Below are 71,589 nucleotides of genomic sequence, written 5' to 3' on the forward strand. Positions count from 1 at the left end.
TTTTTTTGTCTTGGAGTGTCAATAACGAGGTGCAGTTTGCTGTTTGCTCAGTTTAGTATCTACCGTACGTATTAAGAGCTAAAGTTCAAAGTGACCAGCATATAATTCGAAGTAGCCTACAGACCTCGAAATTCGTTTTTTTGACGGCGGACAAACGTGTCCGGTCTGAGCAGCTATCTCGGTGGACAAATTAAGTGTCACGGCTGACACACCAGTTTTAGTCGTCGATCGTCATGCTTAATCACTTTATTTTGATCATAATTCTTCGCCATTTCAGAACTATAACTACGGTTTTAGAAGGCTTTTTAAAAAAATCAGTAAAGTCACTCTGAAAGGCTTTCATCAGACCAACGACTTGCGCTTGAAGAGTCAAAGCGCCGTGTAGCTGGTCAATACGTCACTTAACTGATTAACTTCCCCCGAACGAGGTCGTGTGGCTTATTGCGTCACAATGCTCTGGGCAGGAGTCGGAAAATTTCTACACCAACGCTACTATTTTCTGCTGTGCAAAGTTTTGCAGGCTTTTTTCTTTAAGTTTATTTTTGCGTGTCATGTGAGCGAAAGTGGATTTTCCTAGGGTCTTTTATTTCTTACTGTAATTCCAAAACTTAACAAGTTTTGTTGCATCTTGCTGTAATAGCCTACTCGTATAATCTAATTTAGTAACCAACCTTGCCATATCATTACTACTCGGAGATCAAAGCCAGACATTGTGACGTAAAACGTGAACTAAATTGCGCATGATTAGTGTAGAAGTACCTGTACTCCTATCGATTCTTAGCAAAGAATTCAATTACGCTGATTCAATGTCATCAATCATTGAAGCAACGTAAGAATCCAAAGTTTTCCTCCTTGAATGGAAGCTAAGGGATACAGGATTCACATTTTCTAGATGCGCGCTAGAATGCGCTGGAAAATATATTATCACAACAATTGTTCATGCTATGCAATGACGATTTGTATCGCTAGTTCCTGTGCTATTTCTCGGCGGACAAATATGACCGATCTAGATGTTACTTCCCGCGGACATCACATGCTGGGACGGCGGACAGCCGGACATGCCGTGAATTTCGAGGCCTGAGCCTACATTATAAAGCTTGGCGATATACAATGGCAGACAGACGCAAACAAACATCAATGCTGACAAACAAACATCAGCATTTTGAATGTAAGCAATCAGTCGGCTAGAAAGTTTGCCCCCCCGGCAATTTTCAAAACCCGGCACCTATGATCGCTAGTCCCCCCGACCCATCTGGGCGAACCTGCCTCAACGTCTGGCCAGTGCACATCCGTGCTCGTTGGTTCAACGTCAACACTTTTCCAGTAAGTAAAGCATACAATATATTCCCACATGCCTTCTTTTTTTACACCAATTAATTGAGCCTTTGCTCCAGATTTTATATAATTTTCGTCTCCCATGAGTATTCAAATCGTCCTTGTAGCTAAGCTTCTCTTCCTCGTGGGAGACCCCAAAGTTTATCCGCTCTGCCTACGGGCAGACCGGGTATAGGAGTCAAACGTACCTGTGTTACGGTCACGTGATGGAGACGTGGGCCCTGCCTGGCTTTATAAAACTTCTGTCGCCCGGCCCGTCGTGAGCTGACCGGTTTGAGTTTGCAGAAAGCTGGGCCCGTCTCCCTGGCCCGTTCCGCCATTCTAACTTTTGCGGACGAGTCGCACAAAATTCTCGATCCACACTTTCCTTCCACAGGTACCTAGACTCCCCAGCCTGGCCCCCGCGACCTAAGCTGGTGGACTTCCCTTCCGGGTGCATTGCCACCCCATAATCACGCCACTCCCCGCCTCCACGGGGCATGGCAGGCCGGTTCTTTAAAGTCTCTGACTTGGCTATGTTTATTGTGTTCTTCTCGCCGTGTCAATTATTTTGTACTCGTGCGTCGTTGATCGAAATAAAACAGTTCATCATCAGTCAATGACTGAAAAAAAAAAACCAGAGCCGGAAGCTGATCCGGCAGCATGCTAACGTCAAATGGAGCAGGAAGAGATCCATGGCTCATGCTGTCTTCTACAACTACCGGTGCATTACCTGAGACATTGACTTCACCACTGTCCATCCTTAAAGCATTGCTTTCTTCATCAATGTCATCTCCACATTCATTCGTGCTGGACGTGGTTTCTTCAGCGTTATCATCTCGACGCCTTTTGGAAGCTAGTTTTAAGAATGCGCAAATAGATGTTTGACTTTGCTTCATGTTTAACTTTTCAATAATGAAATGACAACATCCCGCGGTGCTCCAATTTATACCCAGCAACAAGTTTGTGAGGAAAGATTTGTAAAAAGCGATTGTTTCAGTACGTCTTTAGTTTGTATCGGTTATTTTACTGTCATGTTCATTATGATGTCATATTCTCTTACGCTGACCCTAGCATGTGGCAGTTGCCATAGCAACAACAATGCAGTGAAAACCGCCTTTTTTCAACACAGCGTTGTTGTGAAATTGCTTTGTTCTGTCGGATACATGGCGAGAGACATTGCGTAAAACAAGAAGTTGCACTGCAGTTGGTTGGATAATTCAGCGTTTAACAAAAACGGAAATAATTGTAATGAACACTTCATAAGTGTCATGAAAACAGGGTGGGCGAAACATATTTTTCCCACCCTTGTTTTTACGGCAGGGTGGGCCCACCCGGCCCACCCTATTTCGACGCCTATGTTAGTAGTTATCCTGACAGCGATATTCCAAGCACAGCAGTGGTGGTGATGATCTGAGAATGAGGTCTGTGTCTCTCCGTACACCGGTTTATTGCAATAGAAAAGTTATAGAACAAATCTTCCCATTAAAATGTTATTAATCAACGATGTTCCCGGACTACACTGGAAGGCTACTAGAGAGCAGCCAGTCTTTGGTTTCATCGTCCATGACAGTCTGTTCCTCGGCACCACATTCACAGGAGGAATAGACCATCCCCCCACTGGTGCATGGTTAAGCAGAAAAGCCTGACGCCCGTACGAAGATGGTTGAAGCGCACCCATGCCTGTCTTTGTAGTGTCAGGTCGATGAGGACATGTGTCTGCATCAGAGATGGGCGAATAGAGTCTGGTGGTAGCCTACGGTACTTGACTTCCATTCAGAATTCCATTTGTGATCCAACCAAGTAGCTGCACAGATGTCTTGCTCATCTTTGCTTGTCAAGTGACAAGCAGAATTTTGCATTTGTATGTACTTTGCAGATGCAATTTTGGTAAAGAGGTGACTTTCTTCAACCATAAACAGATAAAACCAAGCAACCACACGGCATTTAACATATATAATATATTAAACTGAACATAAAGATGCTTTGCAGATGCACCACCTAACTCAATATATAAATTAATAAATAACGAGGCTCTCAAATCGTCTTTTCTTCTATATATATAATATGTTGTAAAGCTGGTAATGGATTTGAAAAATAAAATTTATTTTCTTACTGAAACAGAAATTTTTATTGTTTTCTTGTTGAAATATTATAGATTTTTAATAAAGAAAATTTTTAAGTTATGGAAAACAGAGTCCATTTAAAGCTTGATCGAAGTGCTGCCTCTGCTATTGATGCATATTGGGAATATAGGAACATTGTTGGTGATGATGATCAAGGAAAATTATTTACTCCTGAAGAGTACGAGGCATACAAAAAAGAAGTTTTGCCGAAAAGATTAAATAATCGACTTTATGTAAGCTGGTCAAATCCTTCTGGTATGGATTGCAAGTTGGTCGGTCCAGAAACTCCGTGTTTTTGCACACATAGGTATAAACAACACAAAACTGACTTTGATGGACCTGTTTCAAACAATAGTGAGTTACGATGCAATGTTAGAAACTGCCAATGCTCAGGTTATCACTTCATCCCAAAAAATGGAAATCAAGATTTGAGGTGTCATTGTAAACATACTGCAACTGAGCATTTTGAAAAATCACCATACAAGTGCAAGATTAGAAGTTGTAAATGTACTGAGTTTGGAACATCCTTTCGTTGTGGATGTGGTACATTAGTTGCAGCTCATACACTGCTGATAGAAACTAGAGATGAACGGTTGAAACGAGGACACCCAGTTGCCAGAGAAGAAACCCCTTATGCAGCAATGGGTGGCTTGACTGGTTTAAGCTCTCTCATAGATGGATACATGCGCTTAGATGACAGTGGAATCGGAGCTCCCTCAAGAGAATTTTTAGAACAACCATCTACGTCACAATCTCCTGGTGCAGGGCCAAGCCAGCAGTTATCCTACAGCTCCCACCGCAGCGCAGCTCAACAATTCAAAAGTAATGATGCTTCTGTGACCAAAGGCTATGCCAGATCATCAAAGAAGTGATTATAAGCTTTCAAAAACCTTGGATTTATGATATTTAAGTTATACGGTCATCATCATCATCATAATCCATCGTCGGTTTGTTCCCCACTAGTGGGGGTGGCCGATTGTTTCCGCGCAGCAATTGTCTTAATCCCTTTTCTTCATTTCACCCTGTCCCTTGCATCTTCCTCCTTCAGTCCGACTTTTTTAAACTCATCCTTCACTTGTTGTTTCCACGTTCTTCTTGGACGACCGCGTTTCCTCTTCCCATCCACCTTTAGATCTAGTGCCTTTCTAAGAAAACTTCCTTCCTCCCTCCTTATCGGTAATACGGTAATATTTAAATTGATTTCAAAATATAGATTTAGTTTATATAGCTGTACCATCTGGCATTATTTTTTGTTGACATGTAGTACTTGTCAACAAAAAATAAACCTAACTCAATAATGTACCTTCCATGGTATGACATGAAATTGGACGTTTCAACATAGATTTTAAGATAGATTATTGTTGTCACTTGAAAATTTTATTTTGCATTTAAGACATGTACAATGTACATAGTGAATTATTTGTGATAGCACTTAGCATTGTTATAGTAGCCTAGGCTACTATGTCTTGTACATGTACTTTGTCAGAATATAATTTTCGATTTTTTTTTTAGAGGTATATATTATAATATCTTCTGTGTCCATCGCTTTGACTAGTTGGTTCTTTTTAACTTAATGTTCAGTCATGTTGAGTATATTTATCCAAGTCATTCTCTTGAGGAATACGGTATTTCATTACTCCCTGAGCTGTTACGTTTCGGTAAAAGCTATTCTATATTTTCATAGTGTCACCTTGTTTCTACTAAACTATTTCACCAAGTGAGTGTACGTCGAACTGTTGCCAATATTGTTGAATGTTCAATCAACAGTTACAACAATTTTCAGATTTAATTTTGTAATTTGTTTAAACCAATGTTTGGTTTGGAAAAGAAAGTAGTTATCATTTTCTAACAAAAAACTTGTTTGTGCAACGTGTGTGCTCAGACAATTATCTAAACAGCCTTATTATTCCTTGTTCAATTTTTACAAACAAATTTTTACAAAAATATAGCAAAGATATCATTCATAACATACCTAAGCAGCAGATTTGTCATTTTTATATTGATTCAACATTTGCATATGGTGGAATTTGCCATCTGGGTAGAGACTAGTTGCATATTCTTGGACTACAAGTGTACTGTATAATATATATATACCTGATAAACTTAGTGAGTGTTGGTGTTTTGTACTTCTCTGTTGAAGCTACTTCTTGTTATGTTTGTTTGACAAGAACGTTTTGCACTGTCTTAGACTCTCAAGTAAATTGACATAATGTTGTGTGAAGTGATTAACAAAGGTACGGTACTTATGTCTTGAGTAGGCCACTAATTTGCAATGCATTTTGTATTTGAATAGTTACATGGGATACTTACTGTGCTAAGTTATAATCCATTTTTATTCCATATTATACATCATCCATTTTTTATCTTTGACTGTGATTGATCAAAAACATAAACATGGTTGCAATAATTTTGCAAATTTATACGAATTTATTATTTTTTAATTTTTATACAATATATACACTTTATATAGTTGAAATACTTTTGGGATTATGCTTTTTTTTAACTTTTACATAAATCTATTTAATCTATCTTCAAAGATGTATATATTTGTTAAACAAGTTTTATATACCGGTATTGTTATTGTCATGCACTGTTATGTTTATTTTCACTGTAACCTGTATATAATTTAGACTTGCAGTAGTTGTAGCACAACTCGGTGGCATTGATTGCTTCAAAATGAATAAATTCACTGACTTATTTAAACGAAGTTATGGAGTGGTGATTGGGATGTGCCACTTGCAAGCTTTACCAGGTATCTGCTTCACTTACTAAGAACTTAACTTTTTGTCATCATATTTCTAACCAAACAGTTTTAGTTCAATCAGAAGTGAAGAGCTTTGTCTTGGTTGACTTGGTAAAAAATCTCATTCACCTTTGGATCGTTTCTTCCTTGTTGTTCCTTGCTTAATTGTTGTTCACTCGTCCATGTCAAAGTCTTCTATGTCTAACCCACAAGCCTGAATAATAAACATGTTAATTAATGCAAAGTGAGGCCAGAACCAACATTGTTGTACTGTTCGAAGTAAATCCTGAATCGTGTGATGGTTTTATAAGGCTTGTTCAATTCCTATGATTCTTGGAGTTTTTAAATCCCATAGTTTATGCAATACCATTGGCATGCAAATGTTGATATTGCTATAATAATGGTCCTTACAATAAAATAAGAACAAGCATTGCTGAAGTTAACTATCTTAGTGTAATTTTATTTAATGTGAAGCCATTATTTTACAACTCTAATGAGCTTGTAAAAAATTAATATTAAACGGAAAATCACCCACCTCAGTTTTTAGGTTGACATTAGTTCTGTCCAATGTCACCAATATCTCAATCTCCAGGCTCCCCCATGAATTCGATGCGGTTAGCAAAAATCACTGACTTGGTTTTAAAGGAAGCAGAGGTCATGCTCAACCATGGTGTGGTAAGCAGCTTGACTGAATTTATTTATTGTCCAGATGAGCAGCTTTGTAGATTAGATGGAGCTTTCACAATCAAGAATATCTCTGTGTGCTATTCAATTTTGTCATTCTCAAACTTGTATTTTGAAATAACACATTGCGTGTCACTTTCGAGTGAGGTAGGCTAAACAAAATAAATATAAACAATAAAGACAGCACAGAACTTAAATAAATAGTGCACACTGGGTATGGCCACGGAGATACCTCCGTGTGACATTTTCCCATTTGTGGAACCTAAGCTCCAAAAATAGTACTACCGCCAACCTTGCCAAAGTGCTCAAACTACGCTTTGATGATAGTGAATATTTACCAGGGCTGGGTTCGAACCATACGGACCCAACTACAACTTGACCAATTTTTAAGGTTCAATTCAGAAAATTCTTCTTGCTCCAATTCCATGGTCCTTTGTGTTGTTAGATTAAAATTATCTCAATCATAAATGCTTTAAGGACTGCCTTAGTCTAGATATGTCAGAATGCTTAATACCTGATGGTATTCCCTTGATATTGATAGTATACTGGCAGGTTAGTGTTTTATCTTAGTACTTCCAAGATGTAATTCGTACAACTCCACAGAAATAAGGATAAAAATGAAATAGTAGCACTACAAGAGCATTACGAACAGGCGTCGTCCGTTTCTTGTAGAAGAAGATATTTTTAAAACTCTACGTCGGTTGAAAAAATGTTGAAGTCAACCAAAACAAATCCGATTTTTGGATTTGTCTACTGGCAAATAATGAAATTGCTTTAAGAACAAAACGTTGGGAAAGCTCTGAAGTTGAGCTTTCATAACATATAATAAAACGAAACACCGTTTTATAGAATCTGTCTTAAAATCCTCAACAAGGTGATCCTAGCAAAAAAACTTTGCTTCAACCATTGATAAGCGCTTGCTACACCTTTCCAGACAGCAAAATCCGCCATTTTTTGCTGTCTGGTTTGTTTATTCCGTTAAACAAGCTGTTAGGAAGTGACCAAATAATTCCAAGATATTTGTTATAGTGCTGGGATAAGCTGTTTGGGTGCACATTGCGTGGAACGCTCGAACTGTCTACCGCTCATATAAGATCCCTAGGTTACATCTTCTGTTCACAGTTTTCTAGTGTTTTTCCATTGAACGTTGTAAAGAAATGCAACAGATAAGATAATTCTTTCATTTTCTACTCACTGTTTATATACATAGTGTTTATTCAATCATTTCCAAAACGATTGTTTTATCGCAGATAACCTGCTTTCTTTAAGGATTCCATCATGATAGAGAACATGCACGACGTACCTTATGTAAAGAGCACCGAGTTGGGCCCAGAAGTGGTGGCAAGTATGGCTGTAGTTGCCACCCAGTTACGTCAACACTTTCCGAAGGTTCCCATAGGAATTCAAATATTATCCGGCGGGAACGCTCAAGCACTGGCTGTGGCAAAGTGTGCAGGTTAGTCTTTTTGTTTGTTTTTAATTTGTCATCTTGCCAGTTACTGGTAAGTACATATGCTTCTTGTTACACAAACGAATATCTGTACATAATTTAAAACCTCCAAGAATTTGCCTTGCTGGAGCATCGCGTATTGCTGCTTTCTTTTTTATTCACGACGTATTACCGAAGAAAAGGTTATAAACTGTAAGATTTAGTTCCAAGCATTGCATTGGCAGATTTGAACTTCATCCGTTGTGAGAGTTTCGTGTTCTCTCATGTGGGTGATGAAGGATGGATGGATGCGTGCGCTGGACCTCTCCTCCGGTACAGGAGATCTATTGATGCTGACCATGTTTTGATCTTCACTGACGCAAAGAAGAAGCACAGGTCTTCCAAGTTCCAACTAAATAGTTCTTTCCTTGCAGCGATTGCCTTCACTCCTATTCTCCATCTCATTCTATCCTTCGCATTTTCTTTTTTTAGTCCGACTTTGTCTGCCTCATTCTTCACCTGTTCTTTTCATGTTTTTTTATAACCTCCCCGTTTCCTCTTCCCATCTACCTTCAAAGTCAGTGTCTTTCAAAGTATACTTCTTCCTTGGTACATGTCCATACCATCCTACTCTATTTGCCTGGCAAGTTGTTCAATAGTCTCCCTCATGTCCTACATATCCATCAGTTCTTCAGTCTTTTTCTCCCTATCATGTTTCACTGTCCGTACAATATTGCAGGCCGCACACAACTCCGGCATGTTATGATATATATACTGCAACTCTAAGATTATCTCTATCGCTTACCTCAATAACTGCAGGGGATAGGTTTAATCTTGAACATGTGTGCCGTCACTCATGAGTAAAAACTCCGCCGAAAATGTTGAGTCGACCAAAATAAATTGGTCATACAAGAATGCCAACTTTACAATGGGTGCAATGCCTGACATTGCTTCTATCTGGTTGCAAACTAGTTTCGTGTGTCTTCCACTGCAGCAGATCAATTTTTATGGTGTTACATGTTGTCGGCTGATTTGAAATACAAAACTGGCAGTCAGCTATATTCCTTGTTGCGCTTACTCGTCTGTTATTCCAGGTTACTTCAAACGTAGTTGCTAATCCTCTTCGCTTAAATCATGAACTGTTTTTCTCCACGCAGCTCGCATAGTGTCACCAGCGACATTAACATTGCTGAGACTGCTCGAGCGATGGAGTTCTTTCTGTCTGACGGAATTGTGGTTACTGGAACAGAAACTGGGGTTGCAGCAAAAGAAAGTGATATGCAAGGTACATCCTACTTTTGTATCATTTTTCTAGTAACTTCCGTTGTTTCCCCGACTGAGAGACGAAGATTTTAAATACTTTTTTTTTCAAAATCTATAAAGTATCATCGAAAAGTTTAAAGTTCTTTAATTTTAATAAATCAGACTTAAGCTAGTATTAAGTCGTCGTCTTTGAATGTATTTGTTCGTCGTCTTTGAATGGGTTAGGGGCCGGCGATCGAATGCGATCAGTATGACAAGCATCTTGCAGTAGCCCAATGAGAAACGTCGCTGAATCTACAAAATTGACGTAAGAAAACGTTAGTTTGACATTCTATTCGGGCTGCCGAAAACAAAATGTTTTGACCCAGAATTCGTTTGTCTCTGTCTCGTTTCGAATGAAAAATAATTTTGTTTCGTTATGAAACAAATCCGTTGCTAGATTTGTAATACTTGAAGGTAAAGGTGAGTTCCATACTTAAATCCAAGCATCGGGTGATGAGAGGATCTCATTGTATAAGCCTTCGACACTGATCAGAGTAGGGCAGCCAGTTCATTTCTCTCGGCCGCCTCACCCAATTTATTACACCTTGGATATAATACTTGACGCAAGAAGAAAATGTTGCCAAAACTATTTTCTTTCCAGCGGTGCAGTCGTCAGTGGATGCTCCGGTGTTGGTTGGTTCCGGAGTAACTGCGGATAATGTGGATAAATACATAACCGCATCCGCCTTCATCATTGGGTCCCACTTTAAAAGCAAAGGGTTTTGGTCGAATCCAGTATCGTCTAGAAGAGTGGAAGCATTTATGAAGAAAACAAAGGAACTAAGAACATAGCCCTCTTGGTCGAATCCAAAGTTCATATTACCTCATTGTAGCATGGCAATGCAATCAGGCGATCTAGATTACACGCTAGGGTGGCTCGTTTTTGAACTTTTTTTTTAAATTCTCTCGGGGTAGTGGGGAAATGGTGCCAATGAGTGAGAAAACGCTCATGGCAAAATTTGAGATTTGTAACAAATTGTCTTCAGCCTCCTCATAGGGCCCAAAAATCGAAAAATGAGGTCAAAAACGCATTTTTTTTCAAAAATATTTTTAGTTTGGGTAGATACAATATTGTTTAGATATGTCTAATTGGCCTAAGAAAAAAAATTGGAGTCTTTTTTTTTTTTCTTTTTTTTTAAATTTTCATTTTGCTAAAAATTTAACATTTTTGTTTGTGGTACATAACTACAAACTTCGTCAGTGACATAAATTCAAATAAAAGACGTCACTTTTTCCTACTAAATTTACCCAATTTCATTAAAAAATGACGCAACAGCTCAGGGCAGGTCTATAAAGAGAAATACAATGACATTTTATAGCTGGCAAAATGTCTAACGCAATTATGTATCATGTAACCACCCACAAAAATGCGAAATTTTCAGCAAAATGGAAATTTTCAGAAGCTGTAAGGAAGCTGAAGGAATAGTTCAAATGACTCCAATTTTTTTTCTTAGGTTAATTAGATATATCTAAACAATATTGTATCTACCCAAACTAAAAATATTTTTGAAAAAAAATGCGTTTTTGACCCCATTTTTCGATTTTTGGGCCCCATGAGGAGGCTGAAGACAATTTTTTACAAATCTCAAATTTTGTCATGAGCGTTTTCTCACTCATTGGCACCATTTCCCCACTACCCCGAGAGAATTAAAAAAAAAAGTTCAAAAACGAGCCAACCTATTGCACGCCCACACGGTGATTTTTGGAATATGCTACAGTAATTTTATTCGTGAATTCTTTGTAGCAATTTCTACTTTTACCTAAATAATGTTGTGTAATTGTCAAAGTAGGCTATTTTCTTTCTTGATAAACGCGTTGTTCTTCCACTTTCATTCTATGTTGTGGAGACACCGACCTCTCATGACGTCATAGACGCTTTGCATAAAATCCATTGGCCCAGCACATGGACTTCTATATAGTAGTATCTGGACTAGAAACAGGAAAACGCGGGTGACCAAATTGAGGCCAGCTTCAATTCTGCATTCTTACCATTCATTGTTGATTTTTAATATATTTCTCACTGTTTGAACTCAGTGGGCCCAAAAAACTTCTTAAAGTGAAGGAAGTTTCAGTTCAAAAAATAAAACTACGATTTTCTTCAAAATACTATTTGGAAAAAAATTTTTGAACAAACTTAGTGGCAGTTCTTACGTTACATTTTTACATGAAAAAGTAAATATATAATATCTGTATGATACACTTGTAGCCTTTTCATTAACTCATAAAGTCAGCAAATTCATTACCATATACTACAATACAATTTATTAGGTTTAACCACCCAATTATTTCACGCAATATTCAGCGGTCTTTACAAAAATTCGAAATTAACAGATACGCATACAACAGTCACTAGCAGAAAGAACTAATTCATCTACGAGAATCACTCAGTAGACCTATCAACTACAAATTTAAGTGAAACTTCAAAATAAAAATACCAAACGTTTTAGCATACTTCTAGTGATATAGCACGATATGATACGCAAAACTATGAGTGCAGATATTGTTAAAAGTTAACAACTTCCTTGACACCAATCAAAGTAGTTGACTGCAACAAGGCAACACCAAAATTACACCAACAAAATACATCCTACACATACATCCTAAAACTGTACAGTGTACAGGTGTTAAAAATTACAGTCATGAGTAGACACACAACCAGTCAGCCATAGCTGTTGTCCGAATAATGCAGCACTGACAAAATTAAACATCATGTAAGCCTATAAACAATATACACAGGAGTGAAAATTGCAATGAAATGTTGGCACACACATAATGTGGATGTCCGCAATAATGCAGAACTAAACGTATACATTATACAATACACATGATAAATAAACAATAGGCTATATATTGGAATACTCTCACACACCAGTTACATACCAAGTACGATGAGAGAGTGAGATGTTTGAATGGTTACATGTAATTCATTTTTATATTTAATTTATCCACATAGAAGCATAATATGCACTTCAATTTCTTTTCCCAGAAAGTTTTTTTTGTTTCCGCTTTGCTCTGGCGGTCTCATTTTCTGTTAGATTTTTAACCAAATTTTTGCACATGCAATTGAAAAAGCGAATTGCTATTCCATGCAAGATGTTATGGCCTTTATGGCATGCTATGCAAACAGACCAGGGAGAAATTACTCGTCCTTCATAAAATGAAATGGATACTATTTCTGTGAAAATAGCTCTTTGCTCAAAACCACCACTCAAACCACTCAGAAATTCGTTTCTCAATTCGCTGGCACTGCAAACTTCAGCAAATACCCTCCAGCAGAGAGAACCGATGCCAAACAATTCTGGAGTGGGTCTCCACAGTCCACCTCGATTAACTTCATCAAAGAAGCTGGCAGCACTCGCAGGTAAGGTTAAAGTGGGATCTTCAAAATCCTGATCAACAGATGCAGTTGTCACGTCTTTGCAAGCATCACATTTAGTGCACCTGACCAGCGATCGGCAGCAGTACCCAGTTACATAATAAATAATTGCGGCATCATTTTCCGTAGGAATGATGATGAACATCAATTCAGCCTGGAGAGATTCAGCTTTACAACTTATCTCCTGTGCAGTGCTGCTTCTTTCATTTGCTGCTTTATTGATCGCTTCAAGTGAAATGCCTGAATACTTCAGCAAGGAAATTGCACGAATCTTTCGGTCACTCTCCAGGAGCTGCCTCATGGAAATGAAGTAATTTGCTCCATTGAGTTGCCTTATTCTTCCAAAGCGTCCCTCAATGTTGTCGGACTGAATTTTTCCCAGCAACACATATTTAAACCCACATACATTGAACAAGTGCTTGGCAAGGCCAGTAATGGCAACACAACTCTGCCGCAGAGCCAAAAATGTTTCTTTAGTTAATCCGGGCAACTGCAACAAGAATTTCAAAATGTTCAATTTCAGGTAATAAATATAATATATGTGTTTCATGCAACTGGGCGCTATTGAGAAATATTCGCTATCGATGGATCGTAAGCCTAAGCATAGGGTTAGATTGGGGTTCGAGTAATTACCCTCATGATTTATAACTTATCCATCGATGGCGCAGCGTGACTGATAGCACAACTCACTTGATCTCACCCAATATAATTATATATTACTGGTGTACAATGTTCCCTCTAAGAAATTAGCCACTGTGCAACTGTCACAAAATTGTACAGTAACACCGATGTCCTGTCAAACAATTTCACAAAAACCGTCAAATGTTTGCGCTAAAAATTTGCTTATTCAATTTTGATGGCTAAAGTATATGTTATAGTATGTGAAAAATGCATCACGGCAAAAAAAATTTTTGAAAATTGGAAAAGCGGTTTTCGAGATATCGCGTTTTTAAATTATTGGGATGCCACTAGGTGGCGCTGTTGATGTGCCCAATGTTTTTTGATTTTAGGGTTATCTTTGAGGTAGAAAGTCGGTTGAAGTGTCTATTCCACCATTTTTCATGATGCAGAATGAAAAAATGGTGTCAATTTTAGTCTACAAGCATTAGCTAAGGAGTTGTGGGGCATTTAAAAAAATTTGGGTGACCAAATGCCAACCCTCAAATTTCGATGTGGGTAACAGGATATCCCTAAAAAAATTTTGTTCTTGAAAGTTTCTTGCATATACTGCATGATAATATAATCTTTTTTCATGAGACTTGTCCTTTTTATTTAATTCAAAAAGGTAGTCATGGTATCTATTGTAACTACACTAATAAAAAAAGGTATGCAGTAATATATGTTATAAGGCCTGTCTTATGATGTCATAGTGTAAGAGGCCAAGTTGTAGTTTTATTGTTATTTTTGTCATAATCATTGCTTAGTCTATATTATAACAACACAGACAAAATCTCAAATTCAAAGCATTGAACAACCTTAAACTGCCACAGCTTTTATAAAACCTGAATGTAGGTTGGAATCATAATGATGTCACAATGAAAAAAAAAAATTTTTGGGAAATCTGTAATTTGTTATGGTGACATCATAAGCAAGCATCATTTGAATACTGCATTAATAGATCATATAACTTCTCATGCAAGTCTTTGATAAAAGGTTACATTGTGCAAAAAGGACTAAAGTCTCGTAAAAAAGATTATATTATCATGAAGTATATGCAAGAAACTTTCAAGAAGAAAATTTTTTTTGGGATATCTCGTTACCCACATAAAATATTTAACATTTAAATGCCCCATAACTCCTTAGCTAATGCTTGTAGACTAAAATTGAAACCATTTTTGATTTCTGCATCATGAAAAATGGTGGAATAGACACTTCAACCTACTTTCTACCTCCAATACAACCCTAAAATCAAAAAACATTGGGCACATCAACAGTGCCACCTAGTGGCACCCCAAAAATTTAAAAACGCGATATCTCGAAAACCGCTTTTCCAATTTAAAAAAAAAATTTTTTGCCTAAGTTCAAATTTTGTAAATAACAAACTATATATCAAAACCAACACCTTTTGAAACCTAGTGGTTACATTTCTTACTAAAGTTTGTTGAATTATAATGGAATGCCTCTTAAAGGTAACACTGCTGGCGAACTTTCACTTTCGCATAGGAAAGATCATTTAACTCATCATTTCAGTAACGGCAACAATTCAGTAGCATAACTCAATGGGGAATTTACATCTCACAGTCAAATGTAAACATCAGGATAAACAACTTTACATATCAATAAGATACTTATAATAGTAGCTTATCACTAATTACAAGTTGGACTAACCTTAGAATTTTTCCACATTGTCGTATAATTTGCAACATTGATCAAAAATTCCAGTTTCCAGTCCTCTGGCGACCTCACAGAGTCACGGAATAGATCTCGCTTATGTTTTCCGATGGTACTGATAGATACATTTAATATTGACCACAGTTGTATGAATAGTTCAATTGTTCTGGCTGTTTCTTCAAAATCATACTGCTTCAGAGCATTAACAGTTGACTCATGAAACAATGAGAGGGCTAACTTTACATTAACTAGTAAAAACAGAGAGAGACTGTTCACCAGGCATTTGGTAATAAAATTAATTTGCGTTCTTCTGGTGACTATTTACTAGGTTACCTCGTGATGTTAAAGATAATAACTAGCTTTTGTATTTCCGACGTTTCGTCAGTCAGCACGACTGACTTTATCAAGGTGGCTAAAACAGGTTAACACAACCTGTTCAGCAACGATGGCACAACACAAAAACATACTGATAAAATGAATAGAGTAAAGCAGCAAGAATCAGAATTAAAACACACAACAAGATACCTAGAGGTTAAACTAAATGCAGTGAATGCCTAAAACCAGTAGGCTACTTTCCAACAGCGTAAATTTATCTATCTATTGGGCCACTGTCAAGAAACGTTGAAAAGAAAGAGTTGAAAAGACTTTACATTAACTTTTTCAATTGTTTTAGGATTAAGCACAGTCTCGCTCAAGCGATGGGCAATTTTCAACGGTTTCCCACACTCCATGTTGTACACTGACTGAATGTCAGAAAATTTTGCTGTAATGGGATGAGGTACCAGAGGCAGCAAGCTTGGTAGTTGAAACACTTTTCTTGTTAAAAAGTTGTTGTAAATGTTCTTGATGACATGTGTCGGATCAAATATTAGGAACATTTTACCACCAGAGAGATTGTTATCGACAGAGGCTTTCCAACCCTCATCACCAACAAATTCTTTAAAAAATTTCCTGTTTGCAGGAGCATTGTCGACAGAAATCCCGACAACATTAAACCCCACCTCATTCAGCAAAATCATTACTTTTTCAAAGCAACTTTTTTGTGTTTCCGCTCTCAAATTTCTTACTGGGTAGATTCCCACCATATCTCTGTACCCACTGGAAAGAGATTTGATCATGAAGCACAATGCCGTAGCAGCAACTTCACAATTGTCTGTCAGGCCATATACCTGGCCCCCACTTGATTCGACACGCTTGGCAAGATAGATCTCATCGATCATAAATACGACATTTCTGTCAAATGCATTCAACTTTGAATATCGCATGTCCAAATACTTAGCATCATCTAGTCCAGTCCTTCTGTCAAGGTTCATAGTAATTTTTCTTAACGTTTTCACTGGTGGTAGCATCAGTAGGCCTACCTGCTCCTCCAGCAATCTTGCATAAGTTACTGCACTTGTGGCATTAAGAATATATGTTATCAACAACAGTTCAACAGAATATCTCCGCTGGTACTTGCTCTTAAATGCCAACTCCACTTGTTTAAGCATAAAGTTCAAAAAGCGAGTTTCTTGGTCATCTTCTGTCAACTCTAACAAGTTTCTCAACAAGTCCATTAGTTTTAACACACAGATGGACAATGACAGAGCTGTCATGTTCCAAGTTTTTTATGAAAACCAGCAAGTTGCTCACTTGTGATAATAGGGATATTTTATTGTCAGAAGACATAATGTGACTGTAGTAAGATGGCGGAAGGAGTTTTTCTTCATGGTATACACTGAGTTCCATATCCTTACTTATAAATACAGTTGCTAAAGCAGTTGGCGGTTGTGCATTTGACAGATAAATCAAATTGGCACCTGTTGTAACATAATATACAACAAATCTTTCAGGTAAAACCTCTGTTGTTAGAGCATTAATTAATGCATCAAAGTTTTCCAACTTATCTTTTGACGAAAATTCTTGTGATTGCATTTCAAGTTGTGCTGCTTCATTTGCGTTCCGTGAGGACACCAACGACCGTCCACTTCTTAACAGCACTTCATTAGGTGTATAATAGGTGGGAAGGCCTGTAAAAATGGTTGGTATGGCACCTGGTTTAAGCCGCCTATTAGATAAGACAAATGATTCTCTTTTCTTTTTACGCCTGAGCTGTTGATCAGAGGAGTGTTCAACAAAATCTTTTTGCTTGAAATGCAGGGAGCACAACCTTGAATATTTAGTGGGTGTGAAATTTTTTCGAGCGACCACCTTCGACCAAGCCCGTAAAAGGTCATCGTTGTTTAATGGGAATGAATGAAATGTGACATTTGGATCTGCCTTTTCTCCACAATAACCAGATTTACAGTTGAAAGCAGAACATTTGTTAACCATTATGATAAAATAGTGAGCTACAAAAATACACATATACCGGTATTATGAATTAGGGGGATTTAGGCATCGTATCCCAATGTGGCATGGAAAAGTAAAACAGTGCCCAGGTTTTTCATACCGGTGTAGCGGTCCAGAAGTTACTGCGGTCCAGGAGTTACCAGGGTTGCCAAATATTTTCTTTAAATTCTTTTGGGAAAACAATTAAATGTTTAACCCTTCAAAAGGTCATATTGACAATTGTAAGCAGTGATTAATCTTAGTTGAAAAAGTATGCATTACTTTAAAAGCAACAAGTTAATTAAATTTTGTTCCAAAATTTTCGCTTTTGTATTGTTTGTGAAAGCATCGGACAGCCCTGGAAACTTCTAATCTGACAGTAATTTCTAGACTGCACTGCCGCAATGGCAGTAACTTCTGGACCACAGTAACTCCTGGACTGTTACACCGGTATGCAAAAAAGCTCGGAAAGGACGCTTGAAGTGGTTAGGGAAACCTGAGTAAGTTAGAGATACACATCTAAGTTAGACTACGGTACTTTTAATTATTGATAGTCTTTCATTGAGTCTTTCTCTGATTTTATCGGAATAAGATTTCCTTGTCAGGTTTTTTATTCACAATACACAAGGTGTTTAGTTCAAGTTCATTCAAAAGTAAGTATTGATACATAAGAATTACCAAAAATATACATGCAGCATAATGTACCAGTAGCGAGTAGGTCTGCCAACAATTGGTTTCAATATCTAACTTACCAGAAAGCGGTAACTTCAGCCACCATTCATAAAGATAGGCCTACTTTACCAACAGTATCCCTTGCCTAATCTGCATTATTCCATAATAGGTAGGCTACACCTTATAATACATTAACCTTTAACCAAAAAGCTGTTTCTAGCAGTGTCTGGTTATTGCCCAAAGACTGCTGATGCTTCAAACCTCCAGAGCTTAGAAATACTGGCCTCATGTCGGTCAGTGACCCGGATTTTCACCAGCAGTGTTTCCAGTCCAGATACTACTATATAGAAGTCCATGCCCAGCAGCTTAGCCCGAGATCTTATGATTAGTATGGCAGGTTTTTGTTGCACTAAAATCGTGAGAAAGTTGCAGTAAAAAGTTGCATTTATGCACAAGTTTTTTTAAATTGCGTATGAGATAAAATTACGTCTGATTGTATGAGATACTCGAAAGGTTCCGTTATCGCTTCTTATTTGCAAAATAACGAATGTACTTTTATAAACACACAGTTTAACTAACTAAGCTATCTCAACAAAATTTGACCTCGAAAGACTAGACACAACCTGTTTCCGTTTGTGTGGGCTTGGTCAAAAGCCAAGCCATAGCCTACTTCCACTTCTAATTTAGTTCGGGCACTGTCGTACTTGGCTGGGGTTGTTGAACTTCTAGCTTGCAAGCCAACTGTTGCGTCATAGATAACATTGAGATGCAACTAATCCATCACATAGCTCTTTGTTATGCAAATCAAAGAGAATAGAACTGTTGTGTTTTTACAACAAATGAATAAAGCTAGACTAAGCTTTCTCAGTTCGGAAACTGTAAACAAAGATGACCGTTTTTGGATGTCTTCTATTCCTTTTTTAAACCAATCGAAAAAGTACGAAATTAAACAATGGTCTCCTCGTGAAAGCGAGCAGAGTTTCCAATTACGTTTCGTAAAACACCATAACACCTCCCACGCAAATTATGAAATTACATAAATCAATGTCGTAAAATGCACGTTCAAGGAAGGTATACATAAACAAGAATGAAGATGTAAAATGATTCTACATATCATTGGGCACCCTGGGTTTGATGGCTCTTTTAGGCCGAATCGAGCTTTGGGGCCTATTCATACCACCGTCAACCTCATGACCCAAACCGGTGCCAGCCAAAGGCTCAGCTGCACTCTCGTATCGTGGACGAAGCTGACCCACGTGTCTGCGCCATATGTGTCCACTGTCAAGTACTCGCACATTAACAGTGCGGGTTCCCAATACTTTGATAACAACAGCTGGAACCCAGCGCGGTTTGTTGCTTTGTGTTTGGCCACACACTAGGGCGTAAACGTTTATATCCTCTGTGTATGGGTTTTTATTCTTATCGCCATCTCCCTTCGCTGATCGGCGAGCTTCTATGACTTGTTTCTTTTGTGCAGCATGGGCAGGTGACGGCAATAGGACGTCGATTTTCGCTCTGATTTGGCGTCCAGTAAGTAGATGACTAGGAGAGTATCCACACGGTCTTCTTCTCTCGTTTGACTTGTAGTAGCTTAGATTGGCAATGCCTCCTCGTGCAGCCAAGATACGGTAGTTGGGTCCAGTTGTCGAATACCAATGATTCCACTTAGGAGCCGTAAGATGGAACATTCGTGAAGTATGTGTTGCATTGTTTGTTCTACCGCTCCGCAGACACATATCGGCGTATTATGCAACCCCATCTAAACAGATTAGCTCCAGTGCAGCCAACGTCACATCCGATCTTGTTCAATGTGACCCATGCCTTTCTTGAGAGGTCTGCTCCAGGAGGGATGGAGAGTGCTGGTATAACTGAAAACTGGGGAGGGATATGTGGCAGCTCGTTTCATTCCTGGGCCCATGTCTTCATGCAGCTGAAGTTCTTATCCACAAGCTGTGTAGCATATCGACACGGTAGAGACGTGCGTAGGTACTGTATCAAAAACACCAGCAGAGCGGCTTTCGGTGAAAGAGTAGACTTTCGCAGAGCTTGTTTGAAGGTTTGAACAAGTCTTTCAACAGCTCCGTTGGTAGCAGGGTGGTAAGGTGCTCCAGTAAGATGGACAATTCCTCTTTCCTTACACCAGTGCTGAAATTCGTTCGACATGAAGGTCGCTGCATTATCCGTCACGAGGCTGTGTGGGTATCCAAAATGAGTAAACGCATCTTCTAGCAGTTCCATAGTGGTATTTGCCGAAACAGAACCGGTTGGATAAATGCAGGGGTATTTAGAATATGCGTCAACTATAACTAGCCAGTTTCTTCCCATGAATTGTACCGCGTGGTCCGCGTGTATCCGGTTCCACGGCTTTTCTGGCAGCATCCACGGATGGTTGTCCATTTTAGAAGGTATATTCTAAAACTCTGCACAATTGGAACACTGTTTGCATTGGTCTTGAATGTCTGTGTCCAGGCGGGCCAATAGACAGCAGTGCGGGCAATTTGCTTCATCTTTTCCATGCCGAAATGTCCAAGATGCAATAATTCAAGAACCGCTTTTTGTAGACTTTGGGGAATCACCAGTCTCGATCCATATAACAAACATCCATGTTCCACTGACAATGACAATGAGTCAGCAATTTTTCTGAAAATTTCAACCTTTTGGTTTTCGGATAGTTTTTCTGATCTTTCCTCATGCGTATATCTCATGGCTGTAGATATAGCTGGATCTTTTGCCGATTCTTTGCGAACGGATTCAGTTGGTTTGATTTGGGCGCTGCTGATTTTAATGGTGTTCACAATGTGAATGTCATCTTCCTCTTATTCGTTGTCATACTCCTCATCACGACCACTTGGTAAACGACTCAGGGCATCAGCATTGCCATGTTCAGCTGTTTTTCTGTACTCGATGGTGTAGCTGTATTGTCCAAGAATCAGTGCCCATTTCGCTAATCGGTTTGCAGCTAAAACTGTTGTGGCTTTAGTGGGACTAAACAATGCCAGAAGTGGTTTATGGTCTGTAACCAAAATAAACTTCCGAGCATAAGTAGGTGAAATTTACTGGTGAAATTTACAAATGGCAAACACAATCGACAGTGCTTCTTTTTGTATCTGACTGTATTTTCTTTGTGTGGCAGACAGAATTTTTGAAACATTAGCGATTGGTCGCTCACTGCCGTTGGGTAGGCGATGAAATAACACAGCTCCGATTCCAACCCCAGATGCATCACATGCTATCCCAATAGGGAGTGTAGGGTCAAAATGAGCTAATACCATATCTGTGTTTAACATTTCTTTAAGAGTTGTGAAAGCCACTTCCTGCTGCTCTCCCCAATTCCATTCAGTGTCATTTCTAGTCAAGTAGTAGAGCGGCTCTGTGATAGTGGCAAGGTTAGGTAGGCACTTACTGTAAATCTGAATAGATCCCAAAAATTATTTGAGAGTTGAAATGTCATTTGGTCGAGGCATGCTGAGTACAGCATAGACTTTGCGTCCTTTGGCAATACCTTGGTGGGATAAGGTATGACCCAAATACTCGACACTATGCTGTGCAAACTCACATTTTTCTAGTCTGCAACGCAGTCGTTTGCCTTGCAACCTCTGCAATAATTGACGTAAATTGTGTAAATGTTCTTGGGCATTATCACCACTGACAAGGATGTCGTCCAAATACACGGCAACACCTTTCAGGTCTGAGGTTAACTGGGACATGATCTCCTGAAAATACCGTGGGGCTGAATTAATACCGAAAGGCAAGCGCATTTGCAGTAACACTCCTTTGTGAGTGCTAAGTGCTAGAAGCTTTTAACTTTCTATACTAAGAGGTATTTGGTAATTGGTTGTATGCATCGACCAAGTCGATTTTGGTGAAGCCATAACCTCCCCCCAACTTATACATTAGTTCTTCAGGTACTGGTATTGGCTGTCTGTGAATCTCAAGTTGTGGGTTGACACTTGACAGTGACTGAGTAGTCCCCACAAACTCTAAGAGATAGTGCAGTTTGCCCCGGCAGTAATGTTTTTATTATGGGTACCACAGGTGTGCCATAATCATTAAATTGTACAGGTTTCCACACCCTTCGAGCAATGCCTTGCTCATAAGCATGAGACAAATCGTCCTGCAGTGCAAATGGCACTGGACGTGGTTTACAAAAAAGGGTGCAGCATCAGATTTAAACTTAATGTCAAGCTCAATATCTTTTAAACAACTGTTCTTTCTTTCTGATAACAGCTATGTATGAACTGCTATCCAACGTGTCTTCTTCCTAACTTTCTACTCAAGTTCCACATGTGTTAAGTGAAGATTGATTGTATATTGTTATCAAGAGACGGGTTCAATTGTGATGTGGAATAGTCACTGCACAGTGTGCACACTGCACACTCTCATTACGGCACGTCCGTCCAATAGATCAGGGTTACCAGATGTAAATTTAGCAAGGGGCCAACTGCACGTTTAAAAAGGGCCAAAAAAGAGCCAACTTCTAAAACATGGAGCCAAAAATCAGGCCAACACGATTTTCAAGTACTAAGCAAAAATTTCACAGAATTAGCATCACAGTCTTAGCAATATAGCTACATATTTCACCAGAAAACAAAATAATAAAGGTAATATGCCTAAGTTTTACAGTGTACACAAAAATACGGAAAATCGACGAACGTTGTTGTTTGCAAGAGAAATCAATCAGCTAATTTATAAAGGGGGCATAGTTCTACTTAGAATCACATTTTTCGTACTTGTCATAAATCACAATCTACACGCAAAAGTTCACCCACAAACCCCAACAAACCATATATTGCTGGAAAAAAGAGGAAACAAGCTATCCAAAAATATTTACTTTGTTAGGCTGGGGCAATCCATTAAAAGGGTTTATACCATTTTGAATTTGTACATAAAATCAAGCGATTGTCTCTATTGCAGCCCTAAAAACTCGAAAATGGCTGGAGGTAGAGACTTCAAACTGCATGGTGAATGGTGATCTAGTAGGGTATCCTAGCCGTAAATTGGTAGAGGGGATTTCTTTTAACTCTTTTATTTTTTTAAATATAAAGAATTTCATAATTGCTATGAATCGAGAGCAAATTTGACTTCAGGATTTGGTAGGCTAATAAAATATTTATCACTCTGAATATTGAAACAAAACTCAATCATTATGTTCGTAAGGGCCTACTGTACAAGTGTACATCTGTTAAAAATTTTAGGCAATTCTTACAAGTAGTTTGCTAGAAGAAACATTTTTAGTGCACAAAAACATGATTTTGTGTAAATCCCATTGGAAAAATAGAATTAGGTAAATTTATGCCTTTGACTTTAAATGTGACTTTTTTTCTTCTATGTCCATTTAGATTTTGTAAAGGAAAATACAAAACATCTTGCAACTAACATTCTCACAAAAATGCAAATTTTTATTCACATTTTAAACTGAGGTGCATTCCGAAAACCTTCCGTTTGAAGCCTAATGAGTGCAAATAGGTAAAAACTGACTGCATATTCAGAATCTACGATAAATTTCCAATATACAGTATATCAATAAAATAATATCAATACAGTAGAACTGTCCCCACATTATTCCCAGAAGCAGCATGACTGTATGCGGCAGCACAGATATTGCAGCACTGAAACAGAACATATGCATACAATACAGCAAGTAAGATCATGTTCTGGAGAGACACAACAAGAACAGATAAAAAATCTACAAAAAGGCATCCAGAGAATGTGACCCTAATAAACTCCAGGGTACAAGTTATCTTGCAGTTAAACAAACATTTCCACATTCAATTCATCATCATCCACACCGGAGTTTACAGCATACACAATGTCTGAAGTAAATTTATTCAGCATTTTTGAAGTAATTTTAAAGTCTTTGCAACACTGGTTTGCAAGCAAGAGTTCAGCTCTTATTCTAACAACAGAATCAAGAAGCTGTAACTGCATTTTATTCCTTGCTTTTGTTTTGACAGCAGTCACAACAGAGAACATCCTTTCTACAATGGCATTGCTTACTGGAGTCACCAAGCAAGTGAGTGCATAATTGGCAAACTCACTAAAAGATCCATGCTGTCGTACACCAATCCAAAATGCTTCACTATCAGTGGGAAAGCCATCTTTAAACATTTCTTCCTCCCTCCAGTTGAGAAAAGGTAGTTTTCGGTAACTGCTCTTCAATTACGGTAACGTTGTTTGCAGCAAGATGCATAAATGGCAACTCTGCAAAACTACATCTTGTAGCTTGATTCAAAATAGTTCCTGGGTTCAGCTTAGACAAATCTTTGAAAGTGTTCGTTGCTGATGGAATTCTACATTCAACTTCTAGACACATGCAAATTTGTAAGGCTTCTTGCAGCACCAACATACATCTTTCTTTGACAATTTTGATTTCCTGATGGGACTCATTGTTGTTGTTGTTTTCATTTTGATACCTCTCACACTCTTTCAAAAATTTAACACCGAAGTCGACATTGTGAATGCTTTTTGCTAAACCATGTCGGTCATAAAGTCTGTTGCGGAGACTCTGTTGATGTAGATATAATTGTTGGTGCAAAGCATGGGGGTCTGGCTTCGTTTGCTGAAAGAGACTGTTTATTCGTACAAACTCTTGAACAAAAGGTGTAGCAAACTCTAAATACAAGTAGTTTTTACTATCAAACAAATTTCATTCGATTGAGATCAATAGTTGTGAAGTAGGCTTTTAGCTCTTCCCAGTTCATCAAAATGTTGAACATGACTTTTCCCCGCACAAGCCACCAAGTAGAAGATGGCTTTTCGAATGGGAGAGGAGCAGTTCGAGAAAGTTCCAAGTCTGTGGCAGTATTCATGAGTTTGAATAATTCTTGGAAAGCTTCTCTTCTTAACTGGCTATGGCGAAACCAGTGAGATATTTCTGATAACAAAAATCCTACATTTGATGGGAGTTTAGACACCGCATGTTGTATGCATAATGCCAGGGAGTGGCAGATGCATTTAAGCTGGACACAGTGAGGTGAAGCTTCTTTTATTCTGGTCCAAACAGAATTGTTACGACTTACCATATTAGAAGCGCCATCTGAGGCAAAACCAATACAGTTCTCAAGAGACTGCCCACACTTTAAAATTTCTTTTTTGATGGTGTTGAAGATGCACTCTCTAGTGGTCTCGTGCACTGACAGTAATCCTAAAAACCCAGTTGCCACTGCATTTACCCGGTCACTAAAATACCGCACAAGAATGCATAGGTGTTTGCATGTTGATACATCAGTAGATTCATCAACAATTAACGCAAACTTTTTACCTTTCAGGTCGTCCATTAGGTCTTCTTTTGATGATAGTGATATGACGTTTTTGAACAAACTAGGACATTTCGTTCTGTGTAACTTTATATGTTCTACTGTAGGCCTACTACCTTTTCCATGGGCAACAATTATTTCACCAAGATGGTCAATGGACATGATAGAGCAGTGACATGTTATTCCGACACACAGCTGAAGCTCAGCTGCCTTGATCTCTTTTTCAGTTTTCTCTAGCAAACTTTTGTTTATTCCAGGAACTCTGTCAAAAGGTATTTTACCTTGTGACGTTGAAGGAACTTTTGCTTTGTGTTTAACAGTTTTTCATGCCTCTGCAAATTAACTACCTTTGGAGCAATGATACAATGGTACAGCTTACAGTAGCAGTCTTCTGACCCATCCACACCTTTTTTCAGCCTTGGAAAAACTTTTTCCCATCCACTGTTATACTTTCGCCCAGTATCATATGAGGCCTTCCATTTATTGGGCATGGTTAATAACCAATAAACACTTTTTCTCTTGATATTACAGTTTTCCTACTTCTAAGCTGCAAAAAGAACAAAAATAAAAAATTGAAAACTTAAACGATTCAGCCTAGCAAGGAAAAAACACAACTCACTAAAAAAGGTCATGCTATTGCTGACATGCTGATGTCAGACTCGGTCAGTCAAAGCCGCTTGTCACGTGACTGTGAAAACTGAAAAGAAAACAGGGTCAAAAATCCAATTACGTTTTGTAAAACACCATAACAAGAACCATACTTTAAATAGTTTTATAGCATGTTTTTTAAATCACTCCTTTACATTTTGCGCAATAGGCTACTTGATAGAAGTTGCATGAAAAATAGAAAAAATTTGCAAAAAGTTGCCATATAAAATTCCTACAAACAGCTTAAAATATCATACCGTACTACATAATTTTGAGTATTTAGGAAGCTGCCGGAAGCTGTAAAAAAAAGTTGCAAAAACTTGCCCTAATGATCAGCTGTAGCGTTACGAGGTGTCCTGTGCTTTTACATGCTCGCTGATGCAGTGAAGGATGTGAATGCGATTTGCTGCAGTTGATTATGATTATTTCTATTTGAATAAGTGCATAATTAGTTTTATAAGTCGCTGTTCAACTGCTATCAGTGTATTAATTATGATCAAAGGTTTACTTGTTCCTAGTTTCACTGCTTTTCAACTGAGCTCTCTCCTTATACTGTCTGTCTGCTTGAGAGCAGGAACAAAATTGGCGAAACTATATGTACTCCGCCGGCTGTTCGTTCGAAGTGCAATAAATTGCATGATGCAGTGCAACCGATTAGTTACTTATCATTTCCATCAAAAAAATTTCGCTGTCGTTGTGAACAACAAGGCTAAAAACCATATTGAAATGCAATATCCATAATAGGCAAACCCGTTTTTAATTTTGTGTGGTTTGATGCAGGGACATAGTAGGCTTTTGGGATCGCCAACTCGGCTAGATTTCTAACAAGCGGAGTGTAAAAGTGTTGCCAGATGTTTCTTTATATTTAGAAAAACTAATTCTTTGGCATTTTTAAAGAGTAATGGTCACCCAAAGCTTGTCCACTTAAAACTAACCTGAAGTTTAAAGTTGTACAAGATTGAGTTAAAGTAGTTTGTACTTTGCAATAAGAATGTGAATTTATGCACAAAATTTAAATAAAACTTAGAGAGGTTAAATTTGCAAAAAATATGATAGTTTGATAAGTGAATAATAAATTGCTTTAGATCAGTTTTGAAATAGTTATTTACGAGGCGACTACTAAATTTAAAAATGCTAAAATAATATATATATTTTTAATTTAAAAAATATCTGGCAACAGAGCTGGCAATCCCAATACTATGAATCCCTGGGTTTGATGCTTGACCAATGACCATTTATTGTTCCTACCTTTTAAACAGAAAATTTGCTCCGTATAATTGATGACTCGATTGTCTAACAACGAATATTCTTACGCATGAGTTTTCGTATAAAAGTCGCCATGCTTTAATTAATAAATCATTTCCGCCTTTTGTAAGCATTCAAGAGTCGTAGCAACCCAGCTCTAGTGATGCCTTGTCTAACGCCTTCCTTCTAGAATAGCCTCACCATGTCATGAACTACCCACCAATCCATGTCGAACCTTTTCAGGCCGTCAGCGTAGGGGGAAGGTGGGGTAAAGTGGAATACCTAAGGGTTAATTCAGTACAGTTCACTGATTTTGCCAAAAAAATTAACTTTTTTTATTTGAGCGTTAACTCTAACATATTTCGACAATTTTTAAAGTGCACTTTTGATGACTGCCAGCTTTTTTATATAAATTTTTTTAATTTTAAAATTACCTCCAATAATCCACTTTACCCCACATATGTGGGGTAAACTGGACCGTTGTAAGTTTTGAGCAAATTCCGTAATTTTTTTCCACGCAATCAAATTATTTACAACTAGCATCATTAGCGAAGACATTATGAAACTTCACAACTGCAGTTCATAAGTCCAATAAGAATCAAACTTTGAAATTTTTTTTTAAAAACGGAGTTCACAGATAAAGTTGTCATCCTCTTCATTGCAACCAGCACAGGCTTCATACGCCCACAGGATGTCCTTTGGTGATAACGAAGCATTCTCAAAAACAAGAATATAACTAAGTTAAGAACCAGCTCGTCTACTCGATCATGATTGGTGGGATATTCCGCCCCGTTAGCTCAGTGGTTACGAGCCCGGCTCAAGATTACACGGCGCTGGTTCGACTCTCGGGATGTGCGCTTGAGCAACGCATTTCAGGACTGCTCTCCATTTAGCGGTACTTAATGGATGGAATAATTTCAGGCAACAACACGTCAGCAATCGGAAACTTCACTCAGCCAATCTCGGTAACCGGCCCTGCGTCAAGAGCCTCTACAAGTGTGCGAAACTACCAGAAATAGCCTATCAAGGCTTTGTCAGTCCGAGGATAAAGATTCAATAACCAACCAACCATATCAGAACAACTATCCACTTGAGTGCTAATTAGGCCTACACAGCTGTTGTGTAAAATAAGCTACAAGATTATAAGTAACACAGCACCTTATTCGGTCAAGAAATCATAAACAAGAAAAAATATTTATGACGGGGTAAAGTGGATCACCACTGGTCCACTTTACCCCACCTCTACATTACTACTAATTTAACTGTTGGTCAAATTTAGGCTAGTCAGCAACAAGAGTGAATCTACGTAATGCGTACGTGATATAGTGAGGCTCATTTTTATTATTCAAAAAAACTTCTACCTTATGTACATAAGATACAATTTAAGTTACCATACATACCTTTCAATAGATCAGAGGGTGCCAAAAGTAATTTCCACGCTTTTTTGTGTCTTCTAAACCATAAAACCTTGAATAATGACGTGTGCAGCTACTTTTCGTCATGCTTCACTAAACTTAATGGTATCCGCACAATAGTGAAACTTTAATAGCAAAAAAAGGCGGGGTTCCACTTTACCCCGTTGGTCCGCTTTACCCCACCTTCCCCTACATCTGAACAATCCTGTCTCACACGAAAGAAGAAGCCTACCTACCTACAGAGGCGTATTGTCGCAGCATCATCTACGGTTTTCTTGAAACGTTTTCTAGTCAAAAACTAACTCGGTTACCTCTGAAACAAGTTCCAATCACAAAAAGTCGTGTCAGAAACGTCACCAGAAACTGTAGAATTTTAACGTTATGACCAAGTAGCTCAGGATAGGCTACATTGTCTCATACAAACTAAAAATTTGAATGGTGATGAACAAATTAAACCATAAAGATGATAAATGCATCCGAATGAAGAGATAAACGCATTGAACAAAAAGAAATAATGATGAAAGGAAGGATAAAAAGCTAAAGCACAAGTGAAGTGACCGGGCCACGACTTTTCAAAGCGTAGGCTACCATAAAAAATTCCCTACTTGAAACTTGACCAATCAAAGTCGCGCTGATCAGTAGGGTAGGCACTTTGACATTTATTATTTTGAACATTGTTTGGTAATTACATAAAAAAAAGAGCAATAGCAGTGGTGGGAATCAAACCAATGTCAATGGAATGACTATCACCGCCCTAACCCTCTGCGCCAAGTCAGCCGATGGCAAACCCATGACTTAATTTAGGGACGATTTCCGTTTTTCCTTTGTTCTTTCGAAGTTTCAACATAAGTTTTTTTTATGGTAGGCTACCTTTTGGAAAGTTGCGACCGGGCCTGCGTCAGTGGTTCAAAGCATCTACACGTATGCGAATACGAAATTTCCAGGCTCTCAGAGAAGCTTTCCCAGTCCGAGGGTAAAGATTCAATCAATCAACGTTTATGAAATATTGGTTGGTTTTGAATCTTTATCCTCGGACTGACGACGCCTCGATGGTTATTCCTGGTAGTTTCGCATAAATTACTTGTAGAGACTATTGACACAGGTCCGGTTACGGATATTCGCAGAGTGAAGTTTTTCCAATTGTTGAAGTGTTGTTGCCGGGGAATTATTCCATTCACTAGACACTAGGTGCTGCTGAATGGAGAGCAATCCTAAATTGCGTTGCTCAAGCGCACACCCCCAGAGCCGAACTTGAGCCGGGTGCGTAACCACTGAGCTAACGGGCGGACAAAAGTATTATTGCTTAATAAGTATGCACACCTTACAATAGGCATTCTTTCGCACCTATTCTCATTCGTTGAAAGTAGGCTATTATAAAGCTTATAACTTTTTGATATTGCAGCAGTAGGACTATGAAACTGAATATCACATTTGATCTCAATCACAAACTGGAACACCACTTGACATGGATAGACAATTAATCATATAACTTCAAACATAATATTGGTTAATATTTTTCGTTCCCGGTAAATCTCGGCGCCCGGTTTGTCGCCGTTGATAATATTCGTATATCGGGCTATCTCTGGGTAGGGAATTGTCGTAAAACGAGTCCCTTCTCTCCAACCTCCCGTTTGTGCGACCCAAGTTTAACGTTCTTGCTGTGTTTGAATGGTGTTGTTGAGGCTGCAGCGACACATAGTGATCTCCAATGTTAGAGGAGTACGCGGTTAGATGTCGCTGCTGCGTCATGTTTTGGGAAATTGGATTTCTGTTGGGTTGCTGTGGCTGATTAAATCCCTTCTTAGCGGTGTGGTGAGGGATGTTTTGGTCGCTTATAGACTTATGTCCATAGTTTGTTGGCTTTGGAAACGGTGGAAGATCTAGCTTCCGCTTCGGGGAGCTGGAGGATGATTGATGCTTCCGTATAGAAGCAAGGTGGGCATTGTGTGTCACTGGAAGTGCGGAATGCATCTCTCCATTGGTTTGAGAAAGTTGTTCATTTATTTGAGTAGGTTCTGGCGTGTGACGGTATGTATTGTGTGACGAGATTGAGCGCTCAGGTGGTGTGTGCACTGCAGTGGTGCCTGCGGAAGAAACGACGTTTCTATTGTCAGAAAATTCATACTCGCTGGTGTCATCATCATCTATATTGGCAGTTTCGTGACCAGTCATCATCGATTGCGAGAAGCGCGTTTGGTCAATTCCTTCTTCAGATTGTAGCAACCGCGGAAACACGGGAAGTGGCCCTTCAAATTGACTTCGACTGTTGACAACCGCGCTTATTATGTCATCATCAGAAAAAGAAGTCGAGTTCGGTGTAAACTTGTAGCTGTTCTCGCTGTCCAGATGATTACGTTGCCATGGGGCGTTTGCGCAGCAGCAGGAGCACCACTTCTTGAGCAGGATGTGAGTCTTTGTTCGTTCCTTCCGACAGCAATCCTGGCTGTGGTCAATGTAGTCGGTATGGTTGTTGAGATGTCCATCTGATGCATGACAAGACTGATCAGCAAAGACGTTTTCTGGGCGACTATAAGTCGATTCATTCTGTGTAGGATGTGGAGCCCTCATGAGGCTAGCCCCTTCCTCACTGTGATCTGAGTTGTGTTTCTTTGTTCGACGCATAGTTTCGGAGCAGAAGTCCTTTTTGTCGCATCCACAAAGCAGAAATATCACAGCGAGAAGTAAACCGATGCATAGACTCCCCAGCACCACCACAAGAATCCGATCCGAATGTTCTAGAAATTTTATAACTTATTAGTGGAAAATGTTTGCTGTGTAGATACAATAACAGTACAAATTCATGCAAAATTCAACGTATGAGAAAATAATCTGAAAAGGTGTGAAAATAACATTGTTTTAATTCAACATCAAGTAAACAAAAAAAAACAGAAAGTGAACAACATCTTTGGCTTTCACGAAGTCCTTAGCCTATTGGATGCAAATAAACTGCACAAAGCGTTAACAAGTTTGGCTGTGCAAAATTTTTTCAATTATCTAGCGTGGAATTTCTAAAATTACTCGACATATAAAACTATACATCAGATATGTGCTTACAACAGTAAGCCTGCTTTTGAAAGAAGGATACGTACCGCGCAAATAAGCAAGAAGTTGCGCAATGGTGTTGAACAGAACGTAATCTTGTGACAAAACAATTTCTATTGAGATTGTAGAAGCTGTTGCGGTGGCAGCAAAATTATAAGTGTTTTGAGTAGAAGCTATTGTTGTTCCCGTCTCCATTGCTATATCTTTGTCGGAACTTTTGTCGGTCGTGTTAACTTTTCCAACGGAAAACATCAAAGCTGTTGTCAATTCCACGCTCGTTGCAAAGGATTGATCACTGGCGGCAGTAGAAGAAATGGTAGATTCAACTTCATCATCAAACTCGATGCGAAATGGTTTCTCTCGTGAAGAATCTTCTGAAATTAAAAAATTTAAGTTCAAAAAGATTGACTCACAAGTCACAAGCTAATCGAACAAGGAAGGATTAGCAGACGCGCCAAGGTGCACTGCATTACTGTTCTTGCAATGACCTGTTGAGGTGTGCTGCAACCGAAAGGTTCCAAAACAACAAGACAATATGGCATGATATCGAATGTAAAATTTGCAATTGAGAGAAAGTGGAACAATGTGTAGCACTTCTGATTTATTTAGTGTCTCTATAATTTCTCCTTCAACTGCCTTGCCTGAACCAGACATCCACGACCTCAGACAACTGGTCTGCCCAAGTTTTTTTTTTTTACATGATTTATGAACAATTGTTTCTGCTTTGTTTGTCAGGTGCCTGCTTTTCCACAATTTTACCAGTTAAAGCGTGGTGTTCCAGTTTTTATCTGCCAATAACGTGGTCAAAATTGAACTTTTATACACGCAAGATCGATCGATTGATTGTATCTTTATCCTCGGTCTGGGAAAGCTTCCTTGAGAGCTTTTCCTGGCAGTTTCGCATACTTGTAGAGGCTTTGAACCACTGACCCAGGCCGGTCACTGAGATTGACAGAGTGAAGTTTCTGATTGTTAAAGTCTTGTTGTTGGGAAATTTTGCAATCCACTAGGTGCCGCTAAACTTATGGTTGACAACCAATTTTCAGAAAAGGAACTTAAATGAATTAAAATTTTAAGTCAAAAAAGAAATAACTCAAAACCGATAGACTACGGGTCAGAAGACATTATCAGTCGTTTCAACAAACCAAAGGTTAACACTTCAATATTGTGAAATTTGTTTGAAAAAGTTGAAAACTGGGGTTCTAACATTTCATTTCACATCAAACGCGTAGACTCTAACTTTTATCAGAATAAACGAAGTGAAATTCTAAAGATCTATTGGAACGCACTGCTTGGATTCATTTAAACATGTTACATTTATCTCCTGTTTCTCCTACAGACCTGCAACAACACTTTTAATATTTTGTGAAATTCACATTTAAACACGCAAGAGCATAAATTGCTTTTCAGTGTAAGGTAAAAACGATTGTCGGTTGGCATTTGCAACAAGCGTTAACGTTTAAGTTATGTTGTGTGACTTTCAGAAAACATCATAACGTTTATCAAACAAAGCCAACAAAATACATGATAGACAACGGGAAATAAGCAAAACAATTACAGCGCAGTCTAATCCACTGTGCTTCGATTTAGTGGAAAGTAGTCTAGTTTATTAAACTGAAAGTTCAATCAAAGTAAACCCCACCATACTAGATATTAGTTTTTATTACGCAACTGGTGTGAGCTTTCGTCAAACTTTGTGATTACGTTGGAGAGGATGATTTCAAACGGAAACGGATGAGGGACATTCTACATAGGTTGCACAAGCAGCCAAGAACCATGATTCAGCAACGTTAGCGCAGAAGCAGGGACTGATTAAAAACGTACAAAGTCTGAAAAGTCATTGGGCGAGGCATCTCTATAGAATGTTGTTATTGATCTTAAACTATTGAAATAGATGCAAAGCTATTTCAATGCTTATTTACACTGAGTTTTTTAAGTTAGTCATTATCTGAAGTGATGTTTGAACTGAAATCTAGTGCCATGCAAAGAGATTGTCTAATGTCTATTCTAACATATTGGCCCCAGGTTGAGCTGCAAAGTTATGCAACTTCTTGTTGAAAGTACACAACTCCGTCTTGTCAAGAAATTTTACAAAATGCTTGAAAGTGAAAACAAAGGTTGGCTGAATTGCCTTCCGCCTACGTTCAATCCAAATATTTACTCCGTGTATACAAAAATGAAAACAAGAAAATTAAACATATTTGAATCGATGAGAAAGAACCGGATTCAACACAAAGCTGTAATTGAAAGATAATAGGCAACTTTTTCCAGACTTGCAAACGTCGTTAAAAAACCTGCTTCTACAAATGACAAGTAGCCTAAAACGAAGCAAAGTTGGATTTTACTAGACCAAAGCATATTGTCTTATATATTCATGTTAATGTTTATAGTGGAGTGGTGAGAACCTTGGAACGGCAATCGAAAGGGCGCCGGTTCGACAACGCTCAAGAGCATGCCGCTGTGTTTTTGGCAGGACACTTAAAGACATGCCTGAAGGTGGACATCAAGATTGGCTTCCTTGCCTCCCGTCCACTTAGGGAACGTTCAAATATTACGTAACGCCTTCGAGGGAGAGGGGGGGTTTATGCAAAGCGTTACGTTAGCGTCACATCGGGGGGGAGGGGGTTCAAGCAAAACGTTGCGTAACGCTTTCGAGTACGGAATGGTAGTTTTTTGTGCTGAATTCGTAGTGAAAAAGTGTTACATGGGGGAGGAGGGGATTGAAAAAAGCGTTACGTTGGCGTTACATGGGGGAGGAAAGGGTCAAAAATTCGGAAAAAAAGCGTTACGTAATATTTGAACGTTCTCTTAATCTAAATCTTTAACCTCCAGGTGTAAGCCTGGATACGACAAACAAACAAAATGTTAATGTTCACCCGCAACAGAAATTTTGCGATTGCAATTTGTGTAATAGATTAATATACAGTAAATGGTTATAGGCGAATTCTTCGTAAACAATTCTTCGTAAAGCAATTCTTCGTAAGCAATTCTTAGTAAAACAATTGTTAGTAAACAGTTGTTGGTGAAATGAAATCCGTAAAAGAATTTTTCGTAAAGCATTTCTTCGTATACATCAAATCTCCATTGCATGCACGAATAAATGCTTTGGGAAGAATTGTTTCACAAAGAATTTACTTTACGAAGAATTGTTTTACGAAAAATTGCTTACGAAGAATTGCTTTACGAAGAACTGTTTACGAAGAAAACGTCGGACACCACAGTAAATCTAACGCTATGAATTTGGTATATTGATTGTTCATGTTAATAAGAGGGTTGCACTAATCAGAGAATGCAACAGCAGCTACAAATTCCAAATCAACATACCCTCGTTTGTTATTGCCTCCAGAAAACCACTTAATTCGCTCACTCGTACAAATATCTATGTTTGCTACATCAACATACCAATATAATTAATATTAACGACAACCAACATTAAAGCTAGTCGGTTGTTTTGAAAGCATTAGCGAAGTGAATGTGGAAGTAATTCGATGCAAGGTTGAGTCAATTATCGCATGGTGGGAATTGAAAACAATCAGGGCAGTGCATTGAAGAATCCACTCTTAGAAATGACATATCTCAACGTCAAAACAACATTGAACACTTTTGATTGCCGGGCGGGTACGTGTGCAAGGGTTGGGCCATAAATAGTCATGAAGAAAAGCCGAAAAGCACCCACAACACAAAATACATTTATGTTAACATTTTCAGACATCTGTGTAAACAACGGTGATGTAATTAATTTATAAAATGAGAATATATTTCTTTATGTGTTTGTTTTTATCATCAAGAAGCAGCGCAACGTCACAGCCGAGATGGATGATCGAAAGTGAATCGTCAAGACAGCAAAGAGCCGGTTGCACACAAAATTGCAACCTCATCCGCAACAGGTGGATAGCAGCAGGATTCCCATTTGCAAAAACACATAAAACAATCGCCACTAGCCTATACTTATATGCTGTATCAACAACAAGCGGCCATTAAAATGTAGATAATAATCACCAATTAGTACTCACATGCTCGGAAGAAGAAATGACTGTGATAGCCACATACATTTTATGTTCAAGTAAATTGAATCGTTATGATCAAATATTACCGATTTCTTTTTTGCACCTTTTACCATCCCGCAAAGGGTGAAAGAGACTGTAAACGCAAAGGTTACTTTGAGAATAGTGATTCAATTTACTTGGATTTGCTCTGCTTAGCATTGCACAAAGCATAGAGCACTCTTTTGTGGTATTATTACCAATTATTGTATTACATTTCATGTTTATTTTTCCCGTGATTCTGTTCTTCTTGCAGATGGATATACAATTTTAAATTGTGTAGAATTAGACTTAAACGCAATGCATTTTAAAGTCAGCTCTCAATTTAACGTCTACTGGAATACATCGCATATAACGAAACGCCATGTACTTGCAGTCAGGGCCGTTGAGAGGGCAATTAGGGCCCGGTACCAATGAGATCTTTGGGCCCTAAAATTAATAAGAAAAGACATTTATAAGAAAAAACGCACCATATCTAACACGAGGTTGTTTCTTTATGTTTTCGGACCCCTTGGAAAGGTTAGGGCCCTTAAAATCATTTCTGGTTCAAAAGTACCCCTGGACCCCCTGTCAACGCTACTGCTTGTAGAAACTACAATTATGTCGATCACCATGATTTCGTTGCGCCATGGTTCAAAATTTGTCAAGTATAATTATGCAAAAGGAATAGGATTTAGACTTTAGAGCAACACTGAGGCTTATACAATAGACCATCTTCTTTTGTGCCTTCAGCTTACCAACCAGTTCTGCAAGTGGGACCTTTTTGCGTACAACTTTAACAACATCGAGGAAGAGTAGACTAACTCGTAGACTATCAATTCTATTCAGAAACTCGAATGGAAAAGAAATCTCCTACATAACCGCAAACATCTTTTCAGGATGTGTGGGCCAAGACCGTGCGATAATGGAATTATACAAGAGCACTTATTTGATTGCCCTCTTCCCAATCTATGTGCCCATTCCAGGCTACGTCAAGTTGGTGTGACCAAACCATGTAAAGGGAGCTGCGACCGGGCAATTGAACAGGTATGTTGCTTAAATATTGCATTGGTTTAAACTTTAAAGCTTAAAACATTCATTATGTTTCCATTATGTTGCAAGCATATAAAGTGGTTAATTTGTAAAGATTCTTTATCGAATCGTTGTTTGTGTGCAGGTAGTGGCGGATCCAGGGGGGGGGGGGGGGCGAGATAGCCTTACTTGCCTAAAACACAGAAAAGTAGCTTTATTTATGATGTATTTTCAAGGTCGACTTAATGTAGACCTACACATCATTGTTTTTGTTGAAATCGCTCTCTACCTAAGGCTACTTGCTGAATCTGCCCTGTGTGCAGGTAGAGCTACAGTGCGAAAACAACTCCAAGTGCCGAGTGGTTCAAGACAGATACTGCACAGATGCATCGGGATGTGTGGGGTCGTGGACTCCATGGAACGAATTTTCAAAATGCGATGCCTCTGGATTCCAGAAACGAGAAAGAAGGTAAAGTTTTACATTAGTTTTGATATTGTCACAAAACAACCTGAGGTAAAAAGTTTACTGTTTGATCACACAAGTAGGCTGACAAGGTCATACGTGCAGCAACAGGGTTTAGTTGTTCTTATAAACAGATTTAAATTCAACACAACATAAAATGTGCTTTTAATCTTTCAAAGAGAATCATCGACCAGTGAAACCTGGTAAGATTTCAAACAATTGAATTTCTTGTAGGCTAATGATGACATCATTTTATTGGGTTGCTTCAAGCTGGCGGAAGTTGTTGTGAGGCAATTTTACAGCTACGTAAGGGGAAACCCCATTCATAAAGTTTATATAGAAAATGATTTCTCGCAAAAAGTGAGGAACCTACCAGATATCAGAAAGGTTAAAACTAAGAGTGCCACAAAGGAAATAACGAAATCACCATGCGGAAGTGCAATTTCCTTTCTCCAAAACAGACTGATGATAACATAGAGTTGCAACACTTCAATAACTCATTGTTTTGGGGGACCGAAACGGTCCCCCAAATTTCTCCAGCGGTTTCCCAAAATTTGGACTTGCAACTAGTCAGTAGAAAAATAATGGTTGTTTTTCGCTATGTCTTAAGCAAATATGGCTATTTGTTGGTATTTAAATGAAACACTTGCGGTCTCTTAAAACTACTTAGCGGTCACCCAAACCAAACCTTAAAAACACCCTGCTCATAAACATTTTTAATAAAACAGGATAATTAGCCTACATTATACTTCATTTAAATGTAGGCTACTCTTCACAATTTCAGCCAGATTCCACCTACGCATTGACATTGTGCCACTCCACATGCAGAAATAATTGGAAGAACAAGATAGCTGGGTTAGATGGCTGGCACCATTCTTCAGGGGTCGTTTTTGACGAGCGGTTTTACAACATCCATGTTGTGAGGCACGAAAGGTTTTCATAACATTCAAGGATGTTCAGTTGTTACAGCCAGTAGCCTCATATTCATCATTTCTCACTTGAACAACGTAAAACCAACACTTTTCAATTCATGTTATGCAAAGATCAGAAGACTTTTCTCTTTCATCCTTTGCTCGCAATAGTGCATTTGTATAACGCTGCAGTCAAAAAGATGGGAGCTATGACAAAGGAGGTCAAAGTTTAAAAACACAAGTAGGCTAAACCTTACATATGCTGCGCGATATGCCTAGATGAAATTCATTTTGTAGCCTGCGGGTTGACGTGATAAAATCAATCAGTTTGCAAAACAAACTTTTACTTCGGAAAATGCTTTGACCGATGCAATTATAGCATGCCCCGTTAGCTCAGTGGTTACTCGCCCGATTCAAAATCAAGCGGTTCTGGTTCAGCTTTAGGGGTGTGTGCTTGAGCAACGCATTTCAGGACTGCTTTCTATTCAGCGGCACTTAATGGATGGAATGATTTCCCGGCAACACTTAAACAACAATTGGAAACTTCACTCTGGCAATTTCGGTGACTGGGCCTGTTAGTTGATTTAAAGCCTCTACTAGAATGCGAAAGTGCCAAGAAAAATCTCTGCAAGAAGCTTTCCCAGTCCGAGGATAAAGATCAAAACAAATGAACTGAAAATTTTGAAAGTTGAAACTTGTAGCCTTGTTTATCAAAGTCAAATCTTCCGCAGTGAGATGGTGTCATGTGAAGTTTACATGAGATTCCACTATCATAGGACAAATTGCCCGAGATCAAATTAAAAATGTCTATATGTTGGCTGCTAAATCTTTTCCTTTATAATATCCTATATCAATCAATGATGTTGACCCTGACTTCATTTTAAGTATAATCTTTTCATGCAACCATGTTCACATATAGCTTGGATAATGTTTGCACGTTCATATATGTTTCTATGGAACAGCAAATATCGCAAGTTTGCAACGCAATCATGAGACCAAGAACTAGAGACAAAATGAAAGAAATATCAATAAATTTCCGAGTTCCTTTAAAAATGAACAGTTTTGTATTAGATTTTGTCTGTTAATTAAGCCAAGTTGCCATTGATAGTTACAAGATAAAAACTCGTGCACCCCTCAGTACAGATTTGTGTTTTATGAAACATAATCAAAATGTGGGAATAGTAAAACATTCATCAGTGGATGTGAGTATTAACGTTTTGGTTGTGTCAGGAACGTCACTTCGAAATAACTTGGACCATGGCCACCTGGAGATGCGGTCTGATTTGTTACATTTTGCAGATTTTGATTACAGCTAATGCTAGTGCTTGACCATGGACTTCTAAATAGTAGCATCTGGACTGGAAACTCAGTGGGCAACAGGAGGCCAAACAGTTGGTACAACAGTTGGCCAACAGCCAAGTAACTAACCCTGTTGGCCCACTGTTGGCCAACTGTTGTACCAACTGTTTGGCCTCCTGTTGCCCACTGAGTTTCCAGTCCAGATGCTACTATTTAGAAGTCCATGGCTTGACTGACATTTTTTGAGATGTTTTTACTTTTTGCGGTTTCCTAATGGCATAAAACTTTTTGTTGCCTTGGGGAAGCAGTAGCAAATGAGAAAAAGTGAGTTGAAAAACGCAAAATCAGACTGCTATTGAAAATTAACAGTCTGACTAAAATCTTCGAAATCAAATTTTCTTTGTTTTTCAACATCTGATGATGTTAAAACCTATTGTGTCATCTGGGAAAAACAGTAAAGAAAGCGTAAAAATCTAATTTAAAGAAAAAATTATTTAAACGTTCGCCCAAAGTTAGAAAAACCTGGAAATTTCTGCAAAATGTGACAAATCAGGCCGTATCTTTAGGTGGCCATGCTTGGACATAAATGCGCCTTGATATTTTGTAACTTGTTTATATTTGCTTGTGCAGATGCCTTCTAGCCGACCGAGTGACGAAAAGTATTTATTGTCAAAATAGCTCTGGAAAATACGAACAGGCTGACACAAAACCTTGCCTTGCCTCTCGACGCATCAACAGACCTTGCAGTGTTCATGATTCTGACACAAGATCAACTGTTGCGTAAGTGAAATGTCAAAACTTGGCAAGAGCCAGCAAGTCTTCTATCAAGCGATAGGCCGAATTTAAAACAATTTCAGACATAGCGGCCATAGGCGCCTAAGCCGTGGGGGCGTGGGGGCCAGGCCCCCACGCATATTTCTGCGTGGGAGCAACTTTTTATGCTGCATTGATACATAAAACAATAGATGAACTAGCGATCGGCAGCAGGAAAACATTTTTAAATGCAAACCGCAACAGCTTCGCGATAAATAATCACTAGAACGAGTAGCGATGCTACAATCCCACCCCAGACAAAAAAATCTGTCATTTTCACATTGATTTAACGTCTGCAGACGTTAAATCAAAAATGAAAATGACAAAAATGACATCAGATGTTGAATGCACCCAAAAACAACATAATTTGCTACGTGGACGCAGCGTGCGTTTAGCTTAATGCGCTTGCAAACAGACTCGATGTCGCTTTCGAAAGTCGAAACCTCTGCAGAGAATTGTCGCGGCAGTGAATCGCTTGCTGTGAAATTGAACTTGAAGTCTCGGGGCCCGAGGTAACCACTAACCAACGTAACAAGGGCTGGTACAAACCGCATTGCGCACACGCGGCATAATCAACACAACAACGGACTCGCGCAAACTGCATGGCGCACACACGACCGTTGCCATAGAAACCCGATCAAAGGCGGGTAATATGCGCATTTTTTGTTTCATCTGCAACACGAAAACGGGCGTATTACAGCGAATTGAAACTTGAAAGCTGGTCAGCGATAAGTTGCGATATTGTAGTGAAAAGGGAGCAATGTCAAGTCGAAAACTTAATCAAACGTCTCTCCGTAACTATTTTTCAAGGGCTGTTTACGGATGTCAGAAACTTTTAAATTTATTCAAGGTGACGTGCTGTTCGCTGTTGAATTGATGTATACATGAATGATTTTACTTTCAACAGGTATATTTTCAAGCGTATGATCAAGTTAGTACTTTCATTCCATTTACAGACAATACCTTTTAGTAAACCTTTTCGTCTCTTGTTTCATGCTAATAAATCTAGTTCGTTGCTAAACTTTATGTTGTGCTTAGCTTAAAGAGTCGCAGTTCATCAACCGCTAGCCAACGCAGACGCATAACATGTGTTTGTTTATAATAATTAACGTTAGGTCGAACGTAGCGATAACTCCGAGTGTGGCAATAAAAGCAATCCTAGTGTGACGACATACTGTAATAACGTCATCCATCTGCGTGACATTTCGCTGAATTTACGTTGCTGCTGATGAAACACGCGTTCGCCCCCACGGCCAAAAAAATAGTTAGGCGCCTATGATAGCGGCACAATCTTTGTTACCACAAATTTCGTATCACATAAATTAATATTAACTGAGACATTCCGAACGACAAAGCGTGTGCTCTATAAATGTTTATGTTTCTATTGTTATTTTTTAATTTAACCTGACAGAAATACACAAAACGAGAACTGCCAATTCAAAATATCTAAGTTTTGTATTTGAAGTCGCAAATAACTGGTTGGCTCTTTATTGCTAACTGTCATTGTGTTAGTTTATCTATATTCAGGCTTATGCTTGATAGTTTCAAGACGTCACTGCATGCAAGAGAACCAATCCTTATGACAGCATTCACAACTATCTTAAGTTTCTTCAAGAAGACACGGCCGTGTGCCGTTGATGGTGTTAAACTAACAATGAGCCATTGACATATGAGAAAAATTATATTCAATGTCATCATCAGAGTTCACTCAATTCTGCTTGTTATTTTATAGAACTCGCAACAAACAATGTCAGTGCCTGTGCTCCAATATCAGTAATGTCCTGCCACAGCAAGTGTTGTATGGAAAGTGTAATGAAGATCAGTCTGAACAAAACCTTGCGAGCAATGGTTCTTGTGGAAGGTAAGTGGAAGCAAGCGAAATGAAATTAAAAATTTGTAGGAGAATAAACTGATTCATTGATTTCACGTTTAGGTTAACATTCGCTCATGAAATCCCTTGTGGATTATTTCTGATTCATATCTTTGAATTATTTTAATACCAGTTCTTCATCTACAAAGTTATTGGAAAACTGAACTATTTTTAATTCAAAAATGGACCAAAAATCAAATCTTACTACACTACACTTCGCTCAAATTTAAATGTCGTAATAAAAGTAATGGGCGTTTTGAAGATAACGGCAGAGTATGTCTCATAGACAACCGAACAAAAAAATATTACAAATCATCAATTGTTTTAAATTTAACAGAATCAACCAGATGCAGGTTTCGTGTGAAGGTTCTTTGGCGAACAGGCATTGTGCAATGGCGGAAGGAATATTTATTTGTCAGTTGTATCAAGAATGGGGTCCCTGGGGACCTTGGATGACGAGGAAAAAGAGCAACCATGATGTAAGATCCAACGGAATGAGTTCTACTTGTTCTATTTGAATATTTGACTAAGTTCTATTTGAATAAGCTTAACTGAACATGATCTAGCTGCCAGCTGATCGAAATCGATTTTTAGCTATTTATGATTGAACTGACTCGTGTGAAAATAAATTCCTTTGCAAGATCCAACGGATGATGATCTGTGGCGTTTCACGTTTTCTTCTTCCACGTGGCATAATCATTTGAATGATTTTTAAGCCATTTTTGTTTCTATCATTTCATAGAAGAAAATGTCAAGAAAATTACTTCTTCCAGCTTGTTGAAGTAATTAAAGGCTTACTAAATGAAAATTTCAAACGGGAATTAAGCATTAAAATGAGTAAACTGAACATTCAAGAATACATTTCATAAAAAATTACCGAAAAAAAATTTGTTTTCAATGGCGCTGGCAAGGCCCAAAGTCCAATGTTTCATTTATTTTCATTTTTTTCAAAATGACCAAAAAGTGCAAACACTGCTCGAGAATACGTCACTAAAGACAGCAATAACAAAAGCCACGTTACCACATCTGATGTTTTGAGCAAACTGTCTGATGTTTTGATGTTGAAATGTGTTGTTTTGATGTACATACATACATAGCCTACAGTCAAATCCCCCGCAGTAGCAATTGTTGCGCGATTAGCTGATTGCTATAGTCTTTAGTGACGTAACTGTACAGTCGCACGCTTCACTGCTCAGGCCAAATCTACTTTTGAAAGCTCTGACAAAATCACGCGCGCAATGGTGGTCAGACCGCAATGGGGCCAAATTTTTTTCAAAATCGTTTTATGGCAGCATGTTAAACACAAAGAACGTGGAAAATCGCCAAGTCAGGTTTTTCCTTTAGTATCCCTTTAAGGCTTAAACTAACCAAATGATTAATTGCTAATGGCATAAATAAAAAAAAAATTATTGGACCGTAATTCGGACTTTTAAAAGAGTTTTAAATCAGGACATCAATAGTTTCTCCAATTTCAATGTAATACAAACAAAACACTGATCGTGTATTAAATACTAACTGCTTCTTTGCTTTCGTGTTACTCACAGAAAAAATATATTTTGGAGTGAGTCGGCGCGTCACAAATTCAACAAGTATTCATCCATTTCGGAATAACTTTACAAAAAAATGTTTTGGTATTTGCACACTAGAAAATGTTTCGGCCGAACAGGTGTTTGTAAAACAAGTTTATCAGAAAACATAAATCGCTCCCAAGTAACACAAAAACATTTTTAGTATCGTCGAAGACACCAATGGTGCTCCACGAACTTCTTTCCGTTACTGAAAAATATACCATGCCAACGCTCTGTCAAAATACAAGAAGAATGCAGAGACATCAAGGGTAAGTGTTCAACAATAAAAAGTTAATAAGGTGATTTTTATGTTCATTCTTTAGTAACAGAAGTTAATAATTTTGAAATTATTTTGTATACTAGGAAAGTTATTGTTTTGGCAATTGTGTTGATGCTGCCACACGACATTAAATGTGAAAGCCAAGTTTCCTTTTATTTGAATCTACTTGAACGCCAAGAAGAAATAAATGTTACCTGTTGCCAAACGGCTCAAGTTAACCGAAACTTATATGTTGTGTTCAGCATCAAGCCACTGTTGCTGCAGTCGATCAGCTGATACTCTTTGCAGCGATTTCCTCCACTCCTAATCTCCATCTCATTCTATCCATCACAACGTCTTCCTTCAGTCCATCTTTGTCTGCCTCATCTTTCACCTTTTCTTTTTGAACCTCCCTGTTTCATCTTCCCATCTACCTTCAAAGTCAATACCTTTCAAAAAAACTTCTTTCCTCCCTTCTTAGTACATGTCCATACAATCTTACTCCGTTTGCCCTGGCAAACCTCCATCACTGCCCGACATTTACTCCTCCAAGGGCAGTTGGCCTGTCAACGCTGGAGGACTCTACAATCAAGTGGCTGCTCGAAGAATGCCTGGACATTTGACCCCAATGAAATGAAGACCAAAAAAACAACCTCTCATACGAAAGAAGAAGAAGCATATACACCAGTTCTTCAGTCTTTTTCTAGACTTTTTGCACCACACATTGCTCTCCCCATTGCCTTTTCCGTTCTTCTCAGAATTGCAAATTCACTCTCTCATAGCATCTCACCTCAGCACTCTCTTAGTCTGTGAATAGATATTGGCTATATTTAATCAAACTACTAATGTCTGTCACGTTTTATATACAGATCCAGTTACGCCTGGAGGTCAAGGGCTTGATGCCTGGGTGGTCGTGGTGATTACAGTACTACTAGTCATCATTTTTGTTCTTATTATTATTCTCTGTTTCTACAAAAAGAAACAAAACTCTCGAAGAAAAAGCAAAATCAAGAATGTTGTCAAAAAGATTGATATTGAAATGATTGAAAAAGATGATGATAATGTGTTTGCGGAAAAACCTTTACCGCATCCAACCACTGAGAACAAAAGCGGAGAAGTCCAGCAAGATTCCCACAATCGTTTGACTGTCTTCCAGAGATTTCAAAGAGTCTCAGAGCACTTTTACGAATCAATTTCTAGCAGGGACAGGTCAAAGTCCTCTTCCACAGAACGGTCCTTACCGGAAGAGGCTGACAATCAAAAGCTGACAAGGTTCAATCAAATGGAAAATCAAGAATCAAATCAAAGCTATGCTGAGACAGTTGATGATAAAGCATCCGATACACAGGTGGGACAAATTTATTTTATTAAATCTTATTAAGTTAAGGTATTTAAGTCGACACTGCTGGAATTCTGGTGATTTAATGTAAACAAACTACCAGAAATGCAGAAATCCACTCGTTTGTAACAAAAATAACAAACAGCACATGGTTTGTTCAAGAAACAGTTTTGTTGTTCTATTAACTCTAAATCTTTTCCAGGTAATTAACAAGCTGTCAATTTTTTCAATTTTCACATGAAACTGTATTTCAGAAGACAGTGTGGTCAAAAGGAATACTAGGTCGGAACAAATCTCCAAACCCCAAGCAACCGTTTCGTATCTCGGTGACTATAACTGACCCCCAAGGAGTGCAGGTGGAAAAAAGCATCTACAAGCCCAAACTGAAGCATCTTTATGCACATAAAAAGGTTCATGTTTTGTTGAGTCTTGATGTGCCTTTAAACGTGATAAACTCTTTTTAACAGAGAAGCTATGCAAAGCATACCACAGTGATTATAGTTTAGACCTTAAGTGAGTTTGTTTGTTTGTGCTGTTTCTGTCTGTCTGAGAATGAAAACCGACAGGATGAAGTCTCATTCGTTTAAACGTTTCGCTACCGATTGTGCAAAGTAGCTCCTCATCGTTTGTCCTATAAAGGAATAGGTTTGCAGTTACCACGTCACAATACCATTCTGAAGATACCAATTCTTTCTGTTACGTAACTGTAAACAAATGTTGTAGTTTGTGCCAGATTTCAAAACTATGCGTTCAATCCATGTCGATATCCTCCATCCTATCAACGTGTCTCAAGTTAATTAAACATAAACAAAATATTGTTATCTGTGTCAGACGTTTAAACAAACTATGTTTTCAAACCTATTTGATTTCGCTTCAGGATCATTCACCAAACCATGGCAGGAAGAAACGATGGAGCAGGGTTCCATCTCCACAATCAAATAAAAAAACGAAGTCTTCCAGCAAACATAACGATGAAGAACCAAATCACATACGGGAACACGGTACTAAAGCTGAGGATGCATATTATTCACTCTTCTTTGGCGTCCGCAGTAAAATTTTTGTGAAGAGTTTTTTTGTTTTTTTTAAGGTTTAATAAACATGTTTTCGGGTCATTCCACGCAGCTTATTACTAAATAAAAAAGCTTTGGTAGAGAGTTTGCTTTGTGGAACCATAGAGAAATAAAACAAAGTAACTTCAGCGGGTTTAACATCAGGTATTACACACACAATTTTTTTTCATTTTATGTATATTGCAGATATGTAATTCCTGATGAGGACACACGTACGTGTCGAAAACGTTAGAATTTATTTTTAATTATGTTATATTTGTGTATGTAATACATGATGTTAAACCCGCTGAAGTTAGGCCTACTTTGTTTTATTTCTCTATTACTAAATACTTTAGCCAATCTAGACTTGGAACACTGCAAAAATAACCCAGTGATTTGCTGTTTTCGAAAATTGCGCCAAATATTGACGTTCAACTCTACTAGTAAATTTGTTGACTAAAATTTACAATCCCATTTGAATGCACATTCTTTTGACAAACGAGGTTCGTTTCAGTTTGCTTTATTGCCGTTGGTGTGAACTGAATTGTTTTGACCCTGCTTATTTGATCATTGAATGCAGCAGCAACAGCTTATCGTAGATATATTTGCCTAATCAAGGGTCATTCGTGATAGACAGCTACTCTTTTATTTTACAGTGCAATCGGTGAAGTATGCGAATGCTACAACTCTTCATTTAGAAACAAACATTCAGAGCTCTGACAATGATAAATACGGATTAAGGAGATTTCTTCAAAAACTTAAAAGACCACCCCCAGCCAACAAGTCAACAAATCATCATCAGTATGATGAAGTTCCCAAACAACACGTGTCTACATATCCAAGTGCGGAATTGAATAATCATCAAAAAATAGCAGTTTTTGACTCTTCAAAAGGCGAGGATGATGATGATGATACATTGTGGTCTGACAGTACCTTTGATGGTGAGAACTATTTTTCATTAAACGTTTGTTGAAAATCCAGTTATAGATTTACAATAAATTTCATTGAATGGTTGATATCGATATTGCTGTTTAATTATCACAAACAAAACTAATATGTCGTGTGTACTGCTGTGTACAAATATTTTAAACATTCATTATGGTTTATTTAGCTTTACATTAAACCTTCACTCCAAAAAAAACACTTTATCATTTTCACCTCAGTAATCTACATCTTGTCCTATTGTGCTTTGTCACTTCTAGCGTTACTATTTTATACGATATTGTAGCCTAAATCTTTCTTTTCAATCACGTTAGCACCTCTGTATCACGCATCCCCCTTTAGGATTTTTTTCCTATATTCCGACTTCTTTTGGTCTCATTATCAGATCTTCTCTGCATGCTTTTTTGTCTGCTGTTTGTTAACACATACAACCAAGAATATTGACACATTTCACCGTTTTCTCTTGGAATTTCATTGTAAGAGGTCCACTCACTCCACTGTGTTCTTCATATAGTTGCTGCAACCTTAAAGTATCTTATCGATAGTGTGAATTTACGCTTTGTATTGTTTGTATTTGTTTACAGATGATGACTATCCTCTGCCATCAAGCAAAACAAATAAGCAAAAGTCGTCTCGAAAAAAACACAAAAGACATAAATCAACAGACCAAGTTAGCAAGACTCCTAAACTTCTAACTCCAAATACCGACGCACGATCTCAAATGGTTGATCGTTGGTCAGAACAACCTACTCTGAAGGCGACTGACGTCACAACAACAAAATCGACGCTCACGGTCAGCTCAGCGCGACCTTTGTTGAATCAAGCGGGATACATTGATATGACTGTGGTGTCGGGAGATCAGTCGATGCCCAGGATGAATCGGGTACAACTGAAAACCCCATTTGTGTCGCAGAAGCCCACAGCAGGAAGCCCACGATCTGTGATTCTATCTCCCGTTGGGTCCCCACGTCGAGAAGTCGATGTCAAATATGTCACCCCCAACTCAGTAGCAAGCTTCACCAACCTACAATATAAGGGAGACTTGCCTACAGATAAACACGGTTACTTACATCTTGACTATTCAAGCATGACTTAACTGCTGAAGAACCAAAGACTTTGTGAACGAAGCTTCAAAATCAAGCGGCGCTGGTTCGACTCTCGTGGTATGCGCTTGAGCAACGTATTCTAAGGACTGCTCTTCATTCAGCGGCACCTGCATTTAGTAATTCCCCGGGAACGACACTTCAACAATCGAAAATTTCACTCTGTTAATCTCAGTAACCGGCCCTGTGTTAAAAGCCTCTACAAGTAGGCAAAACTATCAAGGTTTTGTTAGTCCAAGGATAATGATTCAAAACCAAACCAATAGTCAAAAATTTTAAGCTGCTCTAAAAAGTGAAGCTGGATATTACAATATAGATACGTGTATACAAACCAATCAATGCCAAAACGATATGGAGCGATCATATTCAAAATTATTCACCAATTACGCGCTTGAAAAGTTAGTATACAAACATCATGAAGTCAAATGGGTCGTTATATCGAATAAACTCATTTTCTGTCCATGCAATGACTTTCGTCTAAGGTAAAGACCCACATTGGATTGATAGACATAGATTAGACATGCTACTTCATGTCTTTTCAATGTTTATTCTGATAACAAATGATGTGGAATAGTTTGTTATTGCTCTACCCCATTGACGCCCAGCCTTCTGAAGGCTGCTAGGAAGTGGGATCACTATGTGTAGTTTTGCAGCCTATTGTCTCGTATTAGCAATTTTGGTTAATACATTAATATTTGATGAAGCTTTGGTAAAGAGTTTGCTTTGTTAAACCATAGACAGACAAATATCTATATTTCAAGTTTGTTTCGTATGTGAAAGTTCTGTAGGCAATGATCTGACAATTAATCTTTCAACTAGATGCATTTAATTACCATATTTGTTATTATATAAACCTTAATTTTGCCGTTATCTATTGTGAATATGTTTTGGATTGCTTTTCAAGTCTTTTCACGTTGAAAACTCTGAAAACTAAATTTGAGCCGAATAATAAAAACATCGCACCGGAAGTCAATAAGTCATAACCACAAAGAAACATAAAAACTAGAAAGCTCGTTCGGTGAGCAACTTCACCTGCTATAACTCTATAACTTGTGAAAATAAAAACAAGAGCAATCAAATATGAATCTACCACTAACGTCACTCACCAAAGTCAGTTGCCTTGACTGTACTGATCACTTGTTGTTGTGCGTTAGTCGTTGTGGGCATAGGTGTCCGTCGAGATTGCTTGGTGGCTGGAGTAGACATTACTTCAGAGACTGGTTCTGGTAAACCATTTGTCGAAGAAACTGTCAGGATTCTATTGTTTGTTAATGAACTGAATGTCGTTGTAGTTGTTGACGAATGAGCGGATACGACTGAATAAAGACAACATTGTATTACTTTCAGAGCTGGCGATTATTTTTAGGTTAGTTTCAGCCTGTTAGAGTTTCGCTGAAATAAAGTAAAAAGAAAGAGTGTAAAAAAACACAGAAATAAATCACTCGTGCTTTCTAATCTAACCACCGAAACAACATCAAGATTTCATATTAGCTTTATACCAAAACCTTCCAGTATCTTGCTTTAAATACAACACGTTGCAGTGTCAATCACCCTTTTGGTCTATTTCCAGCGCACCACAATTCAAGTACGTCCAACAGTGATGCAACAAGTCATTCAATTCAAGTAATTATTCATTTGGGCAATTAAAACAGTCTCTCGTTCAATTGATTGAATTCAATGGATATCAAACATTTAAGCATAAATTTTCATTCGTTGAGGTTGTATCAACCCTTGTGCTTGCAGGCAGACTTGAACAGGTATACCACTCCATCCCAAGCGTCCCAAGTTGATGCCAAGCAATGATCGCCTTGGCCAGGTTATCAATTACACAGTGGAACAGGCGCGGATTTATGGGGGGGGCCCAGGGGGCCCGGGCCCCCCCCGAAATTTTGTGAGGAATTGTTGAAATTGTATGCTTTCGCATCAAATGGTTTGATATGCTTCTAAACAGCTAATGTTAGTCCCACGGCGGACTTAACTTACCACGGGGGGATAAGTTTTTGTTATTATGGTTGAAATTACCCATCGATCAGACTCCGTTATTTTCTTTCATACAACTTCAAATACATTTTAATAGTAACATTTGTTGGAGCTGAAACCAACGCTGAACCAAATGGCGTCAGTTGCAACAATCTGAAACCCCTGAATGGCTCAGTGGCGTAGCCAGGGGGGGGTTGAGGGTTTCAACCCCCCCCTTTGGCACGCGTGTGACGTCACGATATTGAGAATGATGCTTTCAGTCTCTCTATGTCTCTAAAAAAAAGTTTACTTAACTTTAAATGAAACTGCATTAAATGAGCGAGTTTTGCCAATACCAAACATTCAAATATCTCAGCCAGGAATTAGCAACAAGAAAACATAGAGACTTAGCTTTATTTCCGAAAAATGCCGAAGAAAACATGATCTTATCCTTTTGTTATGCCACCGGACAGCACCATTTTATAGGAATATTCATACCTACATTTTTGTTGAAAATGCTCTCAGAATGCACAAAATTTAAAGTAAATTTTCAAAATTTTCAGGGGGAGGCCCCCCAGACCTCCGCTGCTGGGTGTCGTCTTAGGCGAACACGCAGGCGGGCTTTGCCCGCCCGACGTCATAAAAAAAAACCTTTCAAAATTTCTAGCCAAGCCACTGGAATGCCTGTTTTATAGTTTTTAGTCTTCTTTATAATTTCCATCAATTACGTATATGCCTGCAAACATAAAATATATCCAATTGGTCATGGATACTCCATGCAGGGTTTTAAACCAGATTTCAAGTTTACTTTGCATGCTTAGCAATTTTTATTGAAGCAACATTTATTTTTTAAACATTCACAATTGATGAAAATGGCTGTTTTAATGTCTATTTTATATCATATCTAGGCTATATGTCGTAGTATCATTATTGTTCATATGTGCTTTATCTTTTTCTTTCTTTTTAATTGATTTTCAAATTTTCTGGCCCCCCCCCGAAAAAAACTCCTAGATCCGCGCCTACAGTGGAACATTCATTTTATTATGAAATCATATTTCATGCTAACAAATATAGTAAAATAATAGTTTGAGTTCCCACTTACTTTTAGGCTTGATTAGAATATCGGGTTCGAAAGCGCTGGACTCCTCGCTCTGTGACGCAGTAAAAGACGAGGGCTCGATGACGTCATGTTGAGATGCTGCCGATGACGCACCTGATGATGCTAATGAATAAAACTCATTTTTATTGATACATTTTGGAACTAAAGCAACCAAGGAAGCCATGATGAGAATAATAAGAAAAACGTTGTTAAAGTCCCAAGTAAAGGAGTTATTAGCCAACTGAACGACAATTCACATAAATGTGTCATCTGATTGTTTTTATCGTTCTGAATACTTTCAACTCTTCCAATGCTCATTGCTCATTGCATGTAAATTTGTAACAGCAGATACACTGACGACATCCAAAGTGGCTCTTTGTGACCTTTGTGCATTTGCAGTGTGTGTATTATTTCGCTGTTTTGTTTTGGATATGAACAGCTTTGTCTGATGCAAATAAATAATAATAATAAACTATCAAGGCACTCTATGCCAATCCAGACAGCAAATCCGTCATGTTTACATTGATGCTTCATCTGCAGACGTTGAATCAATGTAAACATGATGGACTTTGCTGTCAGGAAAACAATAAATACAATTATACAAAAAGCGCTCAATGCCAAGCAAAAAAGCAATATACGCACAACGTCTGGACCCAACCTACACTCCAACGTTTCGTATAAAGTGCAGAAAGTTGTAATAATTCTATTCCGCAACCACGCCTTACACTGTAATCGCCCATGAGTGTAAGTGTGATGGTTGCAATGCATGAAAATAAGACAAACTTCTTTAGAGAACAAGCTGACATACCATATAAGAAAATAAAATTTGCGTTGTTTGATCTTATTTAGTCAAAGTCAAATAACAATCGTAGAAAGTCAAATAACAATCGACGATTTCAAGAGTGATAGCAAATAATTTCTATTTATTCAACACTTACGGGCATTGCGAAAGCCTGTAAGCAAAGAACAGGAAAAATGGAAAGAACGAGTCAAAGCATGTTCAGATAGCTCCATCTTCGACGTGGTCATAGTTTCGGTGTTGTCCGGGAAATATTGCCAATCCTTATCCGGAAAATGACAAACGCTCAATTAGCAGAGACTCAGTTGATGACGAATGAAAAAAGTTGGCAAATTTAAGACATTTGTCCAACAATAGTTATTCTCAATTGCCATCGTATTTATCACGAGCAGCTAACAAAGGTTCTTGCAACCGCACATCAGCAGAGAACTCCAAAAACGAGTTTATTTTACTTGGTTGAAGACATTCACTAGAAAACGACTGGCTTGTTTAAATAGCGGACAACCTGATTCATGCAGTTTGTTATGGTGTCATGTTTACAAATGTCCTTGTGTTGTACTGACAACAGTGGTTCACATCGTCAACCTTTGGTTAACCGCATTTGAAACGACCGATGTAACTTTACAGAGCGAAAGGTCAAAACTGCTTCAAACATCGGAGCGTCATACTGTAAGCATGACGTCATATAATAAATAGTTTGATTCTTTGGAAACGCCCCGGAGATTTTAAGATAAAATGCGTCGGTCGGATCGCTAAAACGAAGACGAATCGCGCAATAAGCAAATTTGAACAACTGCAGAATCAACAAAATTGGACGATCAATGCCTGCGATGGTACAACGATGAAAAGTTATCAAACCATCGAACTTCATTCGGCGAACAAGCTACAACTGGCACCTCGCGCATGAATAAATCATCAAAATCAAAACAACAAAGGTTGAAGAACAATCAAAGTCATATAGCTTGTACAAATAAATGATTACTTAAAAGAAAGTGTTATTGTTTTTACAAAACTAATACTGGGGAATTTACAAAGCTTACCCCGCGGAAGTTTATATGTCAAAAATAAAACGTTCGTCATTTTTTCAAACTTTAATTTTTTTCAGTTCCTTTTATCCCTAAGAATTAATTCTTTTCCACTTCAAAATGCAAGAACGCATATGGGACTAGACCCCAGACAGCAAATCAAGCGTTTTCCTTTAAAGACAATAATTGCTAATTTAAAAGATGGTGGATTTATTGTCTGGGCAAAAACAGCGACATGTGAAGGTTGCAAATTAGGACTTTGGTACTATAATCCATTCAATCTGTGATCGGGTTGAGCGACTGTAACAATACAGGCTACATTTCTACAATCAAAGTATAGACAGCATTAAAGCCACCAGCAATGTTCAAATAATGGTGTTTGAAACAAAAATATATTAAAATGATATTTTTACCTAATGGTGACGCAAAAAGTGTTTCGTCTTAATTTTGTTTTCAACAAATTACTTTCCGATGAAGAATTTTGGTTCAATTCGAAGCGTGAAACAAATACTCGTTTCTCACAAACTAACTTGAATTGTTAATTTAATAGCACTTAAGGTGAAGTCTTAAGAGATGTGGTTGCAAGAAGGAAGTCGCACCCCCTTACAAATAAAAAAAAAAAACGTCTTGAATTTAGGCAAAAATGTTCAGTTGTTTGGGCAAATTGTCAATTGTTGGGTTTTTGAAAGTATATTTCCAAAGACAAAATTCGGGCAAATTTTGTTTGCACCCACAAAAATGTTTTAGTTTTATTCTCCTACGTCTATGATGAAGACAAGTTAGTTTTCGAACACTGAGCATGAGTTTAGTATCCACATTTTAGGTCCTTTCTTTTTTGATTAAGTTAATTGTTTGATCGGTTTTATGAGCTCATATCGAAGCTCAGAAAGAATGCTTTCTATAACCAACGTTCTGGCTACTATAAACAACGTAATAAGTGATATTACCAAGAAAGGATCTGCTGCTATGGACGGAGAATAAATGGAAACAAACAAGATTATTACCAGCAACAAACTTAACCCTAATCCGTCATGAAACTGGTTAAAAGTTTGATAAACTTCCGTGTAGGATTGAAGCATGGACCAAAGCACTAGGATTCTGTTTCACGAATTGCGATCAATATGAAATTGACTGTCCGTATCCATTTATCCAACCTCAAGCCATAGGCAAAACTGGAGAGTATGTTTGCTAACATTGCTGGCTTATCAAAAATTAATATTACAGCGGTGCAGTAAGTTCTTAACTCGATAACATAAACCATCAACAGAATAATTTGAAGCCTGTGTTTTCAGATTACACACAGCACATCATTAGTGGACAAGTACATTGTATATTATCGTCAGATACCACGCAGGTAAGCACATACTATCGTCAGATATCACGCAGGTAAGCACACACTATCCCCAGATCGGAATGGCCCGTTTCGGTGAGTCCGATTCGGTGAGTCCGATCCCTATTCGGTGATTTTTTCAATTTTTTTTTTTAAATTATCGGGTAGGCTACCGTAGCCTAATTATCATTGCCGTTTTAGGGTTAATGGATAGGGTTAGAAGTTAGAAACTCACCGAATTGAACTCACCGAATCGGACTCACCGAATAGTAACAGACCCCCCAGATACCAGGCTAATCAATTTAACAATGCTTAACATATGTTGCAACAAGCAGCCAAAACATATCAGATTCAATATTTCTATTTTCATTTGACTCATTTCACTGGCAAGTAGCCTATGTCACACAGCGAGGTTCTAACTGGAGAAGACAGCCATCCTGTGTCTGTGTATGTAAAGGAAATTTTTGACGTAGGCGAAACTTTTACGATTAGCACTCCGATATAATTTCTCAGCAGCCTTTCAATTGCATCTGGCTATGGAGTGTGTATCTTTTCAAAACATTTCCCAAAATTAATTTACCTGTGAAGCAACGCCAACCTCATCTATCACATAAATATGTGAAGGGGTGATGGAAATAGTTAAAATATATTTGTTTGGTTTTGCAAATTCAGTCACATGCAGCTTGTGGTAAATTCTATTCGAAAGGGTACGTCGCACAATCACTAAAAAGGGATCATCACGCTAAAAGAGACATTGAGAACATTAGGTTAACAAAAATGAGCACCCCAGAGAGCAAATCAACCGTTTTTTACATTGACTCAACGTCCGCAGACGTTGAATCAATGTAAAAAAAACGGTTGGTTTGCTGTCTGGGTAATTTAAATTTGTTCAAAGAGATATTACGGAATAATAAAATGTATTATACAACATACTGATTACTGAAGTAATCATAACTTTAAAAGTATTTTAAGACGTATTTTGTTTATTTCAATTGATACTGTTTCAAATACTCACCCAAAAACAGCACACAAAGAATAGCTTTCATTTCGGCTTTATAAAATATATTAGCACCAATATAATCCAGAATGTTATTTGGTCGTTTCATGAGGGCTTCGAAAAGTTAACTTTTAAAACCATGACTTATATGGCACAGCCTATGACGTAAGTCAGAAGCAGCAAAATCAAGTCACTCCTGCAATACATGAACAAAATTGCTGGTTTAAGATGGTAGTTAAATATTGGTTGGATCAAGCTTTGTTCTTCGATTTCCATAGTGGAGCCGAGTACAGGTGGTTTTCTTGTGGATTTATCTTTGTAGCTACATTGCACTTTGTCTGTGAACCATCTGAGAAGGAAAGTGTCAACTTCCATTTAATGGAAACGCGGTACGTTCCTCAGCCACAGCGTCTGTACGACGCTCTGAAGGACGTGGGTTCGACACCCAACCAAAACACGCATTTGTGTCACGACAAGACACCCAATGACGATGTTGAAGATTGAATTTCTTTATCTTCACATAAATAATGCAAATCTTAAACAAAACACAAAACTTTGCTTCGAACAATCTTATATTGTTAATCCAATGTTCTAATGGTAAAGTTTCGGGAGATCTCGTTTTTTTTTGTACCGCTGACTGGCACGTAAACGGTGCGATCAGCGGCAAGTTGACTGCCTGTCTGTTTTGAGGTTGGTGACAAAATCATACTTCCAAAGCAAAGTAGCTTGTAACTCCGTAAGATCATCCACGAACAAAAGGACGACAAAAATGTAATACTTTGACAACATCAAAGAAATCATGGAAAGAAAAACAGAGCAAAATGGAGGCAGTTTATATGGGAGATCACAGCTGATCAAACATGATTAATCTGAGAAGAAGTAACCTGTTGGAGACTGGAGTTGTTAGAAAGATGAATAATGCAGATTTGTATTCTCAACTGAATGGGATGACTTTATTGACCTTTCGCTGCTCTAGCTAATTAGATTAAATTGTTTTAAGCGACACGGTGTGAATTGTAAATATTAATATTGTCCTGGTATAATTCTTGCGCATTGTTGTGTAACTGGTAAATGAAGATATCTTTCTCTTATCCTTTTCTACTTAATTAACCGGAGTTCTTCAGGGCGTAGTAGGGTAGTCTTTTGCCGTACATAAAATACAGTAAATAAAATACAAACGAATGCAATCCTCGTTTCCATCAGCACTGCAGATTACGTCAAAGATCATGAGCAAAATGAAATCAAAATATTGATAAACCGGTTTAACGTATCACATACCAAAATCTTAAAACCTTTCAGATCAAATCCTAAACAACTTCCCAATAGTAACCAGCAAGTCCGCTCTATTGACGTTGTTTTAACATTTTAGTTTACATTGATTTAAAATCTGTGAATGTTGAATCAATGTAAAAAAGATTGGTTTGCTGGTTGGATACCAACCACAAACATGCTACAAGAGGCTGAAAAGTTTGCCTACGAATCGGCCAATGTCATAGAATGTTCGCTACTGTGGCCGCCAACATCGATAGACTTGTGTGCACATATTTTTCAATGCTATGTAACCTAAACTTGTCGACAGAGCTGTTTAATATTTGCACAATGCACACCAAAATATACAAAACAAAAATGCATGTCGGAATATTTGAATTTTGACGATCTTTGTTCTTTTTCGACTGTTACATTGACTCTCAGTTTCAGTTTCATGTTCTATTTCCGATATCTAAGCGAACTCGCCATAACCTAGCACGGTCTGGATTTCCTGTAAGTCCAAAGATGCCTAACCACCAGTGTGGCGTGTAGTATTAACAAACCGTCCAGCAATGACAAATTGTGGTAGCTTTTCAAGAAAAAAAGTAAAACGTCAAATGTTTGCACTGGCGAGTGAAAGCGATGCGGGATCATTTTCAGAAAAGACTGCAACAAGCGTTTGCACTATCTTTTATTGTCAACTCTACCGTAAATTGCTTTTCAAACTCCGAATACGATAATTGATTTATCACTACTTTAATGACGTCAGTGCCACGTAGCTGTTAGCGTGACATCAACTGCGCAAGATAAGATTGCGTTCAAAACTTCAAGAAACAAGTTGTTCATTGCTGTTTACACTAGCATAATTTTTGCTCAAGCAGCAGAGAATGTTTGCTTTTGGTCAGTGCAACCACAACACTGAGCAGTTTTCGTCCCAAAATGAAACAGTTTATATATACTCTAATTGAGATCTCAAACACTTTACATTGCTGCAAAAGAAAGTTTTTAAGAATAATTTTTGAACGCCTTTCTAGCGATGCATATTTAGAACCTTTTGGTGTGGCCATGTGTTTTCTCTGTGGGTGCCAAATTCGTGTGTTTATATTCTTGTTCTCTGCATGTTCGCTGCACCATTGAAAAACAAAATTGAGTTTCAAATAAAATTCAAATAAAATTCTCGTTTTACATGATTGGCCAAGACAAACATACAAACTATGGCACTACTGAGGAACTGAGCATATGCCTGCACTTTGGCCTTAGGTGTTGCAATCGTGCCAATTTTTCTACTTAATTGACACATTTCAGTCTTAATTACGTTTTAACGTTTGCGTTTTGTCGCTTCTACCCTTTTCTCGACCTTTGCTATGTTGACGTGTATTGTTTTCGCTGTGATGGTCAAAAAAAAAAAAAAAAAAACTGAACTGATGGCTTTTACTTTCCATCAAATAGCTCACAGCCACACTAGTTATTTGAACGCAAGGCAAAACTCAATTGCGTACAACTTGACTTCTACTGCGTCGCCAACATTGGAGAGAAATATTCCTTTCAAAAAACAAACCACCCTCACCTTACAGAACCTAATTCACAGTTTTCACTATGAAATTAGACACATACCAGCAACATAAATTTCTACCTTGAACAATCGTTTAACCTTCTGGGCTTAATTCGAGATAATCCTTCAATAAGCATCCCACACACGCAGAGCATTTAATTTAAAAAGTGTTTACTTTGAGTCTCAACAATGGAGTGTCACTGGATGTTATCAATCGACATTGTTCCGACACTTTGAGCCTGCCACACTTTGCACGCTTGTACAGCTTAGAAATGCCTTTTTTCTTTGCGAAGCTGACAAACGAGAGAAGTTACAAGTTCAAAACCCAACCTTTTTTTATTGATTCAACGTCTGCAAACGTTGAATCAATGTAAAAGAGTACTGCTTTGCCATCTGAAAATAAACCTCATATGTTTTCAACGTCCGACGACGATGTTCATCATCATCATCATTTCCAGCCTCTGAGAGCCCACTGCAGAGCGTAAGCCTTCCCCTTTTCATGCCAATTACATGATTCAGATAATATGAAACCAAGAAACTTTCAGAAATAATTGATTAAACTACCATTCAACGTTTTATATGCAGAGAAAACTTTTTCTCGAACCGTAGAAAATTTCATGATCAGATCACCGCTTCAATGCGTGATGGAAATCTACAGATAAATCTGCATCAGGCATTGCAGAGTGCAAAAAACAGTGCCTGCTTATTTGCAGTCATTTCTGAAGTACAGTTTGTTTGCAATGACTAAAGAAAAACAACAAGTCGAAGAAACGGTAGTCTCCATCTTCCAGCAATCTAAGTAGTCAGACTTGGAATTTCTCAATGTAGAGAGAAAAAGTTTTCTCTGCCTATAAAACGTTAAATGGTAGTTTTATTAAATATTTCTGGAAACTTCCTTGGTTTCATATTATCTGACTTTTCTCAACTAGCTACTCTCCAAGGCGTATATGATCAATCAGAGCTGACTCTGTCAAGGAAACAATCAAAGATGGTCCTGTAACCGGTGGTGTAAATCTTCTAAAAAGACTGAAACTTTTGATAAATTCTTATTTCTGTTCGAATTAACGTGTGCTTTAAAAGGTCGTCGCTAATTAATTGAATACGCTACTATATTACATTGTATTATAATCACTGAAATCATATTTAATTGATATTAATAACAATGCCGTCTATTAATTTTCATTGCTTATCTAAGTACTGTAAATTAGTATACTTCGGTAGATGTTCATTGTGATGGCTGGTTTTGCTTTGAACATTAAGTCTGTCTTAACAACAACAAAAATGTGCTAGTTGGTACCAATTGGTTGTATTGCATTGTTTGTCAATGTCGTCTCTCCATCTCACTTTTGGTTTTCTTTTCTTTCTTTTGGTTTCTCGTGGTGTCCATGTTGTTAATTTTTTAGTCCATCTTTTGTCCTGATATCTTGCTATATTACCTGCCCAGGACCATTTTAGTTTCTTGATTGTGCTTAATATATCTCGTAATTTCGTTTGATTTCTGATCCATTCGGCAGTCTTTTTATCTCGCCATGTGTTGTAAAACTATTGGTTCTCTTTTCTGATTGGTTGTGTTTAATTAATCTTGCGTGCTCTGCGCACAGTCGACGTGTTGGCTTCTGGCGTGATTCGCGAAGCTCTTGTTCACATTTTTCTTTGTCCACTTTTCGGTTATGTTGTGAGGGTTGTGTAAAGTTTAGGTGCTAACTTTATGTTTATGTTTAGCTATGTTTTATAAAGCCTTTGTACTGGGCGACAAAACTGTTTCTGCGTTGTTTGACAGCGGAAGTTCTGAGAGTTTCATTCACCCTCGCATCGTAAAGTCCCTCAATCTCAATTTGGTCCCACAAAGAAACACTATAGCTTTGGCATCTTCGAAATGTTCCGCTGAACTTTTGGGTTATGTGACAGTAGACGTCTCCTACCAAAACCACGTATACCCAGGTATGAAGCTCGGTGATCTTGATGCCTTATGCGCGGATGTCATACTCGGATTAGATTTTCAATCTCAACATGAAAGTGTGATATTTCATTATGGAGGGAAGAAGCCCAGTGTTTCTGTACCTGTGTGCAATTTTACCTTTTTGAAGATTAATCCCCCAGAACCGTTTAAACATCTAACCCCAGACTGTCACCCCATCGCTACGAAATCACGAGATTAATCTCTAGATGATCGGACATTCATTCGCAGAGAAACCACTCGTTTGTTGCAAGAATCAATCATTGAAGAATGTCAGTCACCCTGGAGAGCTCAAGTCGTGGTTGTCAAAGGACAAAACAGCAAAAAAAAGTTAGCAATTGACTACTCACAAACTATAAATAAATTCACACTATTAGATGCTTTTCCGTTGCCTAACATGGGAGAATTAGTGAATGAAATTGCTCAATACCGAGTTTTCAGTACGGTTGATCTAACTAGTGCGTACCATCAAGTTCCTCTTCGAATAGAAGATCGAAAATTTACTGCGTTTGAAGTAGATGGCGGGCTATACCAATTTACAAGGCTGCCGTTTGGAGTCACTAACGGAGAAGCTTGTTTTCAACGAGTAATCACTGAAATCATCAAAGAAGAACACTTAGAAGGGATCTACCCATATTCAGACAACATAACTATCTGTGGACACAATCAAAACAGTCACGATAAGAACCTCAGGAAGTTCATGGAAGTTTCCAAGAGAAAAGGAATCGTTCTCAATGAAGCGAAAAGTATTTGGACCTCAAGGAAGTTACCAATACTTGGCTACGAAATTTCTGAAGGTGAGATCTAACCGGACCCGGACAGACTGGAACCCTTACGTCAAATGCCTGTGCCAACTAATGCGAAAGAGTTAAGTCGTTGTTTGGGATTTTTTTCTTATTATTCCTGGTGGATACCCCGTTTTTCTCATCGTATACAAACACTCACCAAATGAAAATCGTTTCCTTTAGATGAAACAGCCAAACGAACATTTGAAGATCTTAAACGAACTATTGCCGAAGCTGTGGTAATAGCTGTAAACGAAACAGCAACTTTTGAAATTGAGACAGATCTGGCTGCCACCTTGAATCAAGAAGAAAGACCTGTTGCTTTCTTTTCACGGACACTTAGAGGCTCAGAACTAAAGCATCCAGCTGTGGAACAGGAAGCACAGGCAATTGTAGAAGCTGTTCGCCATTGGCGCCATTACCTGGCTTGTCGTCATTTTGTTTTAAAAACTGATCAAAAAAGTGTTACTTTCATGTTTGATCAACGACACAAAGGTAAAATCAAAAATGACAAAATTATGCAATGGAGACTTAAACTGGCTGGATACCATTTCGACATCATGCATAAATCAGGAAAGGACAATGTAGCTCCAGATGCTCTCTCAAGGATGTCGTGTGCTCTTCCTTCAAGTGAAACCTTGTACAAAATACATGATAGCTTGAATCATCCTGAAGTTACAAGACTGGCCCACTTCGTGAAAGTGCGTAATCTGCCTTATTCAATTGACAATGTAAAACAAACTGTAGCTGATTGCAGAATATGTAATGAACTCAAACTTCGTTTTCACCGCCCAGACGAACGACACCTGGTGAAAGCAACGCAACCATTCGAACGTTTGAGCATAGATTTTAAAGGACCTCTCCCATCTCGTAATCGTAACAAATACTTCTTGTATGTCATCGACGAATTTTCTAGGTTCCCATTTGCCATACCTTCTCCCAGTATGACCACTGAAAGTGTGATCGAAGCGTTAACTTCATTGTTTATCGTTTTTGGAATGCCTGGTTACATACATTCTGATCGAGGTTCTTTTTTTATGAGTCATGAACTAAAACAGTTTTTGTTGGAAAGAGGAGTAGCCACAAGCAGAACCACGCCGTACAATCCTGATGGAAACGGACAAGTCGAGAGATACAATGGCGTTATTTGGAAAAGTATTCAACTAGCCCTAAAGTCGAAACGCTTACCTACTGAGTGCTGGCAGGATGTACTTCCTGATGTCCTACATTCGATGAGATCACTCTTATGCACAGCTACTAACGTCACTCCACATGAGAAACTTTTTAACTTTGTTCGCAGATCTACAAGTGGACGCTATGTACGAAAGTCTATAAACGACCCGTTAGTTGATGAAGTACAACTCATTGAAGCTAATTCACATTACGCTCGTGTAGAATATCCAGATGGACGAACCTCAACAGTAGCTACAAAGCATTTACCACCGTATGGAGGATCTTCCGAAAAACTGGAGATCATACCCAATTGTGACAAAGTGTGTGCTCCAGATGATGAAGATGCCCATGAAGAAAATACTACCAGTAGTAGAAAAGTTGCCGATCAAACTGACTTCACCGAAACTCCTCCAGGAGCATCGGAATTGAATAATACACCGATTTTGTTTGAAGAAGCTGTCGCTCCAACTACTAATACACGGTCTGAGACTGTTACGGACGATCTAACAAAAGGGTGAAGTGTTGTCGCACCAGAAACATTACGTCGATCTACTCGTGAACGACGCCCCGTTGATCGTTTAACGTATTATTAGTTATTGTCAAGTTTTTGTTAGTATGCATTGCTTTCATTTTAAAGTTTGGGAGAATGTTGTAAAACTATTGGTTCTCTTTTCTGATTGGTTGTGTTAAATTAATCTTGCGTGCTCTGCGCACAGTCGACGTGTTGGCTTCTGGCGTGATTCGCGAAGCTCTTGTTCACATTTCTCTTTGTCCACTTTTCAGTTGTGTTGTGAAAACCAGCTCAGTGGCCGAGCGGTTTCGCCTTCGGCTCTGGTGCTGGTAGATCTGAGATCGATTCCAGGTCGGGTCAAACCGAAGACTTTAAAAACGGTACCGATTATGTTCTATCCTGCATAGCGCAGTGAGAATGAGTCGGGTAATAATGTGATAACATCGTAAACCTGATATAAATTAAAAATGAGCCCTGTCGCTAAAAGACCTTAGCTGTTGTAGAGCGACAATAAATAAAACCATAACATTAGTTGTGTTGTGAGGGTTGTGTAAAGTTTAGGTGCTAACTTTATGTTTAGCTGAGTTTTATAAAGCCTTTGTTATGGGAGTCTTATTAAGTAAATAAAATATGTCACTATGTTAAACCCATCATGATTCGTTCATGTGCTCTCTGTATAGTTCTTAGTTTAAGTGTTAATTTCTTTGTAACGACGATGTTGATATGCAGAAAATATTGCTTTGAGAACCATAGCTTACGTTTGGAACATGTTAGAGATCCAATTGCTTCAAAGCTGAAGTCTGGAAATGGAGCAAACTTCCAGTTGCAGGTCTTCTTGCGCTATCACAAATTACCATGTTGCAAATTGCGATTTCGGATATTAAGTCCTCTTCAGTGTAACTTCATAATCAATACAATAAAATTGTTACACTGCAATCAGAATCAATTCGTCTTATGTAGAATTGCTATACATTTAAACTTTCCAAAATTCTCAAATACCATCGGCATAAACTATAGCTCAAATGTTCTCAACGGATAATTTACTCTTGGGGTGGGAATTGATTCTAAATTTATCTTAGGAGTGAGCTAATCGATCACATCGGTTTTGCTGGATGTGATGCCCTCGGGCGTCGGGGTTCAACTGTAGGATGGTGGGACAACGGCACTTGTCAACAGTGGAACTGCCGCGCTCTGAAAAGAGCGGTTTTCTTGATGTCTGCTGAACGTTCCGGGTGGAGGTTCCGTTTCTACAGTCTTCGTTTCGTATCTTCATGCCACCTACTAAGAATTTATTATGCAATGTATTACGTATGAATTTGTATCGTAGTAACAAGACGTCATGAAGATATTAATGGAAGCAGCAGCTCGTCCAGAAGAAATGGTCACGTGTCATCTTTATTAGAAAAGAGAAAAACGTGAAAGTGTTATTTTTTTGTTTATTTTTTACTTTTCTTGTTTGCAATAACTTAACATGAACCAGGCGGCAGTACACAGAAAGATGCGCGTAAGTAGTATAAGATGCTTAATCCAACTTGTAAATGTAATAACTCTAAGTGGTGACGCCACAAGCACATTTGATTTTATACCACATTTGATTTTATGTGAGAAAGGTAAATCGCAAAGTACAAAGTCCGAATTATGTGCAACAAGGATACTGATGAAAAGGCACCTTATTATGAAATAAGCGGGGAATTGAAAAAATGCTCATAACATATATAAAACAGAGATTTTATATAGAGTTGCGTGGTGAAAAATGAATCTTTCCTAGCAAAAACATATCATGCAATCAACAGGCATACGTCACCTAAGCATCAAAATGTGGTGACGCTAAGTGGTGACGCTATATCTAGTGACGTGATGACGCTAAGTGGTGACGCTAACCCCTCACTAATTTTCTAAATTATAAAACAAAAATGTCTTATCACGAGCCTAAAAGAATACATAGGCTACATAAGATTCACATACATAACCTACACAGAATTACATTGCTAAACCTGATTGTAACCATTTTTTTTTGCAAACTTTCATTACATCATTTTTTTAAACGCTTTACCAGGGAAACAACCTATGTTTGCGGTTATTTAACGTTGCAGAATACCTTTGTGTCATTGTTTTTGTTTCATGATGCTACGCATTAAATGTATTAATTGCGTAATTGTTTTAATCTCGTAGGCTTTCATAATTACCTTGCCTTAATTTCTTTCATTACAATTACATTACATAATGATACATTATATAATATAAGAGCTTGTAAATGACGTAATTTTAACTATTTTTTATTTTCGCTTCGAAGTACTGCCACAACTCCTAAACACACCTAAAGCATATGCTTGAAGATCATAAAAGTTTATTAACGTTATTTGTATAATGTTTCTTGCTCAAGCAACATAAAAATATCAATCTCACAAAATAACTAATGTTAGTGTTGTTAAAAAAGAAAACTTGATCCAAATTGCAACCTAACACTCAATGGTGTTACAGTGAAACAAGTTGATAAATTTAAATATCTTGGGTACACGATAACTTCCGATGGCAAAAGTGACACTGAACTTAAAAAGGGAATCGCCATAGCAAACGCAACATGACAATAAAGACCAAAATTAAAGTTTTAAAAGCATATGTAGAATCAATTCTAACCTACGGATGTGAATGCTGGACAATAAGTAAAGATATGAAGAAAAGACTAAAGGCTGTTGAGATGTGGTTTCTCAGAAGGATGTTGAGGATATCTTGGACTGAAAAGAAGAGTAACGACGAAGTTATGAAATTGGCAAATGCAGAAAGGAGATTAATAACAACAGTTAGAAGGGAAGAAGAACAAACATGCGTCGATGATGACTATGTGTCTGATCTGATACAGACGTTGGCGATCATGGTCGTTCAAACTTCTCTGTCATTTGCCATTGGTATAAAGTCGTTCGTTTTGACTGTTGTGTTTGTGACCCATTTATTTAAGCTGTTTAAAGAAGTTAATCTTTTTCGACCTCTGCTTCTTTTTCCCTGCATCATGCCCAATAGTGCTAATTTTTTCAAATCACCATGTCTGTAAATATGACCTACAAATTGCATCTGGCGCCTTCTAACTGTTGTTATTAATCTCCTTTCTGCATTTGCCAATTTCATAACTTCTTCTTTACTCTTCTTTTCAGTCCAAGATATCCTCAACATCCTTCTGAGAAACCACATCTCAGCAGCCTCTAGTCTTTTCTTCATATCTTTACTTATTGTCCAGCATTCACATCCGTAGGTTAGAATTGATTCTGCATATGCTTTTAAAACTTTAATTTTGGTCTTTATTGTCATGTTGCGTTTGCTATGGCGATTCCCTTTTTAAGTTCAGTGTCACTTTTGCCATCGGAAGTTATAGTGTACCCAAGATATTTAAATTTATCAACTCGTTTCACTGTAACACCATTGAGTGTTAGGTTGCAATTTGGATCAAGTTTTCTTTTTTAACAACACTAACATTAGTTATTTTGTGAGATTGATATTTTTATGTTGCTTGAGCAAGAAACATTATACAAATAACGTTAATAAACCTTTATGCTCTTCAAGCATATGCTTTAGGTGTGTTTAGGAGTTGTGGCAGTACTTCGAAGCAAAGATAAAAAATAGTTAAAATTACGTCATTTACAAGCTCTTATATTATATAATGTATCATTATGTAATGTAATTGTAATGAAAGAAATTAAGGCAAGGTAATTATGAAAGCCTACGAGATTAAAACAATTACGCAATTAATACATTTAATGCGTAGCATCATGAAACAAAAACAATGACACAAAGGTATTCTGCAACGTTAAATAACCGCAAACATAGGTTGTTTCCCTGGTAAAGCGTTTAAAAAAATGATGTAATGAAAGTTTGCAAAAAAAATGGTTACAATCAGGTTTAGCAATGTAATTCTGTGTAGGTTATGTATGTGAATCTTATGTAGCCTATGTATTCTTTTAGGCTCGTGATAAGACATTTTTGTTTTATAATTTAGAAAATTAGTGAGGGGTTAGCGTCACCACTTAGCGTCATCACGTCACTAGATATAGCGTCACCACTTAGCGTCACCACTTTTTGATGCTTAGATGACGTATGCCTGTTGATTGCATCATAGGTTTTTGCTAGGAAAGATTCATTTTTCACCACGCGACTCTATATAAAATCTCTGTTTTATATATGTTATGAGCATTTTTTCAATTCCCCGCTTATTTCATAATAAGGTGCCTTTTCATCAGTATCCTTGTTGCACATAATTCGGACTTTGTACTTTGCGATTTACCTTTCTCACATAAAATCAAATGTGGTATAAAATCAAATGTGCTTGTGGCGTCACCACACAAGTTGGATTAAGCATCTTATACTACTCGCGTAGGGGAGAGTGGGGAGGTTTGAGCCACTGGGAGGTTTGAACCATGGCTGTTATTGCGGATACCATAAAAGTAGAAATGACGTAACTATGTCTGTAGACAGAGGAAGTAAAGTGATTCCAAAGCATGTCTACGTTAGAGCGATAGCAGCAGCGATTTTAGCGCAAGCAGGTTAGAACTTGTTTTCCTTGCAAAAAGTAAATTTTAGGAATTTCAGTTTGTAGCTGCATGCCATCTTCGCTGTTTTACTTAGACAATAGTTAATACTACCATGAGTAGTCCTATCTAAAAGGTGTTTAATGATGCTGGCAAATGCTCTGTAAGTGAAAGATTTAATAGCTGATTAGACAAGTTTCTTAAAATGGTGGCAACAGGGAGGTTTGAACCAGTTGATTCGGGAGGTTTGAACCGGTGGCTCAAACCTCCCAGAAGAAAATAAGTTTTAGTAGCTTCTTCTGAAATAGTTTGCGGTCTGTAGTAGTCAATGTATTGTAAGTCTAGTGCTTTAGTATGCATTTGGCTACTTATAAATAGGCTATACAGTCTATGTTAACTGTAGTAATATTGCGAATTGCTTACACAGGGTATTCCTATTGGCCACAGTAAATTACAAGCATTAGTTGAATTTAAGTTTTTATTTCCATCACTATGCCTCGCAAACATGTTAGAACTACAAGCCACGCATCAGCCACTCGTGAGGAGATGTTGCTTGCTTTGGAGGAAATAAAGAATGGAATGTCGATCAGAGAAGTTGCCAAAAGAAGACATATTAACAGGACCACTTTAGGTCGCTATTACAAAGAGTGCAATCGTCCTGGATCTGATAATGGTAGACTCTCAGAAAACATTGGCTATAATAGAACGAAGGTAAAAAGTCTGGTGTTTCCTTGGGAGTTGGAAAGTCTGCTCGCACAGCACATAAAAGACCTGGACGATAGATTTCACGGACTCACACGCACCAAATGCCGTGAGTTGGCTTTCAGTTTGGCTGACAAGAACAACATTCAGATGCCAAGTAACTGGGTGGTTTCTAAGATGGCAGGTTTGTTTTATTTTAAGCCTATGTTGTTTAAAAATTGAATGAGACTGTTCACCAGGCATTTAATTCAATAACATGATACGCTCTTCTGGTGTAAAATAAGCAAAACTATCACAAGGTGTTTTTAGTGATAATCTGCATTTATTTTCCGACGTTTCGTTAATCAGACACGATTAACTTGTTTATTAATTCTGTGTGGAAAATTGTGTACGGTAGCACATTGTAGATCACATTGGTTTGTTTTTTCGACATTACTCAACACACACCACCTCTCAATTCTTTCCCATAAACTTTTGCAGGAATTGACTGGTTTGAAGGTTTCAAGGAGAGACACCATCTGACATGTCGTAAACCAGAAGCGACGTCTTTAGGAAGAGCGACAGCTTTCAACAAAACAACTGTTGGGGAGTTTTTCGACAACCTTGGAAGAGTTATGGACAGGTCTCGTAACAATAGCCTAACATTGCTTTGTACTTAGCAATTCTTATGATCTGAAAAAGGCTTCATTGTATCGTTTTGTGTTTTAGGTACAACTTTGCTGCAAGTAGAATATACAACCTTGATGAAACAGGTGTCACAACCGTGCAAAGACCAAATCATATCGTGACAACGAAAGGAAAAAAACAAGTTGGTTCTGTGACATCTGCAGAGAGAGGAGAACTTGTAACAGTTGTATGTGCTGTCAGTGCTTCAGGTGTTGCCATTCCCCCCATGTTTATCTTTCCAAGAGTAAGATATAAGGAGGAATTTGTTAGACATGGACCAGCAGAATCCATTGGAGAAGGTACCAAATCTGGGTGGATTAACGAAGAAAAATTTTTGGTCTACTTGAAACATTTTGTGAAGCATAGTGGTTGTTCCCCCTCTCAACCTGTCCTCTTAATTCTCGACAACCATGAGTCTCACGTTTCTTGGGAGGCTGTGGAGTTTGCTGATAAAAGTGGCATTGAATTGCTGACTTTGCCTCCTCACACTTCTCACAAACTTCAACCGCTTGATAAATCAGTGTTTGGGCCATTTAAAGGCTATTACAACCAGGCTGTAGATGGATGGATGCGAACCTACAACAACAAAACTTTTCGGATTTATGACATTCCACAATGCGTTAAGGAGGCTTTTTTAAACGCTATGACGCCAAGGAACATCACTTCTGGCTTTGCCTCTACAGGAATATATCCTTTTAACAAAAGTATATTCACAGACACAGATTTTGCCCCATCACTTCTGAGTGATAGACCAAATCCCCAAACAAGTACCTCCCATCAACCTGAAGTGAATGAAGCTAATGTTATGGCCGCAGTTCCCAACACTATTGCTAACCGATCAACTGATAATGCTTATTTCTTTGAAGGTGCGACACATTTACCCGTATCTTCATTGCAAGATCTCGAGGAATATCACGCCTCAGAAAGCTTCATACCACCCAACGAAGTTATTCCATTACCATCAAGCAAAACCCCAAGAGTTCAACGCAAAAGGAAACGAGTAAAAAGTCGGGTTCTCACAGAGACTCCAGAAAAACAGGCAATAAAAATTCAGCACGAAGAAAGACGTGCAAAGCAGGAAAAATTGCTCAGAAGAAAACAAAAAATTATTAGACCAAAGCCAAAGAAACCCCCCACAAAACGTGTGCTAGCTCTTAATGAAAGCTCAAGTTCTGATGAGGATGATGCAGTTCCTTTGGACGATATGTCAGACACAGCATCAGAGAGTGGAAGTAGTGTAAATGAAGAGCAAAATCCCAAAGAACTTGCTGTAGGAGATTTTGTTGTTGTTAAATTTAATACCAAAGAGAACACACGTCATTACATTGGCAAGATAGATGACGTGGGCACAATCGACGAGGAGCCTGAAGCTCGCTTCTTGCAAAAGGTTCCATCTACAAATAAGAGTGGAAAGCCATCATTTACATTCAAAGAAAATGATGAAGGGTCTTTTCCACGAAGCGACATAGTAAAAGTTTTACCCAATCCACAAAAAGCGGGAGGAACTGCAAGAAGGGAGAGCCATTTTATATTCAATTGTTGCCTGAAAGAGTTCAATTTGGAATGATAACATATTGATGTTGACAATGCTTAATTACTCTTACGAGACAGTGGATTGACAGTTAGGCTACTGGTCGTTGTTTGTGTTGCATGTTTTTTATTATTTTTGTACTTATACCGCTGTAAATGTTTGAGACATCTTTTTCATTGATTATTTGTGAAACAATGTGTATTTATCCAACTTTGAAAAGGTGGGTTAAATTACCCCAGTGTGGTTCAAATCACCCTTTTGAGTGGTTCAAATCACCCCAACCCAAGGGTGATTTGAACCACTTGAGAACTTTCTGAAAATACTTTATATTTTTCGTTGTAGCCTAATAAATTTCATTTGCAAATTCACTTTGGGCTTGCTCAAGTACATCCTAGACTTGGATGTCATGCAAAAAAATTGCTGAAAAATTGAATCCTGAAGCAGACATTAGGAATATTGAGAAAAGTGGTTCAAACCACCCCACCCTCCCCTATATTGGTTGGCTGGTCCAGAATTTTTATCCTCGTGGACTGACAAAGCCTTTGATAGCTAATACCGGGTAGTTTCACATACTTGTAGAGCAGGGGTCGGCAGCCACCGGGCCGCGGCCCAGTGCCGATCGGTAAAGAATCTGTCATCGGACTTCGCATAACCAAGACCAAATTGTTCCAAACTATGTTTAATTTGCTGCATTCAAAGCAAAAGTGGAATTGTAGGAGAGGCGAGTAGGCAAAGCGATATTTGGCATGTTTCAAACATTAGCCCGTCAGAGATTTTAGATGACAACGTGCCTGGGTCAGCTGTGTTCTCTCAACTAGTTCGCAATCACTTTTCTTGGATTTTACAAGAATTCTCGAGTTACTTCCCAAGCACAAAAGACCCAATCGATCATGTTTGTGAAGCAAGAGGATTTGCTGCTGGAAATTTGCAAATGTTGACAGCAAACAAGACAAAATTACGAAGTAGGCTGAACATAACGAACACTCTATTGGTGTCACTGAGTAACACTGACTACCATAGTTCCTAGTTTTGAGGCAGCTTATTACTGTAAACCAAGCCCAGGGCCACTGAAGCAGCGTTATGATGACTGAATCAGTTGTAATATATTTGCATGCACCAAACATTTGTGTTTTATTAAAGTCCGCAAAACAATGCCTGTCTTAAACCGGTCC

The 71,589-nt window shown here is 38.1% G+C and overlaps 6 protein-coding genes and 1 pseudogene across 6 annotated transcripts; 3 read left to right on the forward strand and 4 right to left on the reverse strand.

The window, feature by feature from the left end:
• The first annotated feature begins 3,480 nt into the window (after window positions 1–3,480).
• On the forward strand, window positions 3,481–4,312 carry LOC145787428 (protein FAM221A-like). The gene has a single exon (XM_082599171.1). It carries the CDS (start codon window positions 3,500–3,502, stop codon window positions 4,310–4,312), a length of 813 nt encoding a protein of 270 aa, XP_082455297.1. The 5' UTR covers window positions 3,481–3,499.
• A 1,762-nt stretch (window positions 4,313–6,074) lies between these two features.
• LOC145787429 (uncharacterized protein F13E9.13, mitochondrial-like) lies at window positions 6,075–10,393 on the forward strand. Its single transcript, XM_082599172.1, has 6 exons — window positions 6,075–6,192; window positions 6,776–6,858; window positions 8,137–8,323; window positions 8,542–8,692; window positions 9,454–9,581; window positions 10,203–10,393. Exons 1-6 carry the CDS (start codon window positions 6,117–6,119, stop codon window positions 10,391–10,393), a joined length of 816 nt encoding a protein of 271 aa, XP_082455298.1. The 5' UTR covers window positions 6,075–6,116.
• Window positions 10,394–16,823: 6,430 nt separating this feature from the next.
• On the reverse strand, window positions 16,824–17,621 carry LOC145787247 (uncharacterized). The gene has a single exon (XM_082598962.1). It carries the CDS (start codon window positions 17,619–17,621, stop codon window positions 16,824–16,826), a length of 798 nt encoding a protein of 265 aa, XP_082455088.1.
• An 899-nt stretch (window positions 17,622–18,520) lies between these two features.
• LOC145787248 (uncharacterized) lies at window positions 18,521–20,687 on the reverse strand. The gene is made up of 4 exons (XM_082598963.1): window positions 20,281–20,687; window positions 19,468–19,805; window positions 18,894–19,031; window positions 18,521–18,699 (listed from the first exon to the last, which is right to left on the reverse strand). The coding sequence occupies exons 1-4, from the start codon at window positions 20,685–20,687 to the stop codon at window positions 18,521–18,523; spliced, it is 1,062 nt and encodes a 353-aa protein (XP_082455089.1).
• A 3,351-nt stretch (window positions 20,688–24,038) lies between these two features.
• Window positions 24,039–26,037, reverse strand: LOC145787250 (uncharacterized; annotated as a pseudogene).
• Window positions 26,038–29,204: 3,167 nt separating this feature from the next.
• Window positions 29,205–55,964, reverse strand: LOC145787462 (uncharacterized). Its single transcript, XM_082599209.1, has 5 exons — window positions 55,794–55,964; window positions 51,628–51,747; window positions 49,673–49,882; window positions 31,944–32,270; window positions 29,205–31,589 (listed from the first exon to the last, which is right to left on the reverse strand). The coding sequence occupies exons 1-5, from the start codon at window positions 55,882–55,884 to the stop codon at window positions 30,346–30,348; spliced, it is 1,992 nt and encodes a 663-aa protein (XP_082455335.1). The 5' UTR covers window positions 55,885–55,964; the 3' UTR covers window positions 29,205–30,345.
• Window positions 55,965–67,694: 11,730 nt separating this feature from the next.
• On the forward strand, window positions 67,695–70,453 carry LOC145787251 (uncharacterized). The gene is made up of 3 exons (XM_082598964.1): window positions 67,695–68,404; window positions 68,701–68,842; window positions 68,929–70,453. The coding sequence occupies exons 1-3, from the start codon at window positions 68,011–68,013 to the stop codon at window positions 70,451–70,453; spliced, it is 2,061 nt and encodes a 686-aa protein (XP_082455090.1). The 5' UTR covers window positions 67,695–68,010.
• The last annotated feature ends 1,136 nt before the right edge of the window (window positions 70,454–71,589 follow it).

Source organism: Aplidium turbinatum, chromosome 18 (genome assembly GCF_918807975.1).
Source record: "Aplidium turbinatum chromosome 18, kaAplTurb1.1, whole genome shotgun sequence".
Taxonomy (NCBI): domain Eukaryota; kingdom Metazoa; phylum Chordata; class Ascidiacea; order Aplousobranchia; family Polyclinidae; genus Aplidium; species Aplidium turbinatum.

What these genes read in the sequence shown, in the direction of transcription:
- LOC145787428 (XM_082599171.1), top strand. Translation starts at nt 3,500, where the DNA reads ATGGAAAACAGAGTCCATTTAAAGCTTGATCGAAGTGCTGCCTCTGCT.
- LOC145787429 (XM_082599172.1), top strand. Translation starts at nt 6,117, where the DNA reads ATGAATAAATTCACTGACTTATTTAAACGAAGTTATGGAGTGGTGATT. An exon ending in TCATGCTCAACCATGGTGTG is followed by an intron (nt 6,859 to 8,136) that starts GTAAGCAGCTTG and finishes GCTTTCTTTAAG; the next exon opens with GATTCCATCATGATAGAGAA. An exon ending in GACGCAAAGAAGAAGCACAG is followed by an intron (nt 8,693 to 9,453) that starts GTCTTCCAAGTT and finishes TTCTCCACGCAG; the next exon opens with CTCGCATAGTGTCACCAGCG.
- LOC145787247 (XM_082598962.1), bottom strand. Translation starts at nt 17,621, where the DNA reads ATGGTTAACAAATGTTCTGCTTTCAACTGTAAATCTGGTTATTGTGGA.
- LOC145787248 (XM_082598963.1), bottom strand. Translation starts at nt 20,687, where the DNA reads ATGGACAACCATCCGTGGATGCTGCCAGAAAAGCCGTGGAACCGGATA. An exon ending in GGGTCATGAGGTTGACGGTG is followed by an intron (nt 19,032 to 19,467) that starts GTATGAATAGGC and finishes ATGACGCAACAG; the next exon opens with TTGGCTTGCAAGCTAGAAGT. An exon ending in GTTGTGTCTAGTCTTTCGAG is followed by an intron (nt 18,700 to 18,893) that starts GTCAAATTTTGT and finishes TCACGATTTTAG; the next exon opens with TGCAACAAAAACCTGCCATA.
- LOC145787462 (XM_082599209.1), bottom strand. Translation starts at nt 55,884, where the DNA reads ATGAAACGACCAAATAACATTCTGGATTATATTGGTGCTAATATATTT. An exon ending in AGTCAAGGCAACTGACTTTG is followed by an intron (nt 32,271 to 49,672) that starts GTGAGTGACGTT and finishes TTTTAATTTCAG; the next exon opens with AAGATTCTTCACGAGAGAAA. An exon ending in ACTTCTTGCTTATTTGCGCG is followed by an intron (nt 31,590 to 31,943) that starts GTACGTATCCTT and finishes TAAAATTTCTAG; the next exon opens with AACATTCGGATCGGATTCTT.
- LOC145787251 (XM_082598964.1), top strand. Translation starts at nt 68,011, where the DNA reads ATGCCTCGCAAACATGTTAGAACTACAAGCCACGCATCAGCCACTCGT. An exon ending in GGTGGTTTCTAAGATGGCAG is followed by an intron (nt 68,405 to 68,700) that starts GTTTGTTTTATT and finishes AAACTTTTGCAG; the next exon opens with GAATTGACTGGTTTGAAGGT. An exon ending in CTTGGAAGAGTTATGGACAG is followed by an intron (nt 68,843 to 68,928) that starts GTCTCGTAACAA and finishes TTTGTGTTTTAG; the next exon opens with GTACAACTTTGCTGCAAGTA.